Below are 72089 nucleotides of genomic sequence, written 5' to 3'. Positions count from 1 at the left end.
CGCACTTGTGCGAAAACTGGTGGGCGGTAAGGATATTTTTAAATCAAGAAAGATCCATTAGTGGGCGGTAGGTAGAAAAAGGTTGACTACCCCTGATCTAAACTAATAACCAGGAAGCTAGATAAAGTACGAAACGACCTACATGCAATCTCACTGCTTACAACTGAATGACATATGAGATCACTGAGACTAACATTGTACACCCAAGGGAACAAGGCAGGTAGACTATTAGCAAATAAACTGAAAAACAAATACACGCAAACTAAAAATCCCTTCATCCATTCAGAAAACCGAACAAAACTGTGTAACCCCCATGATATAGTGAACACATTAGCCAGATACTACACTAAGCTCTACAATCTGCGTAATGACACCGCAGTACAACAACCCGCTGATGAGGCTATCCTTGCCTTTTAAGACTCAGTAAACTGCCCAATCTACCTACTGAAGGCTGACATTAAACTCTACGCCAAACTGCTAGCATCCCGATTAAAACTATATCTCTGTCAGCTGGTATCTGTAGAACAAGCATGGTTTGTTCCTGGACGACAAGTAGGAGACAATACGAGACAATTTATTAATTTAATGGATTGGGCTGCCTCCACTAAGCAAACGGGTGTATTGATTGTGCTCAACGCTAAAAATGCGTTCGATAGTCTCAATTGGGCCTACATGCAAGCCACGTTTCTGAAAATGGGAATACCTTGGGCATTTGTCACTAGTATCCAAGCCCTGTATGAACAAGCCCTGTACCGAAAGCTAAAGTCTTTAACTCTGGTTTTGCTATCCAAAACATTCACAATTTCCAATGGCACGCGCAAGGGATTTCCACTCTCTCCGTTAATAATCATCCTTTGTTTGGAGCCCCTAGTTCACAAAATTAAACTCACAGCAACCATAGCAGGCCTACAAACCCCGTCAGGTGAACAAAAGCTGGCATTATTTGCCAAAGATATTTTACTATTCCTTACAAAGTTGGCAAAGTCTCATACTATGGGGGGGCGGGGCCGGGCCGCCGAGCAGAGCGGCAGCCATCCGCTCTGGCTCCGACATTGAACGGCACAGAAGTTTAGAAAAAGCTGAAATAACTCAAAACTGCTATATGAAATCATACCCATTCGGAGCAACGGGAGCCGGGGCAGCATACAAGTAGAGCCAAAAGGTTAACAAGCAGCCGCTCCACACACGGCAGCCGCGAAGCTCGACTGACCGGCACATGCACTCACGAGGAAACGGCGGAGCTCATGAGGTAACGGAGGGAGAGGGAAGGACGCCGGCCCGGCCCCGCTTCCCCCCCCTCGGCCGGTGGGGGTAATCCCGGCCCATGAGTCAGACCTTCAAAGGCTGGGGGCGAAGGCCCGCGCGGCGCGGGGCCCCTCCCCAACGGAGTACCAAGATGGCGCATACACACATGCGGCTGTGAGCCACGCTGGGTCACCTGGACTCCCAGGATGCCGGATCCCATAGAGGGACCACTCGGAGCAGAAACCTGCATGACAAGGAGCCGGTCTGGGCCCCAGGATTTGGTGGTGGTCCAGGGGCAGACGCCCCCAACTCTGCGAGCCCTGCGGCGCCGTGGTGTGCTGACCCCCAGCGGACCGGTGGCTGGAGAGACTCACAGCGGCGCCGAGCGTGTGGCCGGAGGAGGGCGAGGCGACAAAGGACTGGAGCTCCAGCAGAGGTCAGCAGGGGTTGGGGAGGTGCAGGGGGCGGGTGGCCCGCGGACTTTTCAGGGGTGGGAGGCCGCCGGCCTGCTCCCGACCCTGAGTGCCCACAACGCCAATAGACTCTCTGATGCACGGCGGGGGCAAGCCCTGGGTGGAACTGAGGGGATCTGCCATGTATGGGACGCTGGGGGACCCAAGCAGTGAGCGACCAGCTCGAAACACGCAAGACCAACCGAGAAGCTACATACCGTGGAATGAGGGATCCCCCCACAGCGGAGCTGATAAACCGCTTCCAGAGAAGGGACTCACCGTTTTTAACACTGACAGACCTGGACTATGCCACCGGGACCTTAACCTGCGGTTATAGCACTATTACAGGTTTTTACCTGCCAGCCTCTGTCTGAGTTAACCCGTGTGAACGTGTGGCAGAGGAGCACGAAGATGAGTTTTTTCACTTGTCACCAAAGACGTAGACAGTCTTGCTGACAAGCTTTGCACTGTGGAAACAGATCTATGTAAAGAGACTCTTCATAGTGCATTATAAAAGGTGCGCTACTATGTTCCAGCGAGCAAGACTGAAAATCAAGTTCTCACCATTCTTTTATTACAGGACTGTAAAGTGTCTTTTTTTTTTTTCCCCTACTATTCACAGTCTGTTTACTTGTTTTAAACTGTTTAGGTTATATTTGTCTATATCTGCCAGCTTGTAGGTCTACTATCCTACAAATGAGTCAGATTAAGTTGACCATTATTTGTACTAACGGTGTAAGAGTATAGCAATTATTTTCTTTATAAATGAGGGACATTTGAAACATGAAAACCAGACAGCCCTCTGAAGCACTAAGACACACTGAGAGTTAACCAGTTACTACCAGTTATTACTTAACACAATAGTTATCATGACAAAGCATCGCAGAAGGGCACAACTGTTGATACCATCTTATTGTTTTTCTTTCTTAAGTGCAACTCTGAGGTCCAACGAAGTAAGGATGCTGCAAGCTTGTTCGTTCTCTAATAGTTTATCATTTAGACATACCTGCCTAGTTTACTATGCCTTTAAAACAAAAAATGTGCAAGTTTTCCATGCCACTGTTTAACCTATCTATGTTTATATGTAAACGTACGCTGTTGTGGCGCATGACCATGCTCTGTACTTACCTGCACAACAAAAATAAAGAATTCAAAAAAAAAAAAAAAAAGTCTCATACTATAAAAATAATGGTACAAAAACTCAGGGCCTACCTTTACGACTGCCTAGAGATCAAGTCCAATCCCTAAAACAGTCATTCCCATTCGATAGGTGTAAGTCCTCCCTGAAATATCTGGGTATTAGACTAACTAAATCACACCGCCACCTACTCGAAGAAAACCACGTAGCTCTTACACACAAGCTCAGATTGCAATTAGATCAGTGGAGTAACCACTAAATCTCATGGCTTGGCCGCATTAATACCATCAAGATGATGGCCTTACCACATGTCCTCTACCTCTTCTGAACACTCCCTATACCAATCCCGAATAAAATCTTACAGCAACTCCTATCCATCTTCAATGCACACATGTGGAAAAGGAAGCCTCCAAGGGTTTCCAAATGGCTGACCTGGCTTCCTCTCCACAAGGGAGGTCTGGGAGTACCGAACATCACCATATACTATAGGGCTTCCATAATGGCACTAGGCCTGGACGTGATCACACACACCTCGTCCCCTGTCTGGCTCCCTTTGGAGAATTCCTGTTTAACCCCATGTCACCTGAACTACCTGTTATGGACGATGACTGTACCCACGGGTGGGCAGTCCAAGGTGTTACCCTCCACCTCCTATCTTTTGAAGAGTTGGAAGAGATAGGCTTCACAACTAATGGGACAAACCAACCTCGCATACTACGCTCCCTTACAGGTACTAAATGCTCTCTGAGGGGATCCCTTTGGGTAATTGGGTAAAGGGGGGGTGGGTTGACACATGTTCACTCATTACTTGGTCCACAGGGTCTCAACGATTTACCGGATCTACTCAAGGAATTTTCCTTGCCCTCCAGGGAAATGTTTACCTGCCTCCGTATCAAGCACACAATACAACAACTGCATATGCAAAAGGTATCCAATCCTTGCCTGACAACATTTGGCCTGTGCTGCACAGGGCAACGGAAAACATATAAACCTTTGTTGGCACACTACACTGCTTTTGGCGCAGCAGACGCACTGGTCAAGCATAAGTACATGCTACAATGGGAAAATGATCTTGGGCTAAGCTTTCCCTTGCCACTCTGGTTGCAATCGATACAACTTATAAATGCCTCCTCCAGTAGCTTATCACATTAGGAAGCATTTTCCAAAATATTAATGAGATGGTATCTGGAACTTTCCTCTGAGCTCCTAAACAGGGCATTGTATCAGGTCAATGACATAATGGATGAGCTGGTGGCCAATGATCATGATGCAAGTAGGAGCAGGAATTCAAGGCGCATTGTGCTGGGAGGGGTGTCTTGCCATCCATCTGCTGGATAGCTGCAAGAAGCATAGACAAACGAACCTTGACCTATTTGTGGCCAAAAAAATGAGGCAGGATGTTGACCCTGGAGCCTCCACATCCATCAGTTAAGCCTTTTTTTTTTGGACTGTCACTTTAATTTGGTAATTTTTTCTTTAATTTATTGGGTGCAAAACCCTTAGTTTCTTTTTCTTTTTATTTATGCTGCTGTGTGCAGTTCACAGCAAGTAAAAAAAGTTTTTAAATTCTATTGGTGTTGTGTCTTTTTTTCAAAGTTGTTTCCCTATCCCTATCTTCCCCATGTTAAACTGCCCCCATTTAGCGCTATTTCGCTTAGCACTCATAGCGGTTGGAACCTATCTACAGTGTTAAGCGGAGTACTCCTGTAGTTGACAGAAATGCACAATCCTATAACAATATAGCAAGACATACAAAAACATTACAACCTTTCCTCCAGAAAAGTTCAGCACAAAAAATATTTTATTTTTCTAGGGATTATTGTGCCTGTTGGAAGACTAACTTGTTGATTTCCTTGGTACCAGAACAAGCTTTAACCCCTTCAGGACGGAGTCAATAGTGCACGTTCTGATCAAAACAAAACGTAAACAAAAACTGGAATTTGCACTATATGTCTGTTCACCCGTAGTTCCCCTCTTTCAAATTATATGCACCCACACTTATTATATATCGTTTTGTTCAGGAGAAACAGGGCTTTAATCTATCACTAACTATTCATATATGGAACATAATTTATTATGAATAAAATTTAAAAAAATGTGAGAAAATAAGATTTTTTTTAAAATTTGCATTTCTGTCTGACATTTTAACTGTGAATGTCATAACCGGTTTTAGTGCCAAAAATGCACATATTTGTAATCAGCGATGTCTCACGAGTACAACAGTACCCCCCATTAACAAGTTTTACGTTGTTTTGGAAAGTTACAGGGTCAAATATAGAGCATTAAATTTTCAAATTGAAATTTTCCAGATTAGTAATGTTACCTTTGAGACGGTGTGCTAGCCCAGGAATGAGAATTACCCCCATAATGGCATAGCATTTGAAAAAGTAGACTTGCCAAGGTATTGAAAGTGGGGTATATTTAGTCTTTTTTAGTAGCCACTTAGTCACAAACACTGGACAAAGTTAGCGTTCATATTTGTTTTTGTGTGAAAAAAACAAAAAACGAATATTTGGCCAGTGTTTGTGACTAAGTGGCTACTAAGAAAGACTGGACATACCCCACTTGCAATACCTCGGGTTGTCTACTTTTGCAAATGTTATGCCATCATGGGGGTAATTCTCAATCCTGGGCTACCATACGCTCTCAAAGGCAACATAACCAATCTGGCAAATTTCAATGTGAAAAAAATGAAATGCAAGCCTTATATGTGACTCTCTAACTTTCCAAAACACCATAAAACCTGTACATGGGGGGTACTGTTATTCTCGGGAGACTTCACTAAACACAAATATTAGTGTTTTAAAATAGTAAAACATATTACAACAATAATATAGACCATAAAAGTGCCGTTCGCTTGTAAAAAATGTGAAAAACGTCACTTTTACTTAAAATATCATCGTTGTTATACAATTTACCAGTTTGAAACACTAATAATTGAGTTCAGCGAAGTCTCCCGAGTAAAACAGTACTCCCTATGTACAGGTTTTATGGTGTCTTGGAGAGTTACAGGGTCAAATATAGTGCTTGCGAAATAAATTCTCTGCACTTTCTCCCTGTGTTCTCAGGCATGTCAATCAAATTTTAATTAATCAAATCACATAATTACGTTAAAAGATTATTTAAATATACACGTAGAATTTGGGGGCGGGGCCGGACCGCCGAGCCGGCCGGTCGCATGCAGGATCAGCTCCGGCAGCCAAACACTAACAAAAGGCTTATTTGAGCGAAATATGGCACAAAACCTGCCGGTAATGGTGGCCCTCGCTGGGCAGAGAGCCCTGGGGTCCAGGGTGAGGCTGGCCCTACAGGCTACAGTCCCCTGGAGGAAGACACCTACCCGACTTACTCAAGGCCTACTCCAGAGGCGAGCGGGACGGACGGCCGCTGCCCTGCCGCTTACTGCCCGGGCCTTGAAGTCGGACCCGTGAGGGTACCGGCCCCGTTCCCCCCCCTATGGACCGGGGGGGTGATCCCGGTCTACAACCTTGATGACCAATCTACTAAGCCTGTACCTCGAATCTCCCGCCTGTGCTGCAGACCTCATGTCAGGCCTAAGATGGCCGCCAAACTACCAACATATGAAAGCCCTGAAACGCAAAGAAACAGAAAACACTCTAACGCTGAATTGGGCCTCCCCACGACCAATATGGCGGATACGAGAGGCAACCTTAAAATGGCGGCGCAACCAGAACAAAGCTACACTACTGCCGAGCGACTGTCCAGAAAAGCAACGGGGATCCTCACCACAACGTAGCTACCAACTTACCCACACACAGACGGGGATTCCCAGCTCCTGCGGCAACGTGCAGGCTGGACTTGCCACCCGGTCCATCAAGAGGCCAGGCTGCTACTCATACCGACCTACACGACAACACAGCAACCCGACCACATCCAGCTGAGAACCGCACAACGGAATCTCATAAGGGGAGAGCACTCACACATCTTACCGGTGACCATGATGGACTCATTGCTGCCGTGCCGCACACCCTGCAGATCGAGGGCTGGACAAGCAAGAACTGCCACAGCATGAAGTGCCAAAGGGACTCTCTCTCAAGGTCTGAGCTGCACTGAGCTGCTCACTTTTCAGCAGCTATAGGATGCCAGTCTAATTTTGTATAGCTAAATGTGCCTTATGACAAAGTTACGCTGCTTCCTAATTACAAATCTATTTTAATTCTTATGACCTCTCTGTGGACAAACATTACTAGCCTGTGTACTAAAATACTCCCTGTCTATATTAACCATCAGTACACTCAGACAAATGCTATGCTTGAATATGTCTACTGATTACATTAACATACATTAACATGCATAGAATCATATTTTAACCTGCCATACTATGCATACTTATGCAGTATAGTTTAAGCAACTACTAATCTATATAAAAATGTGCAAAATATTCTACATGCCAACCAACTTGCGAATGTTTGTTTGTATGCTTGTCAAAGATGTTGGTGCATGACGAGCCCACTTGTTATATTTTCATGCACACAAAAATAAAGAATTTAAAAAAAAAAAATATACACGTAGAATTTTAATATATATGCATTTATAGGTATTTAAATTCTACGTGTATACTAATGTAATCTTTTATGTAATTATATGTATTTATCTATTTATATATATTTGCGGTTATTTGTATTTTTATATATAGATAGATATACCGGTATATAGAATGTCATTCTAAGTGTATTTTGTTACCGATATATATATATATTAATAACAAAATACAGTTAGAATGAAATTACATATGCATATATAATTTATATTAAATTTTGTTTCAATATTTTATTTATATTAATATTAAAATACACTTTGGATGACGTTACATATATATATAATATGTATATATATTATATATATAATATATATACATATTATATATATATATATAAATATATTTAATTTCTTTTATAACATGTTAATTTTTTTTTTTTTTACACTACCTACCAGCAGGGGGACTGTCTAATATTTTAGACAGTCCCTCTGCTGGCAGATCCATAGCCAGCTATAGGGGGCCATGTGATTGCTCTTTGAGAGCGATCACATGGCCCCCGGGGGCCTCATTTGCCGGAGGGGGGCTGCCTGGGCTGTCAGGCAGCCCCCCAGAAGAGGATCGCGGCGGAGGTAAGTACAACTCACCTCCTGGGGCTGCAAGCCGTTACGACGTACCATGCCGTCGCAACGGCTTTAAAGCCCTTTTAATGCAGGACGGCATGGTACGTCGTAACGGCGGGAAGGGGTTAAATAGCTACAATGAATCTAAGCAATCTCAGCTACCTTTACAGCTGTATTGGTTACAAGCAAGACTTGATATGGGCCCTTCCAGCAAGGTTGAGCTTTCTTTCGTTTGAAACTTTTGACATCAATTGGTGCAGAAAGAATTCGTTCACTAAATATACCTAATTTCTTTTTGAATATTTTTAGGGACATGATTGTATCATTTACTACTCTATTTGAGGATGTGAACTCTTAGTATTCAGAGCCGATCCAGGTCAGATTGAATAAAGATGTATTTAAATATTGTAACGGAATGCAATGTATCAGCATACGATATCCGTTGGTACATCTAGGAAATCCACAGTCAGAGTAGAAAGCAAGGCAATATTCCCAATCCTCCCAATAACCGGACGAAACACAGTTTGGGAGTCAACTAACTCAGTTTATTCACAGGCAGTATATTTATACAGTTCCCCATGCAAGGGGTTTCCAGACAGTAATTCCAGGGGATTTCTCCCAACATGCACTGTGACTTTCCCAACAGGCCTTGCTGCACGAGAGAGATACTCCCACTAAAATGGACGACTAAGTGGATTATCTCCTCGTGCAGTGAAACCGACAATTGACATTAAAATACAGAAATTACACAATATTCGGTACTTTGCAATAGTTGAACGTTCGGTAGATAGCTGGGGTCGGAGCGCACACTTTGGGAGAATACCGCTCCGATCCCAGCTGAATTGACCGAACGCCGCACATAATACAATAAAACATTAAAGTGAGTTTAAAAGTACCGAATAAGTACGGGACATACAATGGACCGAACGCGGGACTCCCGAACGCGCTGGAAGTCCAGCGGCATTCAAATCATCGAGTAGCCGTTTTCAGTTCCAGGCTCTCGACGACCGAACACCGCTGCAGGGACAAAGGATCCAAGATGGCTGACCGCCGCATTGTCGGTAGTGGATCGACGGCCACCTCGGAGAACCCCTAATTACCGATTGCAACAATGTTGCAATCGGTGAATTGGTACCACACGACTTGGGAATGTGTGGTCGACCTGGGGAGTCCATATTCGTACGGCGAACGGCCAGGATAGCCGTGTTTCGTCGTATGAATGCTTGGTGCGCTGGCCGCATACGGCGGCCAGCATGCGAACGGTCACAATACGGTACATACACAGGTTAAAATACACAGTACATATTCAGCCTACGGACAACCCTTAATAACTATAGTCCAGAAGTGGCTAGTTTTGCCACAATGCTCCCCCAGAACCAAGCCGGCATACACAGTCTGATCCCAACGGATCGGCTTGGGGATGTCCGGGAGAGTACTCACAGATCACTTCTCGAGTTCAGTCTGTCTAGATAACCCGTCAGCGTTACCGTTTTGTTTTCCTGGCCGGTAATGGATAGTAAAGTCAAAGGGCTGCAGCGCCAAGCTCCAGCGCAGCAGCCTGGCATTGTCTCCAGACACACGGTTTAGCCACACTAACGGGTTGTGATCTGTGAGTAAGGAAAAAGGTTGTCCGTACAAATAGGGCTGTAACTTTTTAAGGGCCCACACCACGGCCAGGCATTCTTTCTCGATGGCGGCGTAGCTCACTTCACGAGGCAGCAATTTGCGGCTTAAATATGCTACGGGGTGTTCTCCGCCATCGGCTCCCACTTGGCTCAGTACTGCCCCCAATCCAAACATTGAAGCGTCTGTGTGAACAAGAAATCTTTTAGTTGGATCAGGAGCAGTTAACACAGGAGCATTGGTGAGAGCAGTCTTGAGTTGTTGGAATGCCTGCTCACACTCTGGGGCCCAGACAACCAGTCGAGGAAGGTTCTTTTTCGTCAGGTCGGTTAGGGGTTTGGCGAGGGTGCTATAGTCAGGGACAAATTTTCTGTAATAGCCGGCTGTCCCTAAGAACGCCAGCACCTGGGTCTTAGTCCTGGGGGTAGGCCACTTGGCTACGGCCTCAATCTTGGCTGGCTCGGGTCTCTGCTGCCCACACCCTACACGGTGGCCCAGATACTGTACCTCGGCCATACCTATGTGGCACTTGCTAGGTTTTAGGGTTAACCCAGCCTCCCCAATGCGATCTAGGATCGCCCCTATGTGGTGTATGTGGTCTTCCCAGGTCTGACTAAAAATGGCTATATCATCGAGATAGGCACAGGCATACTCCTGAAAACCATCCAGTAGCCGATCTACCATCCGCTGAAAGGTAGCCGGAGCGTTTTTCATTCCGAAAGGCATGACCTTGAACTGGTACAGGCCAAACGGAGTGACAAACGCCGACTTAGGGATGGCATCATCGGCTAGGGGAATTTGCCAGTATCCCTTACACAAGTCAATGGTAGTGAGATACTGGCCCCGTGCCATCTTGTCTAACAGCTCGTCTATCCGGGGCATCGGGTAGGCGTCAGACACCGTCTTGTCATTTAGCCTCCGGTAGTCAACACAGAATCGGGTGGTGCCATCCTTTTTAGGTACCAGGACTACCGGCGATGCCCAGGGGCTATCGGAGGGTTCGATAACCCCTAGCTGCAACATTTCGTCTAGCTCGGCTTTCATATGGGTACGGACGGATTCTGGAACCCGATATGGAGCCTGGCGCATAGGGAGCTGCCCCGGGGTCTCCACTCGGTGGGTGGCTAGCGGAGTGTATCCAGGTAAATTGGAGAAGGTAGTCCCCTTGGCGACAATCAGCGCCTGTACCTGGGCACGCTCCTGGGGGCTTAGCCGCTCCCCCAGCTGAACTCCCCGGGAGGGCTCTATCTGCTCCTCGGGTTCTAGTAGGTCGGGTAAGGGTAAATTTTCCTGATCCTCTAAGGAGGAGGCACAGATTGCCGTCACATCCTCTATCCTCTCATGGTAGGGCTTGAGCATGTTCACGTGAAGCATGCGTCTCTTCCCTACCCCTGAGCAGGGGCCGATCACATAGGTAGTGTCGCATCGCTGCTCCACTACCTGGTATGGGCCTTGCCAGATGGCCTGCAGCTTATCTGTGCGGACGGGTTTTAAGATCAAAACCTTCTGTCCCACCTGAAAGCTGCGGTCCCTGGCTCCTCTATCGTACCAGCGTCGCTGGCGTTGCTGGGCCGCCTGGAGGTTGGTGTGTACCGCCTGAGTCAGCGCCTCCAGACGGTCCCGGAACTCCAGGACGTATGATACGATAGGGGTTTCGCTGGTGGTACTCTCTCCCTCCCAGTGTTCCCTAATCAAGTTCAAGGGTCCTCGCACCCTCCTCCCAAACAATAGCTCAAACGGGGAGAAGCCTGTCGACTCCTGGGGGACCTCTCTATAGGCAAAGAGTAGGTGAGGCAGAAACCTCTCCCAGTCCTTGTGGGTTTCCCCGAACGTCCGAAGCATCTGCTTCAGCGTCCCGTTGAACCGCTCACATAGTCCATTGGACTGGGGGTGGTAGGCGGAATTAACGATTGGCTTAATGCCACACACCTTCCACATATGTTGAGTAACTTCGGCCGTAAATTGGGTACCTCGGTCCGAGATTATCTCTTGGGGAAAACCTACTCGGGAAAATACCTTCATTAATGCTTCAGCTACGGTCTCAGCGTGAATATTAGAGAGGGCCACGGCTTCGGGGTATCTGGTGGCGTAGTCCACTACAGTTAGGATATACCTCTTGCCAGAGGGGCTGGGTTTTGGCAGGGGTCCTACGATATTCACTGCTACTCGGCTGAAGGGTTCGGCTATGATGGGCAGGGGGCATAGTCTGGCTTTGTGGCGATCCCCTCGTTTACCTACCCGCTGGCAGACGTCGCAGGAGGTGCAATATTGGCGCACGTCCTGAGAGATCCCGGGCCAGAAGAAGGCATGGGTCAAACGGTACCGGGTACGGGTCATCCCTAAGTGTCCTGACAAGGGGATGTCATGAGAAATTCGCAGCAGCTCCTGTCTATACTTCTGGGGTACCACTAGTTGCTTATTAGTTAAGGTGACAGACCCCCCCACATCTTTGGCCGTGACACGGTATAGCAGCTCTCTCTCCCAGATGAACCGCTCCCCCTCTAACCCTGCTTGGTCGGTTTGTGCCCGGTCCCTATATATTTGGAGAGTGGGATCGGTCTGGACTTCAGTCGCAAAGGTAGTCGGGGTATCCCAGGACATGGGGGTCAGTTGGGGAACATGGTCTCTTACCTGAGCCTCAGAGTGCGTTGGTGTAGCCGTGGTGCGAGCCTGTTGCCGGGTGGTTACGGGAAGGGCCTCCTGGTACGGAGTCTGGGGAATAAAAGCGGAAGTCATTTGGCCCAAGTCATTCCCCAGTACAACATCGGCAGGTAAATTCTGCATCAGCCCTACTTCTACAGTCCCCTCTCCCACACCCCAATCCAAATGAACTTTGGCAGTAGGCAGCCGGTATACTGCTCCCCCGGCCACCCGTACTGCCACGGAGCCGCCAGTGTGGGTTGCGCCTGGTACCAAATGTGGTGCAACCAAAGTTAAAGTGGCTCCCGAATCCCGGAGCCCTTGCACCTCCTTTCCCTCCAGGGTCACTAGCTGCCGATGGTGCTGTCGGTTGTCGGTGGCTCGGACTGACATTACTTCGTGCAGCACCCCTAGAGGCTCCTCAATTTGAGCGCTTAGCACGTCTTGGGTGGCGGGTGCTACCTGATAATGGTGCGCAGCAGCCCTGGGTGCCAAATTTTGTCGCACCTGATTCCAAGCTTGCCGGCTCCGGTTTTGGGTGCACTCTCGGGAAATGTGCCCCCACTGCTTGCAGGTGTGACACTGAATGTTAGCCCTGCCGTTGTATCGGGAGGGGGCTGGTGGAGTATTCCGTGCCGGCCTGTGCAGGGGTGCGGTGGGGCCGGTAGGGGTAAAAGTATTGGGTGGCCCTGTAATCCGAGGGAGAGCCTTATTTTGGGCCCCGTGATGTCTCCTGGCATCAAAATGCTGATCCGCCAATTTAGCGGCTTCGGGTAGGGTGAGTGGTTTCCGGTCTCTCACCCATTCTTGTGCTTCTGGGGACAAACCATTAAAAAATTGTTCCAGCAGCATTAACTGCCTCAACTCCTCCATGTTAGTGGCGTTGCTGGCCTGTATCCAGCCTAGCGATGCTTGGTCCAGCTTGTGCGCCCATTCTGCATGAGAATCTTTCTCAGGCTTGCGCAAGCCCCGGAATTTCCGCCGGTATGCCTCTGGGGTAATAGCATACCTCTCCAAGATTGCCCTCTTTACTTTAGGGTAATCCTTACTGTCCTCTCGGGGTACAGCACGGTAGGCTTCAGCTGCCCTACCCGATAATTTGCCTGCCAGCAGCGGCACCCATACTGCGGGCTCCAAATCGTGCAGATCGCACAGCCGCTCAAAGTCCTGCAAATACCCATCGATTTCGTCCTTTTCTTCACAAAACGCTTTAAAGGCGTGATGTGGGACTTTGGGTTTGACCTGTCCGTAGGTGGAGGCAGTCACAGACTCTGCCCTAGGCGGGGTTGCTGGTGTGCTGGTCGCCATCAGATAATCCTGTACATCTGATACCATCACGGTCAGTATTTCCAGCGGTACTGGTTGCGGTAAAAACTCCAACCTGGTTCGCAGCTCTTTTTGGAATGGGGTCTCTTCCTTGGCTGGTGGGGGTGTAGCGCCGCGGGCTCGGTCTCCCTCCATCAGTTCAGCGATCAGCACAGCCTTAGACTTGTTGCTGGCTATCTTACCCCTGGCTTCCAGTAGCTCTTTTAAAGTTTGTCGTTTTAGTATGGTATAATCAATCTCCATACGAATTGCCCTTGCTTTCCTTGTTCGGTCGTTCCAGTTTCCACGAACGCTGCTTTTTCGGCTGTAAGGTTCGGATCCCGTCGCTTGCCACCAATTGTAACGGAATGCAATGTATCAGCATACGATATCCGTTGGTACATCTAGGAAATCCACAGTCAGAGTAGAAAGCAAGGCAATATTCCCAATCCTCCCAATAACCGGACGAAACACAGTTTGGGAGTCAACTAACTCGGTTTATTCACAGGCAGTATATTTATACAGTTCCCCATGCAAGGGGTTTCCAGACAGTAATTCCAGGGGATTTCTCCCAACATGCACTGTGACTTTCCCAACAGGCCTTGCTGCACGAGAGAGATACTCCCACTAAAATGGACGACTAAGTGGATTATCTCCTCGTGCAGTGAAACCGACAATTGACATTAAAATACAGAAATTACACAATATTCGGTACTTTGCAATAGTTGAACGTTCGGTAGATAGCTGGGGTCGGAGCGCACACTTTGGGAGAATACCGCTCCGATCCCAGCTGAATTGACCGAACGCCGCACATAATACAATAAAACATTAAAGTGAGTTTAAAAGTACCGAATAAGTACGGGACATACAATGGACCGAACGCGGGACTCCCGAACGCGCTGGAAGTCCAGCGGCATTCAAATCATCGAGTAGCCGTTTTCAGTTCCAGGCTCTCGACGACCGAACACCGCTGCAGGGACAAAGGATCCAAGATGGCTGACCGCCGCATTGTCGGTAGTGGATCGACGGCCACCTCGGAGAACCCCTAATTACCGATTGCAACAATGTTGCAATCGGTGAATTGGTACCACACGACTTGGGAATGTGTGGTCGACCTGGGGAGTCCATATTCGTACGGCGAACGGCCAGGATAGCCGTGTTTCGTCGTATGAATGCTTGGTGCGCTGGCCGCATACGGCGGCCAGCATGCGAACGGTCACAATACGGTACATACACAGGTTAAAATACACAGTACATATTCAGCCTACGGACAACCCTTAATAACTATAGTCCAGAAGTGGCTAGTTTTGCCACAAATATGTTTTTATTTCTATAGATTTCAAACTTGGATCAGAACTGATAGGATATATCCCATTTCATAAAATGTGTAAACATAATACAATCATGTAATTCCACAATATCAGGAAAATGTATTCCGCATTCATCAACTCTTTTATTTAGTGTATTATATGAAACTCTGGGTATTTCCCTGCCCAAATAAATGTCATAAACTGTTTTTTTTAATTGAATAAGTATTGAAAGAGGTACTCTTATTGGTATTGAATGGAATAAATAAGTTAGTTTTGGTAAAACATATGCCAATACTGTGTGAATACGGCCAAGCCAAGAGATTTCTAGCATCTTCCATTTTGGGAAGCTCTCTTTAAATGATAGCAATATTTTCTTATAGTTATCCTCTTTTATTTTATCTACATTTGATCCAATTTGGATACCTAGATAGTATATCTTCTCATTTTGGAAGTTCCAATTATACCTTTTGTTTAAGTACTTTAATTGTTCAGAAGGTGTATTAAAACTTATTATTTGGGTTTTATTCATATTAAAAGGATCACTATAGGGTCAGGAACACAAACATCTATTCCTGACCCTATAGTGTTAAAACCACCATCTAGTCACCCTGGGCCCCTCATGTCTCCCTAAATATATAAATCTTACTATATTCAAGTTTGGAGCTGCTGGCTCTGTTCCTGTTTCCTTTAGACCTGCCCACTGTCTGCTGACATCAGCAGAAGTGGTGGCTTGATCCAATCACAATGCTTCCCCATAGGATTGACTGACTGACAAGGAGGCAGGTCAGGGCAGAGCCAGCATGATTCAAACACAGCCCTGGCCAATCAGCATCTCCTCATAGAGATGAATTGAATCAATGAATCTCTATGAGGAAAGTTCAGTGTCTGCATGCAGAGGGTGGAGACACTGAATGTTTGGATGCATTTTAGGCAGCCATGACCCAGGAAGGATCTCTAACAGCCATCTGAGGAGTGGCCAGTGAAGTTATCACTAGGCTGTAATATAAACACTGCATTTTCTCTGAAAAGACAGTGTTTACAGCAAAAAGCCTGAAGGTAATGATTCTACTCACCAGAACACATTCAATAAGCTGTGGTTGTTCTGGTGACTATAGTGTCCCTTTAATTTGTATCCAGAATATTTACCATACTCTGAAATTAGTTTTAATACATGCAAGATGTTTTTTTTCTGGATTAGATAAAGTTGAAAGAGCATCATCTGCATGTAGAGTGGTTTTATTATTTTCAGTGAAAATATGTATGCCATCATTCTGTCTAATTATAGCTGCTAATGGTTCTATGGTTAGAACATAAAGGAGCGGCGCCAGGGTGTGTCCTTGTCTGGTACCATTCCGGATGTCAAACCAGTCCGACACCATCCCTGTGTAGATGACTCTAGCTTGAGGATTTGTGTAGAGTGACATTGTACGCTCTTTAAAAAATCTCGTCAGGCCATAGTTCTCCATCGCCAACCCCAGGAATTTCCCGTTTACCCTGTCGAAAGCCTTCTCTGCATCTAGTGCTATAAAGACTGATTGTATTTTTAAATTTTTGATTGATCCATTATATTTAAAATTTTACGGGTATTATAAGCTATATTTCTACCTGAGACAAATCATGTTTGTGTCAGGATCGGGACAGGGATCCAACACGCAGAGTACAAACAGGAGAAGTTACGTATACCGGACCTTAGAATGGCCGGACTAACGTAAGGAGTAAGCAAAGAATGGTCTAGAGACAAGCCGAGGTCGAGGGAACGAGAGAGCAGGTAAACGAGAGACAAGCCGAGTCAAAAAGGTAATAGAGGTAAGCAGGGTAGAAATAATACGAGCCGGGTCAGAACCAAAGAGACAAATAGAAATAAGAGCGCTGAGTGACTAGACTAGCTAGAACCACGACAGGGCAATGAACCAATACACAAATCCTTATTTTATACCCTGGTTCTAAATAGATGATCACGCCCCCGACGAGTCCTGATTCGTGCTCAGGACTTGATTGACAGGTCGGAACGGATAGTCGTCATGACGTCGGCTACTAGAGCCGCGTCATAAAAGGAGGCGGATCAGAGGCGTCCGGTGTGTAAACGGCCGAGAGGACTGAGAGGAACGAGTGAGTCAGCCCCTCTGAGAGGGCGGAATTCTAAGTGTCTCACCTCCTCTGAGGTAGAGACAACAGGTACCCTGACAGTACCCCCCCTCTCAGAAACGCCCACCGGGCGGAAGGAACCGGGACGAGACGGAAACCGGGAATGAAAAGCCCTGCGGAGACGAGGAGCATGCACCTCCTCCTGGACCACCCAAGACCTCTCCTCAGGACCATATCCTTTCCAGTTCACAAGATATTGTAACCTCCCCCGAGAAATTCGAGAATCGAGGATGGAGTTGATCTCATACTCCTCCTGGCCCTCAACCTGAACAGAGCGAGGGGAGAGTGCAGCGGAGGAAAACCTGTTACAAACTAGAGGCTTCAACAAGGAAACATGAAAGGAGTTAGGAATGCGCAAGCCAGGTGGAAGGGCAAGGCGATACGCAACAGGATTAATTCGAGTCAGAACCTTGTAAGGACCAATGTAACGAGGCGCAAATTTCATAGAGGGAACCTTCAAGCGAATGTTTCTGGTACTCAACCATACCCTATCCCCTGGAACAAAAACCGGAGCCGCCCTTCTACGCTTGTCTGCGTGTTGTTTGAACAACGTGGAATTATGAAGGAGAATTTGTCGAGTCTGATCCCACAACTTCCTCAAATTGGCAACATGGACATCAACCGACGGTACCCCTTGGGAAGGGGAAACCGAGGGAAGAATAGGAGGATGAAAGCCATAATTCATGAAAAGGGGCTAGAACGAGTCGAATCGCAAACGAGATTGTTGTGTGCAAACTCCGCCCAAGGAATCAGACCGACCCAATCGTCCTGGTGTTCGGAAACAAAACAACGCAAATATTGTTCAATGTTTTGGTTGGTGCGTTCAGCAGCTCCGTTAGACTGGGGATGATATGCAGAAGAGAAATTCTATTTGATACCCAATTGAGAACAAAAGGATTTCCAAAAACGGGAAACAAATTGGGGACCTCTATCAGAGACAATTTCGGAGGGTATACCATGTAAACGAAAAATCTCTCTCGCGAATATCTCAGCCAATTCGGGAGAAGACGGAAGTTTAGGTAAGGGCACGGAATGAGCCATCTTAGTAAACCTGTCAACCACCGTGAGAATAACAGTCTGTCTTTTAGAAATAGGCAAATCGACAATGAAATCCATAGCCAAACAGGACCATGGTCTCTCGGGAATTTCCAAGGGGTGCAAGAGCCCACAAGGAAGCGTATGAGGTTGCTTAGTCTTCATACAGACCTCACATGCCCCGACGAAATCCTTAATATCCTTACGTAATGAAGGCCACCAGAAATCTTTAGAAATCAAGGAACACGTCTTGCGTATGCCAGGATGCCCAGCCACCTTGCTGTTGTGAAAGCACTGCAACAGTTCCAGTTGGAGTTCAGGAGGAACGAAGTGCCGTGCCCCGGGAGCCTGTCTGGGAGCCAGATGCTGTACCTTCATGATCTCGGCAAGCAACGGGGAGTGTATCCTGAGATTCGTGTTGGCGATAATATTGCACTTGGGAACTACAGAGGACAAAACCGCATCAGATATAGTAGAGGGTTCATGTTGGCGAGACAAAGCATCGGCCTTAGAGTTCTTAGAACCAGGTCTATAAGTGAGCACATAATTGAAATGAGTGAGGAATAAGGACCAACGAGCTTGCCTGGCGGACAAGCGCTTGGCTTCCCCAATATAGGACAAGTTCTTGTGATCTGTCAAAATAGTAACAGGGTGCAAGGTCCCTTCCAATAAATGTCTCCACTCCTTTAAAGCCATAATAACCGCTAATAGTTCCCTGTCACCAATGTCATATCTGCTTTCAGGCCCAGACAATTTCTTGGAAAAAAAACCACATGGATGTAACGGTTTATCCACACCTAATCTTTGAGACAAGATAGCACCTATACCTGTCTCCGAGGCGTCTACCTCGAGTAGAAAAGGCAAAGACGTATCAGGATGAACTAAAATCGGTGCTGAAGCAAAAAGATCCTTGAGTGTCTTGAAAGCAACGAGAGCTTCAGTAGACCAAGTCTTAGTGTCAACCCCCTGTCTAGTCATATTGGTAATAGGCGCAATAATAGACGAGTATCCTTTAATGAAGCGCCTATAATAATTGGAGAATCCAATAAACCTCTGAATGGCCTTGAGTCCCCTGGGCAATGGCCAATCTAAAATAGATTGGAGTTTAACCGGATCCATCTTAAACCCGTCCCCAGAAATAACGTACCCAAGAAAGTTTATCTGAGACTGGTCAAAACTACATTTCTCCAATTTGCAGTACAATCCATGTTGTAGAAGTTTGCGCAATACCCTTCTGACTTGTCTGTGGTGAGTCTCAATCTCACTAGAGCAGGGGTAGGCAACCTGCGGCTCTACAGATGTTGTGGACTACATCTCCCTTGATGCTTTGCCAGCAATATGGCTGTAAAAGCATTATGGGAGATGTAGTCCAAAACATCTGTAGAGCCGAAGGTTGCCTACCCCTGCACTAGAGTGTATAAGTATATCATCCAGATATACAATAACGCAATCATGTTGAAATTCCCTAAGAACCTCATTAATCAGGTCCTGAAATACTGCTGGTGCATTACAGAGACCAAAAGGCATTACCGTGTACTCATAGTGCCCGTAACGGGTATTGAAAGCTGTTTTCCATTCGTCTCCCTGTTGAATTCTCACCAAGTTATACGCCCCTCTGAGATCTAACTTGGTGAAAATTTTGGAGCCTTTTAAACGATCAAAGAGCTCAGTAATCAAAGGAATCGGGTAGGCATTTCTAATAGTTATTTTATTCAATCCCCGATAATCAATACAAGGCCTTAATGTACCATCTTTCTTATTCACAAAAAAGAACCCAGCCCCGGCAGGGGAGGAGGATCTCCTAATGAATCCCTTGTCCAGGTTCTCACGAATATACTCCTCTAAGACTAGGTTCTCCTTAGTAGATAAAGGATATACCGTGCCCCTCGGAGGCATGGTACCGGGCAAGAGTCTGATCTTGCAGTCAAAGGACCTGTGTGAAGGTAGAGTGTCAGCATTCTTCTTGTCAAAGACTGCCTTTAAATCCAGGTATAGGGGTGGTATTTGTAAGTCTGTAGATTGGGTAGAATTAACCAGTGTGTCAGCTACGCAAACCGGTGAGACCTTCTGTAAGCACCTGCTTTGGCAACCTTGACCCCAAGAGACTATTTCACCCAATTCCCAATCGATAATGGGGTTATGTTTCTTAAGCCAAGGATACCCCAAGACTATTGGAACAGAAGGAGATGAAATAAGCAAAAAAGATATACCTTCCTCGTGTAAGATACCAACAGTTAAGTTAACAGGTATGGTCTCATGAAAAATAACAGGTTCAGATAATGGTCTACCATCTATGGCCTCAACGGCCAAGGGTTTATCCCTTAGCTGGGATGGGATAGAGTGTTTAGTGACGAAGACTTGGTCAATAAAGCTTTCAGCAGCTCCGGAATCTATCAACGCCATAGTATTTAATACTCCCTTCTCCCAAGCTAAAGAAACAGGTAGTAGAAGCCTATGATCTTTATAGTCATGTATAGAGGACAAGATAGAAACACCCAAGGCCTGTCCTCTAGAGGAACTTAGGTGCGAGCGTTTCCCGGGTGGTTAGGACAGTTTAGGCGTAGGTGACCTCTTGCTCCACAATACATGCACAACCCCTCCCTTCTCCTGTACTGTCTCTCCTCTTCTGAGAGACGAGTATTGCCTATCTGCATAGGTTCTGGAAGCGCTAAAGTTGTAGATTCAGGACTTTGGAATGAGGGAGCTAGTCTAAAGGAAGGTCTACGGATTCTATCTCGAGTGTTCTGTCTCTGTCTTAAACGTTCATCAATTCGAGAAATAAAAGAAATTAAATCCTCCAAACTTTCAGGAAGCTCTCTTGTGGCAACCTCATCTAGAATTTCGTCTGATAGTCCGTTTAGAAATACGTCCATATAAGCCTGTTCATTCCACTTGACTTCTGCTGCCAAGGATCTGAACTCTAAGGCATAATCAACAAGGGTTCGGTTATGTTGTCTAAGACGTAACAGTAGTCTAGCAGCATTAACCTTTCTACCTGGAGGATCAAAAGTCCTTCTAAAAGCAGTGACAAAGGCATTATAATTATAGACTAACGGATTATCATTCTCCCACAAAGGATTAGCCCATCTCAAAGCTTTATCAATGAGTAGTGTGATTATGAATCCAACCTTCGCCCTATCTGTAGGGTAGGAGCGGGGTTGTAATTCTAAATGAATACCTATCTGGTTTAAAAAACCTCGACACGTATCCGGAGAGCCACCATAACGTACAGGGGGAGTTATACGGGATGAAGCACCTACTGTGGCTACCTCTAGGCCTGAACTTACAGGAGAGATGGATGCAGTACGCATCTCTTCTGATTGGTTACTAGAACGAGATAGTAAGGCTTGCAACGCTAGAGCCATCTGGTCCATTCTATGATCCATGGCCTCAAATCGAGAGTCAGGAGAACCGACCTGAGTGTTTGTACCTGCAGGATCCATTGGCCCTGTCGTAATGTCAGGATCGGGACAGGGATCCAACACGCAGAGTACAAACAGGAGAAGTTACGTATACCGGACCTTAGAATGTCCGGACTAACGTAAGGAGTAAGCAAAGAATGGTCTAGAGACAAGCCGAGGTCGAGGGAACGAGAGAGCAGGTAAACGAGAGACAAGCCGGGTCAAAAAGGTAATAGAGGTAAGCAGGGTAGAAATAATACGAGCCGGGTCAGAACCAAAGAGACAAATAGAAATAAGAGCGCTGAGTGACTAGACTAGCTAGAACCACGACAGGGCAATGAACCAATACACAAAACCTTATTTTATACCCTGGTTCTAAATAGATGATCACGCCCCCGACGAGTCCTGATTCGTGCTCAGGACTTGATTGACAGGTCGGAACGGATAGTCGTCATGACGTCGGCTACTAGAGCCGCGTCATGAAAGGAGGCGGATCAGAGGCGTCCGGCGTGTAAACGGCCGAGAGGACTGCGAGGAACGAGTGAGTCAGCCCCTCTGAGAGGGCGGAATTCTAAGTGTCTCACCTCCTCTGAGGTAGAGACAACAGGTACCCTGACAGTTTGAGCTTTAAAAATAATCTCATGTATCACCGTTTTTAGTCTTTCAGCTAGTATCTTTGAAAATATCTTAATATCTAAGTAAATCAAGGAGATAGGGTAATAATTTGACAGGGTGTCGTGGTCCTTCCCAGGCTTGGAAATTGGGAGAACATTGGCCTGATGTAGATCCTGTGGAATACGTTTACAAATAGAAAATTCAGTGTAAATTCACTGTAACAACCGGGAAATTATTTTAATAAATACTTCATAAAAAATCACGGCGAATCCATCTGGCCTTGGAGCTTTAGCATTTGTTAGCCATTTTATTGTATTTTGAATCTCCAAATTAGAAATGGGTTATTCAGTTGTTCTAAATTATTTAATTTGATTTTAGGTAAATTGCGGGTTTTTTTAAAATTATTTGATTACATTAACTTGTACTTCCTCCTTACTGTTTTTTTTTTTACAAATTATATAAATTATCATAATAGGATCTAAATGCCTCTCCAATTTGTTTGGGAGATAGAAGAGTTTTATTCCCTATCTTTATTTAGTATATTCGATTACTCTTTTTTTAATTTTTTTTATTTATCGGAGAGGAGTTCATCTATTTTGTTATTATTCAAGTACCAATTTTGCTTTAAAGTAATACAATTTCTATCTATTTTTTCTTGAAGTTTGATTTTAATCTAAATTTTGAATTTGCATAATTTTTTTAGACATATTTAAATTTGGATCATCTTTATTTAGTTTCTCTTGTTCGATTAGGGATATATATATATAAGTTTGAGTAGAGATTCTCCTCGGTTCTTTTTCACTTGGGAACCAAGTTTTATGAATAGACTTCTCATAAAACAATTAAAGGATCCCCATATTGAGAAAATGGAAGTTTCCCCGTTATCATTAATTTCAACAAATTCCTCAGCTTGTCCTATAAGCTTATCCATATACAGACCAGGTGTACATAAAAATTAATTTAATCTCCATGTTGTTTGTGTTGTGTATTCTCTTTTATTTTTTCTTTTTATGGTCTGACCATGTTATTGAAGCGATCCTTGAGGAAATACATCTGTTTAACGAATGCAATTTAGTAGTAGATAAATCGATCCTTGAGTATGAGCAATGTACATTTGAAAAGAAAGTATAATACCGATCTTGGGGATGGAGCACTCTCCAGGTGTCGTACATAGAAATTTTTTGCAAAAAAGTCCTGAAGTAAATCCGCATGATGTTTTAATTGGGCGTCTATGGTTGCATTAGATGGCAATTGTTTATCTAATTTGACATCAGGCACACAATTGAAATCGCCTCCCAAAATGAATGTGCCCTGTGTTAATTGATCAGACCTATTCATTATTTTATCAAGAAATTGTATTTGAGACTGATTATGGCAGTATAAATTATATGTTATATAATTAATTTTGCAGATCAAAATAAAATATCTACCTTTATTATCTGTTTCCTCAAAGATCGGTTCAAATTTAACTTTATTAGAAATTATTATTGCTACACCACGCTGTTTTTTCTCATCCATCATATTAGCTTGATATACGTGTGGGTAACAGAAAAATCTCCATAGTTTCTTAGTTAAATCATTCCAATGAGTCTCTTGAACATATGCTACATGAATATGATTCTGACATAGAGTATGATACAATTGACCTCTTTTATATGAAGTATTCATTCCCCGAGCATTAATTGATATAAAATGAAGTGTCATTTATATTGGTTTTATTGATTTGAGCCTTACTTACTTCATCCCATCCTATTCTCAATAGTTCCCTCTGGAAAATTATAACACTACCTACAACAAATAAAAAATAACCCCTTTCATACTTAACATCCATACGACATTCATACTTTAAAAAAACACCCATAAAATATTAGATCTACAGCAGGAAGAAAAAAAGATCATAGTGCACTATCTAAAATATAGCCTAAAAATGGTATTCAAGGTTACACTCACAAAAATAAATTTGATTGAATGCACATCAATAATAAGATTGACAGAAATGAGTAAATATTGTACACAAGTCTAAATCAGTAATTAACATGTTTTAATCTCATTATATTATTTATGGCACGCTGGACACTTGTGAATCCCATTTCGAGTTGACATTTTAAGTACCCACTTATGGACGCTTTAGCTGGGATGCAAGCGTTCTTTTCCGGTCTTCATGCCTTGGAACGCAGATGGACCCTATGAAACGCACACGTGACCGCTAAGCGGCCAGAAGCGAAGCTTGGAACGCATATTGAATCAAACGAGCGGGCTGAGGGCATGAACGACACGAACGGGCTGAGGGCATCCGGAGGAGGGGCATGATGAATTTAAAAACCAAGCTGGGCGACAAGGAGGATTTACACACAGGAGACTGTTTTTTACTTCACCCCTGAGGAAGTCTGAAGTGTCAGACGAAACGCGTAGGGTTGGGACTTCTTGTAGGAGATTATTCCATTTTATTTATGTTTGTTTTATTTATTTGTAATAAATCTTACTTTTTAAGTAGAGAGATGTTCATTTTTATTTTTATTTGAAACTGCTGGAGGATTACTATTGAGTACCTTGACAACCTGGGATTTGTTATGCCTACACACCGCTGCAATTCTGTAAGTGTTTCAACATTAAGTGCACTACTAGGCTTATTATTATGACATTTATATAGCGCCATCAAATTCCGCAGCACTTTACAATGGGTGGACGAACATACATGTAGTTGTAACCAGACAAGTTTGACACACAGGAACAGAGGGGTTGAGGGCCCTGCTCAATGAGCTTACATGCTAGAGGGAGTGGGGTAAAATGACACAAAAAGGTAAGAATAGTATTAGACTAGTGACAGTTGCAGAAGAGGAATCAGTCAGGAGCTATCAACAGTTTAATTGATATGCTTTTATGAAGAAGTGGGTTTTTAACGTTTTTTGAAGGAGTGGAGACTGGGTGAGCATCTAACAGAGGAGGGAAGCGAGTTCCACAGGAACGGTGCAGCCCTAGAGAAATCTTGAAGGCGAGCATCAGAGGTGGGAGTACGGACAGCAGATAGACGTAAGTCTTCAGCAGATCGTAAGGGCCTAGACGGGACATACATGTGTATAAGAGAGGATAGATAGGTGGGAGCAGCATTATGTAGCGATTTGAAAGCAAGAACCAGAATTTTAAATTGAGCTCTATATTTTATAGGAAGCCAAGGTAGGGACTGACAGAAGGGTGAGGCATGGGAGGTGCGGGCGGACAGGAAGATGAGCCCCGCTGCAGCATTCATTATGGACTGTAACGGCGCAAGTTGGGAGCACGTAAGACCACTGAGAAGCGGATTACAGTAGTCAAGGCGAGAAAGGACAGTGGAATGGACCAACACCTTAGTCGCATCTGGCGTTAAGTAGGGGTGAATGTGCGCAATGTTTTTGAGATGGAAATGACAGGATTTGGCGATAGATTGAACATGAGGCTTGAAGGAGAGGTCGGGGTCAAAGAGAACACCTAGGCAGCTAATAGCAGTCTGCACTTATTATTACACTTCTTTTCTCTCCTACATGCCCATACATGTGGGGAAGATCTTCTGTCAATCTTATTATTGATGTGCCTTCAATCAAATTTATTTTTGTGAATGTAACCTTGAATACCAAGGCGAACAAAAACGAGAAAAATAGGAAGCCTAGAGCAAGCACTCAATAGTGAGGGGATAACCCTCAGAGAACTACCAGGGTAGTGGGAACAAACCAGAGAGAGATGAGTGCTTGGAATGGTTAATACGTAACTTTTAATATTGTTGTTAAAAAGTGGTGATTCCACCAACAAAAATAAATAAGTGAATAAATAAATAAATAAATACACCTGTTAAGATACCAATAGGTAACAGGTGTCTAGTATGATAATGTGTCCATAATCATAATCATCTCAACAAGGGTGTCAGTAACCAATACCAGCGTGAGGGGGGTTAAACCCAATCTTGTAGACCCCCGCCACGTCAGACATAGACGAGGCTTGTTTAGTGAGATGAGAAAATGAATTTCATTTTTTATTCATTTTCTCATCTCACTAAACAAGCCTCGTCTATGTCTGACGTGGCGGGGGTCTACAAGATTGGGTTTAACCCCCCTCACGCTGGTATTGGTTACTGACACCCTTGTTGAGATGATTATGATTATGGACACATTATCATACTAGACACCTGTTACCTATTGGTATCTTAACAGGTGTATTTATTTATTTATTTATTCACTTATTTATTTTTGTTGGTGGAATCACCACTTTTTAACAACAATATTAAAAGTTACGTATTAACCTTGAATACCATTTTAGGCTTTTCTTCCTACTCAGTGGCGTACACACGATCCATGGGGACAAACACATGGCGGCGGGCACCTTGTCGCAGGGCTGGCTAACTGGCATACATACCCGGTCGCAGGGTGGCCGGGCCCCCTGGCCAGGCCCTGTCGCAGCTGCGTCACCTGCGACCACGGTATGTACGCCAGTGTTCCTACTGTAAATCTAATATTTTATGTATGTATTGAGAGGACTGGAAGGAGCCCTATTTTGTCAGATTCTACAGTGTGGGGCATTAATATATAGGTAAAGTTACTTGTTTGTTTTTTACCTCCCCACTTTACGTTTTTCCACTTGTGATTTTGTTGTATTTTAAACAAACACCGTGTGTGATCCGAAATCTCATTTCAGATCTGACCTATTTCCCTTTTAGGTCACACTTTCTATCATATTTTTATTTTTATTTTTTAAATGCTTCAGTTTCTCTTTTCCTATTTTCGAATTAATCTGTATTACTGTATTAATCCTCCCTCCTCTTTCTATCGCTCGTCGGAGGGTGTCCTTTTAAATTCCTTTTTCTTTCTCTTATCACCAGAAAAAAAATAATATTATTTTTCTCTCCATTTCTCCTCTCCTCCAAAGTTTCCTCTCTACTGAACATCCTTGTGTATAAACCCCCTTATTCTCTCACACTTGTTGTAATATTCCCATTTTCAACTATTTATTTCTATTAGTGAAAAAGTATATTATTTGTCACACACGTGTTATACTAACCTTATTTCTAGTAAATATTTGTGTTATAAATGTAATCTTTACTACAATACCATTTGAATTTGTTTTACTCTATTTTTTATTAGGGTTACCTTATTTTAAAAACCATCATTACGTGTGAACCTAATTAAGTGTCAAATTGTAATATATTATATATTATAATTGATTTAAAATAATTATTATTCTAACATAGTGGAAAATTTATTCATACTTACTGTAATTTTCTTTTCCTGGCTATTATTCGTGGCAGTATATACATCATGGGTTAGCTCCGCCCCTTACAGCCAATAGGACAGGAAAAATACCAAAGGCTTTAAAAGGAGGCTTCATTCCTAAGGTCCTCAGTCAGTAACAAGCTTTGTAGTAGATAAATAGAGTCATTGATGGGTGGGTTGTATATGCTGCCATGAATAATAGCCAGTTAAAGGAAATTATGGTAAGTATGAATAGATTTTCCACTTTCCTGGATAATCATGGGAGCATATACATCATGGGAATACCCAAGCTAACAAAGGGAGGGACAGAAACTTAAATAACTGCCAAACAAATAATCAGAACAATTCAACATAGGTCAGAAAATTTAACTGAGTTAAGTACTTGATTTCCAAATTGCGTATCATTGACTGCTTTAACGTCCAGTATGAATTGTTGGACACACGTGTTTAAAGAGGTTCGAATGCCAGCTTTACAAAAAGTGTCAGCAGAAATCATTGCCCTGGAAGCCCATGATGCTGCAACAGCATGAGTGGAGAGTGCCCTGATACCCTTCGGCACACGTAGAGAATGGCATTAATAAGCTGTCTCCTTAGGCAGGATCTCTGGTGCCAAATGCAAGACAACCATATCCTGTTGGGAATTAGTAAATGTGGGTTCACAGGATCAAGCCTGGAGTTCACACATTCTCCTTGCTGAGGTACTAGCCATCAGCAACAGCACTTTCTACCACCATGGAAGCTCCTCCTAGAGGTTCGAATGATGGTTTAGTCAGATCCTGTAAGACCAGTGGTACGTCACATATTGACTTCAACACCCTCAGTGGATGCTTGAGTTTAATTGCTGCTTACATAAAGCAAAGCACCAGGGGCTCCAATACTCAATGGGTACCCTTCAGTACAAGTAGAGAATGTAATTGATAAGCTTCCCCCTTAGGCAAGATCTCTAGTGCTAAATGCAAGACAACCATATCCTGTTGAAAATTAGTGAATAGGGGTTCACAGGACCAAGCCTGGAGTTTACACATTCTCCTTGCTGAGGTACCAGCCACCAGCAACAGCGCGTTCTGTGCTACCACCATGGAAGCTCCTGCTAGAGGTTCGAATAATGGTTTAGTCAGAGCCCGTGAGACCAGTGGTACATCACATATTGGCTTCAACACCCTCAGTGGAGGCTTGAGTTTAATTGCTGGTTACATGAAGCAAATCACCAGGGGCTCCAATGTTCAATGGGCACCCATCAATGTGGAAAGTGCAGATATGTGCGCCTCTAGAGTATTATAACTCAGACCCTTTCTAGGCTTGATTGAGCAAATTCAACCTCTATTCTTGGGACCAACAGGCAAATGCATGCCAAGTTTTGTAAAGTATTCATAGGACTGTAAGAGGATCTCAATGACCGTCTCAGGGATGCTTATACTTCCAGATACTCCCACATCAACACCAGAACTTGAGGATCTTGGTGTGTCAATGGACCTTGTAATAGGTCTGGACGTACTGGAATTTCCCTTGGAGGTTCCAGATTCATCTTACTCATCATAGGAATTTAGTGTGGACGTGGCCTTCCACTGTCTCCTTTTGAATTCCAAATTTGAGTCAGCGTATCCTGACCATGAGCATTCTAGTTCTAAAATCTAGAAAAATACTTCTGGACCTGGTAGTTCCTAGAAATGGCCATCAGATCTTCGTAGGGTATTAGTCCAATCTGAGTCAACCCTGAGGATACATTGGGACATAGTTGTCATACCACCTTGTCCACAGTTATTCGGCTTAGGTAATCAGCCATTGTAAAACCCCTGGTTGTTCTTCTGTGCCCTGATCATCATGGGCTGTAATTCCCTCATCAATAAGTGGCTGTGAGATCCACCTTGATGATTGATATAGGATACAGTCGCACTGATATTTGAGCAAATTTGGACTCACTTGTTCTTCAGCAACCCTCTGAAGTGAAGAAGAGCCCTGAAAATGACTTGTTATTCCATACAATTGAATGGTAATTTGTGCCTTCCCTTATCCACAGACCTTGTGTAACATGGTCCAAACACTGTGCAACCAATCTTTGAAAACTGGAATCCGAGCTTGTAATTGACCAATGAGATTCTGTTCACTGGAAACCCAGAGATATATTCACTCTTTTCAGCTACCAGGTAAGGTGTAACTCCACTAATGATGACATCGTCAGTGGCTGTCTCCAATTCATCTTTCTCTTGTTAAACCAAGATAAGAAGGACCTTTGAGGAATCCACAGATGCCATTGGGCCCATCTGACAAGTTTGATGGTGGAAGCCAGGAGTCCTAGTAGTTGCATATACTTTCTTCCTGTTTTCTTGCTGTTAAGAGAAAACTTCCACCATCTGTGCAACTATTCCTGAGATAAGGAAAAAGCAGAGCACAGAATTTCCCCCCCAGAAATGTCAATCTCTGAGCTGGTATGAAACTGCTTTTCTTGATATTCATCAAGCAGCCAAACTTCACGAGTTTTTAAAGAACTATATTCCTCTGTGTGCCTGCCTTCTGTGGGTCTGAGGCTACCAGAAGTAGATCACCCAGATAATGGAACCTGGTGGTGTTCTGGACTCTCAATATCACTATAAGCACATATAAGGTTCTTAGGGCTGCAGTGAGGCCAAATGGTAGGGCACTAAATTGGAAGTTTTCTGTTCAGATAATGCTGAATATCTAGGGCTATAGGAATGTGATAGTAAGCATCCTTGAGATATAAAGAGATAAGGAAATTATCCTTCCAAATTGCTTGAGAAATGGATCTGATTGACTCCATTCTGAAGACTCTGACATTCAGCCTTTTGTTGGCCCTTCTTAGGTCCAGTATAGGCTTCCATGTGTCCTTTCTTTTAGCACCAGAAGAGTGCATGAGAGAATGCAGAGAGAATGTTGTCCCTGGAACCGCTCTTGTTATGGGACCTAAGAAGTCAACTCTTTGTCCAGAAGGCTTCTTACATATTCCTTCAGTGCTATACCTTTTGATTCATCTGTCTGAACTCTCTTGTTGGTATAAGGACTCCTGTGTCTGAAGAAAAAACGTAATTCTATATCAATCTGGACTATGGATACCACCGAAGTCTCCAGAATGTGACGAGCCCAGGTATGGCTGATCCGAAAAAATTAGGCTCCTAGTACTGAAGGACAGCCACAAGTTCATTGCTGAAGAGCAAAATGACAGCTTCATAGGTCTATTAGAACCTCGAAAGGCAGGTTTACCAACTACCATTAGTTACCTCTAGCGTATTCCCTGCAGGGTCAGTAAATCCATGTATCTCAGAAATGCTGGTCACTGGAGGTTCTCCTGTCTGACCATGAGGAGCTGGAATTCTTGGAACTTCAGTCCTGAGGTACAAATACCTTGCAGCCCTCAACCGCCTTTTTAATGGATTTATCCAAAGCTTTCCCAAACAGCAGCTCCCCTTCAAATAGAATGGTGTAGAGGCAGGGCCGGACTGGGAATTAAAAGCAGCCCTGGAAAAAAATTATTTACAAGTCCCATAATGCGTCGCGCCAGCACAGTGTGCCGATACAGAGTTAGAAAAGATAACTTAAAATTAAATTTATTACTCCAACGTGAAAAAAAGCACGTATAGGCATAAAAAAAAGCGTGCAGATTTATTTTAAGCAGACGTGCCTTTGCATATAACCAATGTTTCAGTCCAACTACCATGACATATTAAGGAAAGCTTGGTAATGGGACTGAAATGGTGAATGTATGTAGGGCACAACTGTACAAAATTACGTTATCTTGTTTATTTTGAGGTTCTGTGGGTGCACTCTTCACTTTAAATATGTTATTGTGCTGGAGTATGTACCTAGCAACAAGACTGGGCCAATATCTGCTTATTACATATTGTACATATCAATGACATTTCTCAGTGTATTATGCATATATAAATGTACATTAATATATGTGTAAATATTATAGGCATAATTATATGTATATATACATACATATATATATATATATATATATATATAGAAAAAATGATAATTTAGGCACTCACCCCTGCAAGTTAATCCAGTGTATCTTGCCTTTGGTGCATCCAGCGTCCGGATATATATCAAGCGATAAAGTGGAGCACTCAAAAAGGACTTTTCAATCGTGAATTTATTGATACGAAAACGCTTACATTAAATCATCTGTTTCGACGTTTCGACCCCTCAGGGTCTTTGTCAAGAACGATTTACAAGTGGCAAGAACAACGTTTATATACAAGTGAAGATAATTAACTCACCAATCGCTAGTGTGTGCGGCCGCCCGTTCGAACCCGGAAGTGTCACGGAGACCCACGTGGTTTCCCTAGCGTGCGTCAGTGCGTGCAACGTGGTTGCTATGCGATAGTCTATACTCAATGCGATCATGTGATCTTTGTGACCAAGAAGTTCAAAATAACAATCTGAAACGTGTATGAAATGTGTGGTCTCTGGGAAGGAGATCTACATAGTGATGTAGTGTTGAAATATGTACAAAGATCTGGAGGTGCACAAAAGTATGCCAGAGGGGGAAACCTCAGGGTTAATAAAGTAAATGAATCATTATGAGACATAAGACCCGTAAGGGTCAGAGTGCAACAAGTGCTGTGTGTGCCAAATAACACCGAAAAAACGTGTGGTGAAAAATACCAACTAACCAAGTGAATGCATAAAATAACATACATCTCATGATTTACATTTAAAAACAAGGTAGAAGGAGTTAATTCTTAGATAGAGTAATATAGGAAAATCTATGTTTCAAGGATCTATTGTTATGACTTATAGATTATAAATGAAAATTCACTGGCTATTCTATATCATTCAAATACTGAACAGTGGGGCATTACTTAGAAGATCAAAGCGAACTTTTATATTGATAACTTGGTTTGGGTCACATACGACTTCTATAGCTAAATTCAACAGAACATGGAGAATGTAATGTACTCGTTCAGTCCCTTGGGAGTGACTGTATCCAGCCGGTGTATCCAGTAGGTTTCGCGTTGAAGTAGTGTTTTAGATCTATCTCCTCCTCTAGGACTTGGTGGAACGTGATCTATAGCTATAAATCGTAGGGTAGGGAGTCTATGGTTGGCTTGAAGAAAATGCTTAGCGACAGGTTTGTCTGATTTCTGGTCCCTGAAGGCCGTATTGATGGTGGATCTATGGCCTCTAATCCGATCTCGGAGGGTTAGGTCCGTTTTCCCCACGTATGAGAGACCACAGGGACATGTGATTAAATAGATCACATGATCTGTAGTGCAGGTGATGTATTGAGTGATAGGGATCCGAATTCCACTGTGTGGATGAGATTGTGCGTTCAGGCACACCGTCAAGTCAGTCACGATGGAGGACTTCTTAGCAAGAGCAGGGGGGATGGCAGATACAGCTGAAACCCTGTCCATTACAGAAGATCAGGTGCAGGCCATTCTATGGTCTAGAACAGCTAAAGATTTGTCACATTCCAACACAGTGAAAGACCTATATAATGACCTAATGAAATTGAAAAGAAGGGAGGTGGATTTGGATTTACACAGGATTTTTATCTCGGATTATCACAGAGCCAAGCGGATCCCTAGGGGATTTAGAGTTAGAAACTCTCCAACCATCGGCAGGCAAAACCCAGATTTCTGCCGTAAATGGATGAATATCGCCAACAAATGCTCCCTCGACTGGATGGTGATTGTGGTGGAGGAAGTGGGCAAAGAACTCATCGGGGTGAAGCATTCTATCCAAGAGGTAGAAAATACCAATACAGATTTATTACACTCCTCAGCGGCCACAGAACACATCTTAAAGCTACAGGACGACATTAATAAGTATAAGAACGAACTCATTCGTTTTAAGAAACAAAAATTGGATAAAGTCAATTATGACTACAAATGCCATCAGGTGTACAGATGGTTGAGTGGCACACAAACAACCAACAGGGAATCGTTTCCCAAATATAAATATCGAATAAAAAAGCCTATATTTCAAACCATAGACACCAGTTCGGGCGAGTCAGCCTCTGATGTGGACAACAAGGAAGAGAGAGACACACATGAGAAACGCCCTTTTTTAGAGGCCAATATTCGCCCTTACGAATCTCCAGGGACTTCATATACACAAACAGGAGGAGGAAAAAGAACTCAATCACCAGGAGAGGAAAGAAGAGACACCAGAAGCACTGGAACAAAAGGAAAACCCCCAAGGGGGAAGAGATGTTAGTATTTAACTTATCTCAAAAAAACCGAACATCATATATCCGTGCTATCCAAAGGGCTCACATTCGTCCCAGTATCTAAACCAGCACCTCTCCAAACTGATATCGAATTTCACAAAATACAACAGATCTTGACTAAATACGAACGATGGACAGACAAACCCTCTATGCCGGACACTGTGAACAAACCTAAAAATCCACTAAGAATTAGGAACACAGGAGATCAAAAAACCTCCAATATGTCCATAAAAACTTTTATGCAGTCGGTGAAAAATGAAACATACCAGAAGCTGAAAAATCCTCAAGACAATCGACAAAATCTATCCCCAGCAGAGAAGACAGCCTTAAGAGATCTCATGACAGATCCCAGTATCATCATTCGACCCGCGGATAAGGGGGGAGCGATTGTAGTAATGACCTATGCGAATTACAAAGAAGAAATATATAACCAATTGTCTGATACAAGCACATATCAGAGATTAACTTATGACCCGGTTAAAAAATTTCAAGCTCAGATCAAAAATATCATCACCATTGGTATACAGATGGGGTGTGTCGATACCAACATGGCTAAATACCTATTTGTGGACTACCCGAAGCATCCAGTGTTATACACACTGCCGAAGATTCATAAAGACATGCAACACCCACCAGGAAGACCAATTGTCTCCGCTAGGGATAGCCTCCTTGAACCAATTGCGAAATATATCGATTATTATATCAAGACCACCGTGATGGAGCTTCCCACTTGTCTGCGAGATACAAACGACTTTCTGGAAAATATAAAGAATCTAACATCGGTGGAAGAAGGATATGTTTTGGTAACACTGGACGTGAAGAATTTATACACCATAATACCACATAAGGAAGGTATACAATCACTCCGACGGATTCTTAGCAGCTCTTCTAAATACTGCGGACCACCTATTGAATTCTTAATGGAGCTACTACAGATAGCTCTAACATGCAACTACTTTAAGTTCGAAGAGCACTTCTACCTACAACGGACGGGTACCTCCATGGGGGCAGCAATGGCACCTTCATACGCCAATGCCTACATGTTTGTGTTTGAAACCCAGTATATCCTGGAGAAATATCATGAACACATACTTGTATACCATCGTTTCGTGGATGATATTTTTCTCATCTGGACGGGAACCAGCAGCGACTTGGAACAAATGGTCTCAGATCTGAATACAGCCGAATGCCCAGTCAAATTGACACTATCATTTAATCTTCATGAGATTCAATTCTTAGATGTGTCCATCTATAAAGCAAATGGTAGATTAGGGTATACCCTATACCGTAAGGAAACGGCAAGGAATACGTTACTCCAGGCCACGAGCTATCACCCTCAGAAACTCAAAGAATCTCTCCCGGTATCCCAATACATGAGGGTATTGAGATACAATAGTGATCCAGCGAAAAGAGACCAACAACTTCAAGAAATGACCGAGAGATTTCTGCACAGAGGATATAACCCTGACGTACTATTACAAGCAAAAGACAAAGCCATGAGACACACAAGGGATCCTATGGAGACCACTAAAAAGACCTCACAAGCTACCAGGATGTACTTACCCCTAACTTTCCATACAGGCACCTCACAAATTAAAAAAGCCATGAATAAATACTGGGGCATATTACGGTCCGACAAGAACTTGCCACCCATCTTTCAGCAGCAACCGATTATCAGTCTAAAAAGAAACAAAAACCTAAGAGACCTTTTAGTGAAAAGTGATCCGAATTTATGTTACCAGAAGACAAAAGGACCTACAAAGAAAGGTTGTTACAGATGCAGTGGCTGCGTGACATGCAGCCACATGAACACCAGTACCTCATTCTCTCATCCACACAGTGGAATTCGGATCCCTATCACCCAATACATCACCTGCACTACAGATCATGTGATCTATTTAATCACATGTCCCTGTGGTCTCTCATACGTGGGGAAAACGGACCTAACCCTCCGAGATCGGATTAGAGGCCATAGATCCACCATCAATACGGCCTTCAGGGACCAGAAATCAGACAAACCTGTCGCTAAGCATTTTCTTCAAGCCAACCATAGACTCCCTACCCTACGATTTATAGCTATAGATCACGTTCCACCAAGTCCTAGAGGAGGAGATAGATCTAAAACACTACTTCAACGCGAAACCTACTGGATACACCGGCTGGATACAGTCACTCCCAAGGGACTGAACGAGTACATTACATTCTCCATGTTCTGTTGAATTTAGCTATAGAAGTCGTATGTGACCCAAACCAAGTTATCAATATAAAAGTTCGCTTTGATCTTCTAAGTAATGCCCCACTGTTTAGTATTTGAATGATATAGAATAGCCAGTGAATTTTCATTTATAATCTATAAGTCATAACAATAGATCCTTGAAACATAGATTTTCCTATATTACTCTATCTAAGAATTAACTCCTTCTACCTTGTTTTTAAATGTAAATCATGAGATGTATGTTATTTTATGCATTCACTTGGTTAGTTGGTATTTTTCACCACACGTTTTTTCGGTGTTATTTGGCACACACAGCACTTGTTGCACTCTGACCCTTACGGGTCTTATGTCTCATAATGATTCATTTACTTTATTAACCCTGAGGTTTCCCCCTCTGGCATACTTTTGTGCACCTCCAGATCTTTGTACATATTTCAACACTACATCACTATGTAGATCTCCTTCCCAGAGACCACACATTTCATACACGTTTCAGATTGCTATTTTGAACTTCTTGGTCACAAAGATCACATGATCGCATTGAGTATAGACTATCGCATAGCAACCACGTTGCACGCACTGACGCACGCTAGGGAAACCACGTGGGTCTCCGTGACACTTCCGGGTTCGAACGGGCAGCCGCACACACTAGAGATTGGTGAGTTAATTATCTTCACTTGTATATAAACGTTGTTCTTGCCACTTGTAAATCGTTCTTGATAAAGACCCTGAGGGGTCGAAACGTCGAAACAGATGATTTAATGTAAGCGTTTTCGTATCAATAAATTCACGATTGAAAAGTCCTTTTTGAGTGCTCCACTTTATCGCTTGATATATATATATATATATATATATATATATAATCAGTGGCGGATCCAGAGCCTGATCTCAGGAGGGGGAACCAATAGATTATTTAAAGAAATAATCCGTGCACAATAACCACTACTGCTCTGTGTAGTGGGTATGGTGCCAGTTGTGCCGGGACCCGCTCCCAGAGTAAATAGTCAAACCGTTTAAGTACAGTTTGACAACTTACCTGGGGTCTGCTGGGATATGGGGCTGTAGTAGGGTATAGGAGCAGTGGTGCAATGTGTGAGGGGTGAAATGTGTGTGAAAGGTTCAGTGTGTAGGGTGCGTGGGGCAATGTGTGTATGGGTGGCTGTGTGTGTAGGGCAATGTGTGTATGGGGGTCTGTGTGTGTGTATGGGGGGGCAGTGTGTGAATGTGTATGGTGTATGTGTGGGCAGTGTTTGTATGGGGCTAGAGTTCACTCTCACCACTTGGACCACCAGGAATCCCTGGTGGTCGCAGTGGTGAGAGCGAACTCTAGCCCGTAGCTCCAGCGCTAGAGTTTCCCTGTGGCACTCTCCCCCCCCCCCTGTCTCTCTCTATTCACCCCTCTTTCTCCCCTTGTGTCTCACTCTCCCCCCTCTGTCTCTTTCTCCCTCCTTTCCCTGTGGCACTCTCCCTCTGTCTCTTTCTCCCTCCTTTCCCTGTGGCATTCTCCCTCCCCCTCTGTCTCTCTCTATTCACCCCTCTTTCTCCCCTTGTGTCTCACTCTCCCCCCTCTCCCGGTGGCACCCCCCCCCCTCTGTCTCTCTCTCTATTCACCCCCCCATTCCCTCTGTCTCTCTCTCTATTAACCCCCCTATTCCCTCTGTATCTCTCTCTATTCACCCCCCCAACCCCTCTGCCTCTCTCTATTCACCCCCCACCCCCTCTGTCTCTCTCTATTCACCCCCCACCCCCTGTCTCTCTCTCTATTCACCCCCCCCACCCCCTCTGTCTCTCTCTCTCTATTCACCCCCCACCCCCTCTGTCTCTCTCTCTCTCTATTCACCCCCCCCCACCCCCTCTGTCTCTCTCTCTCTCTATTCACCCCCCCACCCCCTCTGTCTCTCTCTCTATTCACCCCCCCACCCCCTCTGTCTCTCTCTCTATTCACCCCCCCGTCTCTCTCTCTATTCACCCCCCATCCCCTCTGTCTCTCTCTATTCATCCCCCCCACCCCCTCTGTCTCTCTCTCTCTCTCTCTATTCCCTCTGTCTCTCTCTCTATTAACCCCCCTATTCCCTCTGTATCTCTCTCTATTCACCCCCCAACCCCTCTGTCTCTCTCTATTCACCCCCCCACCCCCTCTGTCTCTCTCTCTATTCACCCCCCACCCCCTCTGTCTCTCTCTCTATTCACCCCCCCACCCCCTCTGTCTCTCTCTCTCTATTCACCCCCCCACCCCCTCTCTCTCTCTATTCACCCCCCATCCCCTCTGTCTCTCTCTCTATTCACCCCCCCACCCCCTCTGTCTCTCTCTCTCTATTCACCCCCCCGTCTCTCTCTCTATTCACCCCCCATCCCCTCTGTCTCTCTCTCTATTCACCCCCCACCCCTTCTGTCTCTCTCTCTCTATTCACCCCCCATCCCCTCTGTCTCTCTCTCTATTCATCCCCCCTCTGTCTCTCTCTCTATTCACCCCCCCATCCCCTCTGTCTCTCTCTCTATTCATCCCCCCCCACCCCCACCCCCTCTGTCTCTCTCTCTCTCTCTATTCCCTCTGTCTCTCTCTATTCACCCCCCCATATCTCACCCACCCACCTTAGAAGAGTCAGGGGGCCGGCAGTGGAGTCAGGGGGTCCGGCAACGTTCCACACTGCAGCCTCGCCGGTCCGGCGGCACTCCTACTGCTGAGGGCTGAAAGGGGAGGGAGCATGTCTTTACCATGCTCCCTCGCGGTTCCCACAATTCACAGCAGCATCCCTCCTCCGTCAGCCCTCAGCAGTAGGAGTGCCGCCGGACCGGCGAGGCTGCCTTCCGGCCCGGCGGCTCCAGCCTGAAACGCGGCCGCCGGCCCCCCTCTGAGTGTGCCACCGGACCGGCCACCCGGTGGCACATACTTGCGCAGCCCCCAGATGCCGCGGCCCACCGGGAAATTTCCCGGTATCCCGGTGGGCCAGTCCGGCCCAGAAACAGAACCATAATGCTTTCCTAGCTGCTATAGATGCTATAGATAAAGTCTTTGTTCGATAGAATATACTAGATACATCCTAGATACATATAAAGAAGTTTCTGTGAAGAAGTCAGTTGTAACCTGAAGACTTCAAAAAGGGCACTGTCAAATTCTATTACCAAGAAACCCATCAAACAGATTTAAAACTGGCTGAAAACAGCACTTACCCCTGTCTGGAGACCCTGCAAATAATTTCCAAATAAGTTTGGGATGTTTATTGTAATTTTCCCTCCATTTTAGGTACTTTGTGGCAATTGCCCTTATCCAAGATAGCTGCCGCAACTTGTATTCCCATAAAGCAAGTCATCAGTATTGGGCCCTTTAAGGCAAAACTGCACATACGCGGGCCTCTTCCGAGTGAGTTTGACGTTTAGAGACTGGGGAGAGAGCTCGGTCTGCAGCATACATGGCCCCTGTGAACCGGGAATAAATCACCGAGACCGAGGGGAAGCATAAGACATAACGTAAAAGTGCCTGCAAGGTGATTAAAAGGCAACAAGATGCAAAGTCAAAGTTTAAAGGCATCACAGCTTAAATGCATCACAGTATAAAAGCATTACAGCATAAGGCACAACTGCATAGTGCACCACTGTTTAAAGATATTACAGTATAAGGCACAGCTGCATAATGCACCACAGTTTAAAGGAACCACAGTGTAAAAGTACCATAGTATAAAAACACCACAGTATAAAGGCACCCTAATATAAAAGGCAACATAATATAGGCACCCTAAAATAGCATATTTTGCATATATTGTGCTTAGCTTGTGGAATAATCTATTACAATCCTATTGATATATTTTATATAATTCCAGTACTTTTAATTGCATATCATATATAATAAACTAAATTGAATTCTTTTTGTGTTTTTTTTCTTTTTTCCCTCATTTTCTTTATATAATCCTTATAATGATATATGCATAAAAAGAGAGAGCGATAAAAAAATACACCTCCCTATTCTCACTGACCCCTTATTAACTCGTTGATATTTCCAGATCGGATTTGATTTATATTACGTCATAGAAATTCAAAAGAGAGGTAAAGAGAAATAGGTATAAGGAGAGTAAAATAAATAAGCAACCAAATAACATTTCATTTACATTCCTAGATTCTATATATTGAACATTCTTTTTTCCCCATCCAAATCTTCTGTGTGTGTGTTTGGCTACATATATGTTAGCCATTAGGCATCCCAAAATGTATTTATTTTTTCCGTAGGTAGTTGAGAATGGAAGGGAGGAAGCAGGTAGGGGAGGATAGCCAAAGATTAGATCTCAATCTCACTTGAGGTGCTGGGAAGGCAAGGGGAAGGAGGCAGCAGCCATCACAGCAGAAACAGAACCGCAGCCATCTTGAAAGCCGGTCTGTCCCTCAAAGTGTGTACACGTGCGCACCTCACGTCATCACGCCGGAGATTAGTTTTTAACTCTAACTATATCTCTGAGTCTTTCTTTATGTTATCCCTGTACCTTTCTCTGAGGCTGTCTCTAAAATGACAAACCGAGAATGCCTGAAGGACAGATGCAGATGCAGAGAACTGATCCCAGTTCTTAGGTGCTACATTAGTTGTCACACTAACCTCTCTTTCCCTTATACCTTTCTTCCCCTTCTATCTGATTGGGCCTGCTTGTGGAGCAGTCATACCAACTCTCTGATTAACTGTCAGCATCAGTGTGTGAATGGAGTTAAGTCTGTCGATCATTACCTATATGCTTTGGCATAGCATGAGAAACTTTTAGATGGTCGTTCTCTGGCTCAGGAATAATCAAAGAAACTACAACTGTGCTTGTCTGTAATTGCTGTAGAGTGAAGCAGGAGATCCACCCTAGGGTTTCCCTGTTCTTCATCTGTCAATCAACTCTTGGCATACACATCATGTATGAGCCATAGTAGGAATATTCAGAGACTTGATTGACAAGTAGGGGAAGGTGACACAGTTTAATTAATATTTTCTGTGAAAGCTAAACATTTAAAAGTTCTTTGAAGAGCTATCAAGTCTAAGTGGATACCACAAATGCATTTTTTTTTTAATTCTTTATTTTCATTGTGTATGTAATATCAATCGGGCCACAACAGCAGCTGCATGCTTTTTCATAACATTTTAACATTGTAGGTCATGGCAGGATAAACAGCACACATTTTTTTTTTTTTTTTTTAAAGAATAACACATACAAACATCTTGCTTAAGAATAATGGTTAATCAGTTTGGACATGTTCAGCTTGTTAAGTTTATAGTTAGTTTGGTCTCGTTTAAGAATTAGATTAAGTACATGGCCTAGCTGTACGGTGAGGGTCTAATATGTGTGCTTATGTATTTCTCTTGTCCTCCTCTATTTTTCCCCCTATTTTGCTTTCTTATATGCATACCTGTCTGCTTATAGGCTCCCTACGAAAGAAAGTTATGGGCAAGTATTAGAGTCTTACGTTTTAACCCCTTAAGGACACAACTTCTGGAATAAAAGGGAATCATGCCGGAATATATCCGTCATCTGTCCTTAAGGGGTTAAAAATTAGCAGGTAGGTTGTTACAAGCGTATTAGCCAGCATATTCAGCCGCTAACACCGCCAGAGTAGGCATATTTAAAGACCCCAGGGAGAACAATAAAGGTTTAGCTGGTTTAGTTTAACTATTGTGATATCAAGGGCGAGTGGTAGCTCGTGTTCCAAGTGGCTAGGTTTACAACCCTGTCAGTGCCGCTCCATAACATCCAACACAATAGCTGTAGGGGAGCGTTGTCCCCCGTGCCGTAGCCATTAGCCTAGCGTGTTCTAAGTGTGTGGGCCTTTGGTGCTAAGTGACCTCTAGAGGCGTCTGTGTACTTCTGCGCGCCAGTGGCCGTATGGAGGCAGGAGCATTATGTCTGTGTCCCCTTATTGCAATTCGTGTGGAGTGTAGTACTAATGTAGAGCGATAGTAAGCGTTTATGTGGCTATTGTTTGTAGTGTCCATGAAACAGTGCGTATTGCCGCATTATGTTCTCATGCGGTCTTCGCCGTGTTCGCATGGGTTGGAGTCCGACTTAACAGAGAGTAGAGAAAATATGAAAAGTGAGTTAAGCTATGCAGACAGCAATAACAATAAGGTTGTGATTCGTCCATTCTGTGAGACGATAGTAAAATAGTGTCCCGGTGAGGGGCCTGTCAGGCTCAAGTCGTGGCCGCCGCATAAGTCTCCGCGGCTCTCTGCCTGGGCTTGAATTCTGTAGAGTGTACCGGGTCGAGGCCTCGAGAGGTTGCAGGTAGTGCTCTTCCGAGGGAGTCCAGAGGGAGATCCAAGTCTCTCAGTGCCGCTGTAGCTTCTTGCATGTCATGTATGACATACGTTGTTTCACCTTTAGTAGCGTGCAGTGTGTTGGCTGGGCCCCATCGGTACCGGAGCTGGTGTGTGCGTAGTAGGGTGGTAAATGGTCTTAGCGTTCTCCTCCACGCCAACGTTCCTCCTGAGAGGTCGGCATAGAAGGAAAGCTCCATCTCCTCAAAGAGGTAGGTAGGCTGGCCTCTGGTGGCTGCTTGTACTGCCATTTTGTCTGTGCGGCTGAGGAATTGAAGAATCAGGTCTCCAGGAGCTGAAGTTGGTGCTTTGCTTGATTTCGGTATGCGGAATATACCAGTTATTTGGGTCGCTTTGGCCGCTTTGGGGTTTAGAAGTGCAGCTATTAGCTGCCTAGTGAAGTGCGGTAGCTCAGCATCTGAGACGGTTTCTGCCACTCCCCGCACTTTTAGGTTATTCTGGCGCCATCTATCTTCCTGGGAATCGAGTTTTCATTCCGAGAGGAGGTTTTGTTGTTGAAGCTCTGAGACCGCCCGTTGCAGCTCCTTGAGATGGGTTGCCTGTGTGTCGGAGCGGTTTTCTACCACTCTCAATCTGCTAGACAGACCGCGCAAGTCGTCTCGGATTGCGGCCACCTCTGCTGAGATTTTTTGATGGTGGTCCTCCATAAGCCTGCCGATCGCTTCCATTGTTACCGGCGTGGAGGCCGGTGTCAGCGGTGCCGTCATTTTAGCTCTTTTTCTCCCGGAGCTCCGCGGCCATGCGACTGATCGCTTCAGTTGCTAGACTCCGCCCCCACAAATGCATTTTTAAGGCAGGATAAAAGGAGTAATTATGTCATGCTATATTTGGCCCTTAATTTATATGGCTATGTAATATTTGCTCTCCTATAGCATATCAGTATGACCCCCATATCTTAATGCGAAAAACTACAGGTCTCTTAATAATTATAATTTTAGAAAAAAATAACCCACAGTTCAGAAAAAAATATATATTTTATTGAATAGTTTTCCACAATGCAAGAGAAAGACGTTTGTGAAAATTATTATAGTGTGAATAGATGTATAGGTATTGAATAGATTAGGTAATTATGGAAAAAGGAAACTCCTTTTCTTGCCTTTCTTAGCTTTAAGGAGAGCAGGTGCGTATATATGATATTTTAACAGAATTTTTCAAATCAAAATTAAATTTTTCTTTCTCTTAATTGAAGACTTAAGGTGAGATTGTTTATTATGTTTGCTCTCCTATAGCATATCAGTATGACCCCCATATCTTAATGCGAAAAACTACAGGTCTCTTAATAATTATAATTTTAGAAAAAAATAACCCACAGTTCAGAAAAAAATATATATTTTATTGAATAGTTTTCCACAATGCAAGAGAAAGACGTTTGTGAAAATTATTATAGTGTGAATAGATGTATAGGTATTGAATAGATTAGGTAATTATGGAAAAAGGAAACTCCTTTTCTTGCCTTTCTTAGCTTTAAGGAGAGCAGGTGCGTATATATGATATTTTAACAGAATTTTTCAAATCAAAATTAAATTTTTCTTTCTCTTAATTGAAGACTTAAGGTGAGATTGTTTATTATGTGTAAACATGCAGCAAGCATTTACATGATTGAGTTAACATATCCCATTAGTAATATCACTATAGATAGAGTGACTGATGTCCTAGGAAACCTCACTGGAGGTCTGGTTGTGATGCTGATTAGCAGCATGGTTCTGCCCTACAGGTTTATTGCATTGTTCTGGAAACAAAAACCTGGAGATTACAATGACATACGATACAAACACTTGAATCTTTAGTATTCTGCAATATAATTTGATGGCGTTTTAACACAGACAGCATGGCAACTGTTGACCTGTTACTGATTTAGAGAAAACAGTAAAAGTGAAGGGAAAACATAACATTCCATGCAAGCTGGTGTAAAATCGTATCACACAATGAAGATGCCCAGCAAGAGGGTTTCTCTGCAATTAGGGGAGGCGTGTGAACAGAGGGAATGCACAAAATCATTGGGAAAACAGGTGTCTGAGTCCCCACAAACTTATATGGCAACACTAATAATTAATACATATACCAGTATGCTGCTTAACCATGTATGTGCCAGACCAGTGGTATGTATGTGCTTATGCCTGATTTTAATAGAGTTGAGAAGCTGTGAACACGCCCAGTACATTTCACTGTGCCATTCTCACAGCTGTATATTTAATATTAACAGCAGCACTAAGTCCATATTAACCCTTCAGTATGATTTAGCAGTGGGAGGGTTAAAGCATTGCTGTGTAGGGGTGTCTTTGTTTAGTCTTGCTGGTGATGTAAGGGTTACCCGGTTCTGTTTTCCGGGAAGAGCTGATGGATGGCTAGCCGATCTCTGAGTCTCTTTGTCTTGCTGGTTCCATGCAGACTTCTGATGGCTGGGTAGGGCACATTACCTCATCCCATGCCGAGTCAACCAATCAAAAAGCTCCACTCCCGGCGCCTGGAGGCAAGTCGAACAAGATAGGACCAATAAGAAAATATCTTTCCCTGTCTCCATGGCAACCAGTTTGTATATAACGGGCAGTGCTGGACCATGTGTTGCAGGTTCTCTTACATCGACCCCCTAAGAGTCGCGCTGTAAGAAGGCATCTCTCTTCTCCCTCCTCTCGCCCTCCTGTGTGCAGCTCCTAGTCAGTAAACATGGTAAGTGGCCCATCTGGTCCATCATGGCTAGCAGGGTGCAAGGAGCAGAGCATTCTCACTGTAGACAGGCAACATGTTTAAAAGAGTCTCTATCAATAGAGACATTCACATATTGTGACTATTTAGGCGTTAATAATAAAACAAATTGCTAGATGTTCCTTCATGGATACAATGTGTATATGTGATCTGAGTTTATTAGAGCGAGGATTATACTAAGAGAGTGTCTAGTTATCTGTGTGATCGGTTGCTGGTGAAATTGAGAACTCTTCCCTATTGTTGGAGCTGTAGAACAATGGATGGCTTGTCTAGGGTTGCAAGAAGGGTGGTGTCGTGTGAGTTTGGAGATAGACATTGAACTGTAGGCTATTGTGCAGCCTTGCTAGCTCCCATGCTGGGTACTGCTTATTGTCATTTTACCGGATTAATGGCTGGCTAGCTACAATGCGGAGTACTGTTTAGTCTCATTTATAATGGCTGGCTAGCTCCAATGCTGGGCAATGCTTATTTTAGAATGGTACTACCTCCCTCCTAAGTTGGTATGAGATTCTTGCAGGGTTTAACCATCCCCATTGACCCTGCTCCTTTGGATGGTTCAATAATGACAATTGTGTATATAGTGATACTATTTTCCACGTTTTTAATTTGTTTTAACAACGCTTCGATCAAGAATTTGGAAACATAGGTGGTTACATTCCAGTAGAATGCTGAAATGGCTTCAGCGTGGCGTCTGCAGAGCATACCACGCCCTGTCCACGGAGACTGCAATCATGTAGCTAGAAGCAGGATCATTCCATCAGAACCCTCATCACAGTTTCCTGGCAAGCAGTGTGTATCACTTATACAAGAATAGTAACCCTTTATCAGGAAAACAAATCCATGGCAGGAAGTTCTCAGGCTGGAACGTTACTATTATTTACAAAAGAAAGCTTATAGTCGTGTTTCCCAAAGTGCTTTGTTGTGACATGCAAGCTGATGGTGATTGATGTACCCGGGGCTCTCAGATGTTTTGTATGTGACATAGGGTACCACGCGGTGCAATGGCAAAATGCCAACAGGATAGATGCAAAAAGTGTGCATATCTGCTTATATAAAATGCTGAATTTCAATACTGCAGCATTATACAAAGCATGCATTGTGAACTCGCTGCCCTTCATTTCCTTATCTGAGGTCAGGGAATATTGGCAGAAGGCATGGAATTGAGATCACCCTGTACAAAGCATTGAATGACAGTGAGGCTGCAATGATAAAAAAAAAAAAAAAAACACACACTATATATCCTATTATTATTCCTGCTATGACTCTTCCACGAATTTAATAGAATAGTCGATTTGCTGCAGTTGTGTTTAAGAATCTGTTCGAAATGAATTAATGGCATTATATCATGGTTAGCAAGATTTGATACAATACCTGCAGAACAGTAGATATAGACAAATTGCCTTGCCAATGAATAATTTGCATGCCTTTGTGTTTCAGAGGGCGTGGCACATATATTTTTTTTTATCGATGTATCTTACAGTAAACCATATTAAAAACCTAATTAAATCCTGCTATAAACCATAGATGTAACTGGGTGTGATTTAATTGTAATGCAGATGCATGATGTTATATCATCAGAATTCCACATGTCTAATCTCAGCCACAGTAATGTGTGAATTATTATTTTACTCTTTGTTTTCTCTTTTATGTGTACTTTCACATAGTAAAAAGTAAAGTCTTTAGGACTATCATGTTTATGATGACAGTTTTACGATCTAATAAAAAGAATAAACACTGGTATGAAAATAAACACTTAGAACCTGTTTGCTTTCTCTCCCTTGTAGCGTGAGTGCATCTCTATCCACGTTGGTCAGGCTGGTGTCCAGATTGGTAATGCCTGCTGGGAGCTGTACTGCCTGGAACATGGCATTCAGCCTGATGGGCAGATGCCCAGTGACAAGACCATTGGAGGAGGGGACGATTCCTTCAACACCTTCTTCAGTGAGACCGGAGCTGGAAAACATGTCCCCAGGGCTGTGTTTGTAGATCTGGAACCAACAGTCATTGGTAAGTGCAACACAGAACTATGCTGATGGACATCCTTTTACACAAACTAATATATATATATATATATATATATATATATATATATATATATATATATATATATATATATATATATATATATATATATATACATACATACATACATACACAAACATACATGTAAATTAAACAAAACAAACTCTAGAACTACAATATATTCTGTAATGCTTCTTGGCATTTTGAATCAAAAATAATATATTGGAACGTTTGCAATATTTAAATAAGAATCACAATTAAGAAGTGTATATTCATAGTCTTTAAAACAGCATACAAAATATAAAACATAATCAAGGTGCACTTACAAAATTAAAGGTTCAAATTATAACTACCTTCTTCTGTTGTACAATTGACTTGGAATTAAGGAGTGCAACTGCCAAAGGTTATAGTTAATGGACATTATTTACAGATGTATTTGACAGAAAGAAAGTAGCAGTTCACATTAAAGATTTGCTAATTTGGTGACATTTTCATATCTCCAAGTTTTTTTTTGCATAATACTGATTGAGTCATGCCTGGCTAAGAATAGCAATGGGCATTTAATGCACAATATGAAAGATGCGTTTTGTAGTTACAGGGTAATGAGCCAATGACATAATGCAATTTACAACAGAGCTTTAAGCCCATCACGAGTCCAGATGGGTAGTAAGCTTGACATCACCCCAGGAGGTTCACAGAGTCTGTACTGTATGCTGTAGACGGTGCTTTACAGGGTACATTCTACCAAATATATGGGGGACCAGCTGAGCAAGATTAAGATTCAATCTGTTTTACATTTGTTTAAAATATTGGTCCCTGAGGAAGTCCAAACCAGGAAAACAAATGAATAGGACCATTGTTTTTAAAAAAATCTATTTGAATAAAATCACTTTTCTACTTTCTGCCCCCTGGAGTTCCCGTATTTTCAACTATATTGTCGCCACAATTGCGAAGAATCATTTGGAGGGGATTTTGTGCCCCCAGATTTGGGGGAAGGCACCCTGAATGCATTCATACATCTTAATCTTGCCTGGCTGGTTCCCCATATATTTGGTAGATTGTATTGACATATAGGAAGGATACTTACTGGGAGAATCTGACATTTATTCCCACACCAGCTAAATATTTCATTACAATGGTGGGGGGAATTTTATACATGTCTTTGTGATTACATGGTACATGCCTGGAAGGAGTCTGTGTAAACTGAAACTCAATGCACCAATAGGCTGACTCTCAACCTTAAAGAAGCACTATAGGGTCAAGAACACAAACATGTATTCCTGACCCTATTGTGTTAAAACCACTATCTAGCCCCCCTGCGCCCCTTCCCTCTTGCCTCCCTAAATATAGGATAACCTTACTTGTATTCACGTCTGCAGCTGCCAGCTCTGCCCATGACTGCTGACATCATCAGAAGTGGTGGTCTGAGCCAATCACAATGCTTCCCCATAGGATTGGCTAAGACTGTCAAGGAGGCAGATCGGGTCAGAGCCAGCACAAGGCAAACACAGCCCTGGCCAATCAGCATCTCCTCATAGAGAATAATTGAATCAATGCATCTCTATGTGGAAAGTTCGATGTTTGCATGCAGAGGATGGAGACACTGAATGTCAGTGCTGCACACTAAGCAGGACTGCCCCAGGAAGTACCTCTAGTATCCATATGAGGAGTGGCCAATGGAGTTATCACTAGGCTGTAATGTAAACATTGCATTTTCTCTGAAAAGACAGTGTTTACAGCAAAAAGCCTGAAGGGAATGATTCTACTCACCAGAACAAATATGATAAGCTGTAGTTGTTCTGGTGACTATAGTGTCCCTTTAATAAAAAGGAACTACAGTGATGTTAGAGACTACTTTCCACCATTAAATAACACATTTCTATTAAGCAGAACTTTTATTAATGATGTTAATGTTTTCTTGAGCAACTTTTATTATGCACATTTTGTAAACTGATCACCCTACTTACTCTTGTTGTTTTTCAATTCCCTCCCGTTTAATTGCCTGGGCCTATGGCTGGCATATAATTATGGGCATTTAAGTTAATCACCATTTAGAGGGCAAAATATGGACAACACCTGTCGCTTTTATGCAATAGCGGTGTTAATTCTAATATAAAAGCAAGGGAAGAACTAGAAAATGTTAATAAACCGTGCATGTTAAGCTTTATAGCTTGGGTTACACTTTTTATATGTGAATTATTTGTTTAACTGATATTTCGTAATTTAAAGTACTTTTTAAAATCTTTGCAGATGAGGTACGTTCTGGCACATACCGCCAGCTGTTCCACCCAGAGCAGCTTATCACTGGCAAAGAAGATGCAGCCAACAACTATGCTCGTGGACACTACACAATCGGCAAAGAGATCATCGACTTGGTTCTGGACAGGATTCGCAAACTGGTAAGTAAAAAAAATCTTGTTACATTTTTAATAGTTCATTAGAGGGTGAATAGAAAACTATACTAACACATTAATAATGCAAGAAGTATTATTTGTAATGTGCTTAACAGAGTATTTATTTACCTACAGGCTGACCAGTGCACAGGTCTTCAGGGTTTCCTGGTCTTTCACAGTTTTGGTGGCGGCACTGGTTCTGGATTCACCTCCCTGTTGATGGAACGTCTCTCTGTTGATTATGGGAAGAAGTCCAAGCTGGAGTTCTCAATCTATCCAGCGCCTCAGGTCTCAACAGCTGTGGTTGAGCCCTATAACTCCATCCTGACCACTCACACCACCTTGGAGCATTCAGACTGTGCCTTCATGGTTGACAATGAGGCTATCTATGACATTTGCCGTAGGAATCTAGACATTGAGCGTCCCACATACACCAATTTGAACAGGCTCATAGGTCAGATAGTGTCCTCTATTACAGCCTCTCTCAGGTTTGATGGTGCCCTGAATGTTGATCTTACTGAATTCCAGACCAACTTGGTACCCTATCCTCGTATTCATTTCCCTCTGGCCACTTATGCCCCTGTTATCTCAGCAGAGAAAGCTTACCATGAGCAGCTCTCTGTTGCTGAGATCACAAATGCCTGCTTTGAGCCAGCTAATCAGATGGTGAAATGTGACCCACGTCACGGTAAATACATGGCTTGCTGCCTGTTATATCGTGGTGATGTGGTACCTAAAGATGTTAATGCAGCTATTGCCACCATCAAGACCAAACGTACCATTCAATTTGTAGACTGGTGTCCAACTGGCTTTAAAGTAGGTATTAACTACCAGCCACCAACTGTGGTTCCAGGTGGTGACCTGGCCAAGGTACAGCGTGCTGTGTGTATGTTGAGCAACACCACTGCAATTGCTGAGGCCTGGGCCCGTCTGGACCACAAATTCGATCTTATGTATGCCAAACGTGCCTTTGTGCACTGGTATGTTGGTGAGGGTATGGAGGAGGGAGAATTCTCTGAAGCCCGTGAAGACATGGCTGCCCTAGAGAAGGATTATGAGGAAGTTGGTGTCGATTCTGTGGAAGGAGATGGCGAAGAGGAGGGGGAAGAATATTAGATGTCAAAAACGGTGCTGCTTTTCACAGGGAACATAAAACCATCTAAGAAAGTATGACAAATGTCTTTGTTTCTATGTATCAAGTTTGTATGACATTGCATTTTTTCTGCAATTTAAATGGTCAAGCCCAAAATACTTGAAACCTATGGGACATCCAGTCTGTACATTTCTACAATGGGTTTGACAATAAAACATTCCCTGTCTTACATGACTCTCTTCTATTTTTTCCCCTCTCATTTAATATATACAGTAATTATAAACAAAATAATGTAAATATTAAAGAGTTCAGAAATCAAACATCAATTACATTAATATTACAATGCATTGCTTGATACAATTTAATCTACTATTAATTTCAGTTACATTTTCATCTATGCATTACACTAAGTAGCACACAGATCATTTTAAAAAGAGGAAAATGTGAATCTAAACCTACAAATAAAATGGCGTCTGTACGTTAGCTAGCAATTGGCTACCAAAAATAGAGCTGTTCTCCGCGGCAAACCATCACATCGAACAAGTATGTTAAAATTCAATCCTTTAATAATACATAATTTAAAATCAAACTGACAGGCCACATAGAACCTGGTCGTAGACATTATATCTCATTGTCAAGACCGTTCAGCACGAAAGAACACAGTTTAATTCAAAGGGGAACACATTACCAGTGTAGGCATATGCATGTGAGACATAAATTAATAAATAAGATGTGCTATATCACATAAAATACATGCATCATATACATATCTGATTATACAGCTGGTGCTCCAATTATGTCCTATACTGTAAAGCCCATTTTAGACAGGGGGGATTAGGAAATGTGTATGATCAGTTATTTACTTCTGGGTACTGTTAACATTTTGTTAATATTAACATTTTGCGCCATGAGCTCTGATTAAATCATGAGGCTCTGGATACCCGCTGTGGCCTGGAGGAATTGTTCTTCGCCATCTGTCCCCTACCATCTGTCAAGTTGTTGCATCCTGATCATCAATGGACATGACTCCCTGTGCACCCTTAACAGTTCTCCGTCCTAATTAAAGATGACAATGGCCCAGGATCGCAATACTGTGATTCTCCCTACCACTTGCTGAGAGGTAAAAGCAGGGAGAAATACTCCAGAATTTTTTCTTTGATGTTGCTTGGGTACAATGCACTAGACTAGAACATTCTACACCTAAAAAAACCCAAACCCCCTCCTTTATATTCCTTTCAGTAAGCCTGAGAAAAAGCTGATGTGGGAGAGATATGTGATGATATGATATGTGATGATACAATTAACTACCTGTTACATATAATCATATAGTTTGACTCTTTATACTTATGTGTTCCTGTGACCTGTATTATTTAAACAGACATGAGAAATACTGGGGTTTCTTCACCGAACAGGAAGTTTTCTTTTGCAAATTCAGCTCAGTTCTTGTTAGTTAAAATTCCTCTGTGGTTCATTGTATTCACTAACAAATGAATTATAAGAGAACTGACCTGAATACATTCATTTAAATAGAGTGGAACCCTATTGGGTTTTTTCACTAAACTGCAACTGAACTAATAACTGGTGAGTAACCGAATGCAGGAGAATTGCATCCCCATTTCATTCACGTTTAATTCCAGCTTGCCGTTCCTGCACCAGGCCACCCTGAGTACAGGCCCAGCTTCCACTGCCATCTCCCTGGCCACCTGTTATGCATGCTGCCCTATTTACAAATTGCACAGCTACTGTGGGTCTTCCAGACCCTGTAGCAGCTTCCTCCTGTGCCTTGGCACTCTTCCTTGGGAGTCACCATAGTGGGTCTAAGGTGATCCTGCACACCAGAGCATGAACACATTGCCGAAAGAGGGCAGCAGAGTTAAAGAGATAGTGCTCTACAATGCGGTCACTGTCCGACAATTTTCCCTGCAAGGGCCTGCTGCAATTCTCCTGGTCTGTACAAGGGTAATTGATGCAACACAACCACATTATGCAAATTCTGTTATATTTCAGATGCATTTCATCTATTTATTTTATGGTTTTTTTTTTAAATGTATTTTAGATTCAGCTGATTTCAACTGTCAAATTAAAAGGGCAAGTTACCAAATTGGTTAAAACAACACAATTGTTACAACCAGATATTCTGTGTTTAGTGTAATTTTAAAGAAGAATATATTAGTAATTATTTTGGGTTAAAGGAACACTATAGTGTCAGGAATACCAACATGTGTCCCTGACACTCTGATTGTAAAAATATATTTTAGGTGGCTTGACCCCTTACCTCCCATTAAAAAGGTGTTTTACTCACCTTTTTCCTGCCCCGCGCTGGCCTCCTTGCAGCTGGCTCTGCCCTCTTGGCTGAACTCATAAACGTGGTGATCTAAGCCAATCCCATAAGAGAGCATTGGGAGACTATCGCACATGAGCAGCAATACATCTCATTGCGCCAATCAGCAGCCTCCATGCAGAGCGTGGAGGCGCTGAATGTCAGTGCTGCACACTGTGATCACTGATCCAGGAAGCACTCTTGTGGCCACCTGAGTGATGCCACTAGAGGCGTTACTAGGCAGTAATGTAAACACTGCCTTTTTTCTGAAAAGTTGCAGTTTACTGCACAAGTATACCCTGCCTACATCTAGTGTGACAGGTCTTTTTTATTTTAAACTCTCTATAGAAACAAGGTTTTCAAAAATGTGACAGTGGAAGTGGTGCTGGTGGTACTAGATCTTTTCCATCATTTTAAGTGTTAAACTCGATCATATTGATCAGTATTCTTTCAGACCTGAGGAAGAGAGGAAAACTCTTGAAAGCTTGCCTTTTAAATATTATGTTAGTCCAATAAAAAAGGTTTAATTAAATAGGTATTTTGACTTTTTTTTTAAATATCAAATCCCTGCTGCTGCTCACCTTTATTTCAAATTTATTTTATAGAAGTAGTGTTGCCCTGTCTGGCCGTGTCTTGTTCGTAGGAAAAAGTGAGTGGGCATGTTTAATAGACGATCCAGTCATCCCACCCACCCTGAGAACAAAATTTTCCTGCACATCCAGTCTGTAGCGTCTGTCAGTGTTGGGGGGGGAACTGTGCCCTATCATCAGCTTCTATCAACTGCGTCTGTGGAGGTAGTAAGCAATGCAAGACTCCAACCACTACAATGAAAAGCAATTGAACTGCAGCCAGAGTAATTTAATTTGAAAAATTGGGAATTTAAAAAAAGAAAAAATGAAAAAATGAGTGGAAACACTGATGATCCACTCACCTATTCCACCCTTTAAATGGACACTGCACTGCCCAAATATAACAAATAAAAATCAATGTTTAGTAGATATATCGCAATTGCTATCTCCTGAGTTTAGCTCCACTGAACTAACTAAACCAGGAAGTAAAAGGAGCTGTTGTCTGCTTGAAAGCCAATGGGGTGTAACCAGGATCATTTTAAAAAGTGACAATTTCTATTGAAATCTGCATTTATTTGCAAAATTAAATAAAGAGGACAAACTCTTCATACATAAAGCTTTTCAGGAAGCTAAAGTGCTCTAAAGGTCTGCTTTCAAGGCAAGATTATAAGACATTTCCTTAAAATAGGTTCAAACTAATTAATTGCTTGAACAAACTTGTTGACTCAAGGCAACTCTGTAAGCTATTGCAGCTACAAGTTTATATACTTTGGAAAACAGATGGCGAGGCAGTTCTATATTTTATTAAGGAGTGTGCATGTGGGTAGAATTTGGAATGTGCCATGTGATAGCACCACAGCTTGCACCCATCAGATGAACTGGACCTAGCCAGGCTCTATAAAATAGCTTAAAAAAGTCACTTGAACAAGCTACGGTATGTTTGATATTCCTGTCATACGTTGCATGTTATTCTGAATTGTAATCAAAGGGTTACACTAAGCTTTCTAACTTTAAAACACACAAATAATGCCATACTAAGTATTACTCTCTAGCCCACCCCCCCCCCCCCCACCCCATCATTACAAAGATTAATAAAATAAGTTTTACTCAGCTGAAATCCAGTGCCAGGTGAAGATCGCGGTAGTGGTCAGCACGACCCCTCCTCCCTTCCCCTTGTGTGGTGCAATCAAAGAATTCTCAAATTGAAGCCTTTGATTGGACCATTTAGCACTGTGTTTGGGCATTTGTGTCAATGCGGGTATATGTGCGTATCTGTGTGTGTCAGTGTGTATGTGTGGCTGCATTTGTGCACTAGGGATGTGCATGGGCAAAAATTTTAGTCCGGCACGTCCGAAATTCGGGACTTCGGCAACTCCCTAACCCTACTAGGGTTAGGGTTAGGGGTAGGGTTAGAGGAAGGTTGGGGTAAGGATTAGAGGATGGTTGGGGTAAGGGTTAGGAGTAGGGTTAAGGGGTAGGGTTCGATTCCTGTCATCATTCCATTAATTTTCCCTCCCTCTCCTGTTTTGCCACTTCGGCAATTCCAAAATTCGGCACTTCGGTTCAGTTTGGCACTTCGGACATTCGGAAGCATCCAAATGTCCGAATTGTGGCACTTCGGTTCAGTTTGGCACTTCGGACATTCGGACATCCAAATGTCCGAATTGAGGAAGCATGCGAATGTCTGAATTGCCGACATTCGTCTGAATTTAAATTCGGACCGAAACGAATTGCACATGTCTAATGTGTACACATACCAGCATTCACATTCAAAATATCAACACTATATATATACAGTATATATACACACACACACCTACAATCAAAATCCAACACACTGTTGCAATCAAACACCAGCACTACACTGTTGCATTACAAACACAACCCTGCATTAAAATGTCAACATTACATACAAACACACCCCTGCTTTCAAACACACTACACACGAGTGTGCCACTGCAGCTGCTAAGGTCTCGGTATGTGTAGTTTCCCAAGAACAAATGTATACATTTTTGTTTTGCTGGTACACAACCCTGGTTCAATTGTGTCAGATGGGGAGGTCTCCTATTGAGTTTTGTTGGAGAACCTGCGGTCACAAAGGGTCCTACCAACATATATGGAGGGGATGACCTAAATTAACTACACTCTGGGTGCGTTAGCAAGCCTTCTCCAAGATGTTTTCCACAGACCACCTAGAACCATGGTCCATGTTGCTCTCACACCCAGTGGAAGGACTCTCAACACACTCACAAAGGTTATATATAATGGGATAACGTTGGCTGCTCGAAGAATACTATCAGCTAAATGGTTGGGTAATGGGATTCCTTTAAGGAGAGAAATTAAAAGGGACAGTATAGTCACCAGAACAACTACAGCTTAATGTAATTTTTCTGGTGTCTATAGCCTGTCTCTGCGGGCTTTTTGTTGTAAACACTGCATTGCAGCCTAGGAACACCTCGAGTGTCCTTGGAGAGTGATAGGAGAGTTCCTGGTTATCTTGAAAACAAAACCTCATGAGGCTAGCAGAGCTGATTTACAAGAGTCTCTTAGAAGAGGCAAAGTAAGCACTCCAGCAGGGACAGCGATAACCCCAGATGGTCACTTTTTAGTGTGCCATGGCTCCTCAAGGTTGGCAGTGGCAAATAACTTTATGGCATACCTAGTAGGTAAGCATTACTCAAACTAAATAGGAATGGGAAGCAATTTTTGGTGGATGTGTTACTGAAATTATCATAAAATTATACAAAATATATCAACCACACAAAATAATATATCTTTGAAACCCATCTAAAAACACATCTTAATTGAGAATAATCGTTTCACAGTACACTAGGCCTAACCCGCAGGATAAAGTCACAATAAGTAAGACAGAATGTACAATAGGCAGATATGTATTATTGGTCCTTTTTTGGATTTAACATAAATAGGAACAAAACAGTCAGTATACCAGTCAAGCTAAAGAATCACAGAAAGAGACAAAATAAAAAAACAATGCCAAGGTCTAGGATTACAGAGAGTAGAGAAGTCGAGAACAAGCCAATGTCAGAAAACCAGATAAGAAATCAGAAATATAAACATGCTCTTGGATCACGGAAATGGAAACTATATATATATATATATATATATATATATATATATATATCTTAAAGACTTGCAGGATTGCCTAATGTCTGTCATGTTACATGATATTGTTTTATTATAATGTACTGTTTCTTTAATGTGCATCTTAAGTTTGTCTCTTGGGCCACTCCATAGTTTGCATGATGCTTCAGATTCTCCCCTCCCCCTTTCCTGTTCCAGTGTATTCTTTTTTTTTTTTTTTTACTTGTTTAATATTTTATTCTTTTTCTTATTATATAAAACATATACAGCATTTTATGCATTTCCATTTTCTCATATTGCATTTACGTGATAAAAAAATTCAAGTATGTACATATCAAACATACAAAACATTGACTATACAATAACAAAGATAAACAAAAAATCCAGACTGGGGTCTAACTTGAGTCAGATTAGATTTTACTTAAGTAATTTTACATTCCTATTATAGCATCTAGCTATCTTTGTATCAAATGTAAGCAGGGTTCTATAAACTAATTTTCCTGTATGATACCTAGCCAGTTTTTCAGAGTACTTGGTTCTTTAACTATCCCTATCTCCATTTTCAACTGATAGATTAATTGTGATTTTACTTCCTCCCATATTGGGATTTCTCTAGCTTTCCATTTCCTAGCAATTGATATTTTGACTGCTAACAGTGTATGGATTATCAGGACAACATATTGGTCCAGATTCTGAGACATATGTAGTTGTAACAGAAAAAGCTGTGGTTTCTTGTCGACCTTAATTCCTGTCCATGATTCAATATTCTTAGTTACAATATCCCAAAAACTTTTTATCTCACCACATTCCCACCATATATGTAGCATTCCTGCCTTATGTTCCCCGCAGCGCCAGCATTTATCCGATGCATCCGGGTACATTTTAGCAAGTTTATCTTGCGTTAAATACCATCTGTTCATGATTTTATATTGGAGTTCCACTAAGTTCAGACAGTGTACATTCTTTATGGTCAAATTCAGTGCTTTTATCCAGTCCTCGTAACTTATGTTATTATCTATTTCCTTCTCCCATTTTGATATCACTAGGCCAATAATTCCTTCCGGGTCAGTTTCGATTAACTTAAAACACTTTGAGACTAACTTTTTAATAATAGTATGGTCTTTTAATAATTGTTCCAGTATTAAATGTTTCGCTGAGTAATTTTTTATTAAGTGCTCATTAAGGTACCCCTTTATTCTCATATAGGTAAATATCTCTTTGGCTTGTAGCTTATATTCGTCAGTTAAAGTATTAAAATCTTTTATCTTGCCATTATCTATTATGTTGTTGATTTTGTTGACCCCTGCATTGATCCAGCTCTGGATGTTTAGATCTATTATATTTTTTTGTAACTGTCTAAAATCAATGCTAGTAAGCAGTTTGTCTTGTAAGTCTAGATCTTTTCTTAATTTGTACCATATGGGGATTAAATTGTTTAGGATCAAGCCCTTATCATAATTACCTTGTCTAAGGTTTTTTCTATGGTCTGTCTTCCAAAAAAGAGGGTATATATCCTCCTTTATTTCATCGTTAAGTAGACTCTGTTCCATTTTAAACCAAATTTGTTCTTTTGCTACATCGGATTGGGTTATTATTGCATGTGCTATGTTACAAACTCTCCAAGTATGATTTAATTGTGGGATTCCCAGTCCACCCGCTTTTATCTTTAATTTTGAATGGTTTCTGCTTAATCTAGGACGTTTTTGACCCCAAATAAATTTGTTAATGATTGATTGTGCTAAAGATAGCCAGCTTTCTGAACAGTAAAGGGGTAGCATGCGGAAGAGATACACCCACTTTGGGTATATATAGAATTTTATAATATTTATTCTCCCCCACCATGATACTTCAATTCCCTTCCAATTATTCAGGGTTTTTGCTGTATCTTTCATTAGCCTTAAAAAATTTTGTTCCATCATATTATTTGGTTCATTAGTAATTTCTATGCCCAAAACTTCCATGTTTTTTTTTTCACAATTAAATCCGAATTTGTCAAATAACTTTTGTTTAATATTCAACGTGAGATTGAATGAGAGTGCTGTAGACTTGCTTAAATTTAATTTATATCCTGAATAGAATGAATATTCCTCTATGGAATCCATGACCTTTTCCATGGATTTCACGGGATTTCTCAGAGTAAGTACCACATCGTCTGCATACATTGTAAGCTTTAGTGATTCATTCTCTAGTTCTATTCCTTTTATAGAGTCATCCGCTCTGATTTTGTGTGCTAATGGTTCAAGACTAATCAGATATAATAGTGGGGACAGGGGACAACCCTGTCTAGTTCCATTTGTTAACTGGAACCATTCGGAAGAAAATCCGCTTCCCACTACCCTGGCCGTTGGAGTTGTATATAAAGCCATGATAGCCCTGGTGATATTACCTTGAAATCCGAAGCCAGACAGGGCTGTCTCCAGAAACTCCCACCTTACCCTGTCAAAGGCCTTTTCGGCATCTAGGGACAGGGCAAGGAGGGGGATCTTATATCTGGTTGCCAAATCTGCCACATCTATCAATCTCCTAATATTAGAAGTTGGGGCTCTACTGGATATGAAGCCCACCTGATCTTGATGAATAATACTAGTTATTACGTTAGATAACCTGTCTGCTAAAACAGAAGAGTAGATTTTAATATCGCTGTTAAGTAATGAAATAGGTCTATAATTTATTACTAATTCCAAATTTTTTCCAGGCTTTGGAATTGGAACTATGTGGGCTTTTAACAATTCGCTGGGAATATTTCCGTATGACATAAAGTCATTAAATAGTTTGGTAAGAGGTTCTATTATATTACCCCTAAAGGTTCTATAAAAGCAGTTACTGAACCCGTCGGGACCTGGTGCTTTTTTTGATTTTAATTTTTTAATTGCAGATTCTACTTCATTTTGTAAGACAGGTTCATTTAATACTTCCAGTTGGGCCTCTGTTATACGCGGGAGTTTGAGTTCTGTAATGAATTTGGAAATATCATCAGCACTATTTCCCCCGGGTAGATTATATAGTTCTGCGTAATATTTTAGAAATGCGTTACCGATCTTCTCTGGCGACAGGACTACTTCTTCTCCATTTATTTTTATTTTAGAAATAATTTTTTTAGTTTTTTCCTTTTTTAATCTATTTGTTAGTAGTTTATCCGCTTTATTCCCTTTATAATACCAGTTTCTTCTTAAACGTTCTAACGCAAGGTTAGATTTATTTATCAATATATTATTAATGCTCTCCTTTATTTTTTTTAATTCTTTACTTATTTCAAGCGATATTTTTTTTTTGTTCTGTTTTTCCAATCTATCATGATCTATATAAAGTTGTGCCAAGTTTTGTAAGTTTCTTTTTTTTTCCTCTGTGCCCATTTTTATAAAGCTTCCCCTGATTGTACATTTAAACGCACACCAGAGCGTAGATAGTGAGATCTCAGGATTATTGTTTTCTCTGAAATAATCTTCTATAGCCTTTTGTATTGTGTCTACATTTTGTTTTTTTTTTAACAAATTTTCATTCAATCTCCAGTTAGATCTAGTTTTGGCAAATTCTTCTTTGATTTCCAGAATTAAAGCATTGTGATCTGACCATGGGATATTAGTGATCAAAATTTTTTTGACCCTTCTAACAATATTTATTTCTGTCAATATGTAATCTATTCTTGAATATACCTGATGCGGGAAGGAAAAACAAGTATAATCCCTTTCCATAGGATGCCATATGCGCCATGTATCCATAAGACCTGCCTTTTTAATTACCTCGTTAAATTTTTGGGAGGACTGTTCTAACTGTCTCTTATTCTCATTTGTTTTTAATTTATTTCTGTCCATATCAGGGTCTAGAATACAGTTGAAGTCTCCCATATATATTATTTTCCCTTGTTTAATTTTTTCGACTTTATTCACCAGTTTATTTAAAAACCTTATGGGAGCTTTATTGGGGGCATATAGATTTACAATTGTGTATCTCTGATTGTTTATCTCTCCAATTATTATGAGAGTCCTTCCTTCGTCATCTGAAACTTGATGAATTAACTTGAAATCTATCTTTGCGGAAATTATAATTGCTACTCCTCTTTTCTTGTTCTTGGGCATAGAGGATCTAAAAATATGTGGGAACTCTTTTGAGCTAAATCTATCCTTGTCATTTTTTAACCAGTGTGACTCTTGTATTCCACATATATGTATTGACTCTTTCCTAATAAAGTCGGTGAGAATAACTCTTTTCTGTGGTGTATTTAACCCCCTTACATTGAGAGATGCTATTCTAAGCATACCTTACTTCTATCTGACCCCTTTCCCCTCAGTCTGGACAACCAATAAATGACATAACATACAAGACATTGCACCCCTACAATTAACACTAAAATGAATGGTTCCTTTCCCATAGGAGCCATAAATATCCCTACGTTCCTTCCCCCTGTATGTCAGGAGGGAAGAAATTTACAAATTAACCACCCTATATGGTTAGGTGATGGGATATACTAACCATTCTATCGAGTATATAAGGAAGCAATCCGCGAGTTACCCTGAATTCAAGCGGAGATAATATTAAAAAAAAAAAAAAAAAAAAGAGAAAAGAAAAAAAAAAAGAATAATTGCATTACATTCTTTACCAGACTTCCTCTTCTCTCTTCTCTGTCTTTTCCCCTGTAATATTTATCTTTAGTGCTCATGTCCAATATTATTTTCTCAAAGTGTAATACTCTCTCTCTATTTATTAATTACTTAATTTCCCTATCCTTCTCGCTACTAATTATACTAGTAATATCTATTTTTCAGTGCTTAAGTGCTCCCCACTACTATCATTTATTTGTGTGATATTCAAATATATCTTATATTCCTTCCCTTCTTACCCTCTTTATCTTACTCCTCCTCTTCCTCTCTATTTCCTTTCTTTTTATATATTCTTTAATATTTGTGTGGATTATTTAACCATATGATTTTCTGTTTCTCTAATTGTGTTTTATCTCAGTTCAATTCACCTCGTGTTAATTTCTATAGAGAAATTTATATTAGCTACCCTACTTTCCTAATTTTCTTCTTCTTTGTTTCATAACGCGTCTTTGTGTAAAGTGCTTATCAATGTTACCTATCATACTCTCTCTTCAAGGGAAAACGACCGAGGGGGAAAGACACAAGAGGGGAAAAAAAAAAAAAAAAAAAAAAAAAACCTTTATAGGGCTACTTAGAGTTACCTCTTCCCGACCCCTATTCCTGGGGAGGGGGAGGGGGAAGTCTAGTGTAGACCCCTACAACTATTATTTAAAGGTTTCCTGCATCCATTTTTGCAAACTCTGAACTTCTCTAAACATTTCCACTTTTTCTCCATACGTGAATCTTAATCCAACTGGGAACAACCAAATATACTTGATTCCCATTTCTCTCAATTTAACAGTGCAAGATGTAAAATTTTTTCTAGCCATTCTGGTACTTCTAGATAGGTCGTTAAATATTTTGATGGATTCATATTTAGAGTCCTGTAGGGGCTTGGATCTCATTGCCCTCATAATTTCTTGTTTAAGTCTATATGAGTTTAAGGCTGCGATGACGTCTCTTGGCTGCTGGGCTGGAATATTATTTGGGTTTGGAATTCTATGTATTCTTTCCGTACAAAATTGGCTAATGTTCTGCTGGACCCCCAAAAATTTACAAAATTCTTTTAGAAATTCGTCAAGTCCTCCTGAAGTGACTTCTTCTTGGATTCCTCTTATTCTGATATTGTTTCTCCTTGCTCTATCTTCGTTATCCGAAATCTTGGCTTCCATTAACGCCATTTTTTTTCCATCTGTATAATTCTTTCTTCATTTAAACCTTGTTGTAGTTTTATATGATCCATTTTGTCTTCTATTAGATTTATTCTGCCCATTATTTTGGCTATCTCTGTTTTAAAATCCCCCATCATTAGGTGTATCTCTTTCTTTATATTTTCTAATTGCGCTTGTAAGCATTCATTCAAGAGATCTTTTCCAATTAGGCCAGCGTCTTTACTCAAAGAGTCCGACATTTCATGCTCGGGGTTTGTTTGTATTGTAGATTGCGTTATGAGTTGGGCTGCTCCCTTTATACTATTTCTTCTTTCTGCCTTCTCCTTGTCTTGGGGTGAGAAATAGTTTGAGAGTCTTTTTTCATTTCTTTGGTCGAGTTTTTTTTCTCTTTTGTTTCCCAGCTTAAGTTCACTTTTTTTGTTTGCCATTATTGCACTTTCTTGTATGGAGTTAATAAGAGCAGGATGGTATGTATCAAAAAGTATATATAAAACAAAAAAAAAAAAAAAAAGAAAAATTATTTTTATTTAATTGTTCCGTCTTTCTTTCGCTTGGTTGTATCCGGTATCCTGATTTCAGGGACTAGGGTCTCACGGCGTTCCACGGCTTTCAATTGTTCTCTGGCGTTTCGTTCTTAGCGTCTTAACATTCAACTGGCAACAGGCAAACTTTAAAGTTTTTAGAGCATTTAGAAAGATAAATAGATAATTTTATCCAATTTTATCCAATTATCCCTCAGTTCTCCAGATAGCTCCAGGCCATTTACACAATAGTAATTTTTCCCTCTTAAATGTCTATTTTAAACGTGTACATGGGACTTAGCGGTATTCCATACTATTCCATATATTCTGTGTTATTCCGTTTTTTTTTTTTTCCGTCTTAACTATTTTATGGATAATGATTAAATTAAGCACGCTTTTCCAAAAGAGATAACTCTCTCAGCCAAAATTCATTCATTTGGAACCTTTGCACGCTCCTGTTAACGGAGTTTTCAATAATAATAATATGTTAATCACAGATCTCCATTGGGAACGAGTCTCACAACTGGGGTTAATTTGGAGCCTTTTCCACGCTCCTATTAGCGGACTTTTCCTTAGGTCTATATATCAGTATATAACAGCAGTATATATCGGCTGAAATTGATACCGGAGAAACTGACGGAAGCCAAGCACAGAGAGATGGACACAGGTTTCTTCAGGAAGGAAGAGATTCTTTATTGGATCACCGATCGGGACTCAGAGGGACTAGCGTCACCAAAATACAGCAAGTTCTGAGCCCCGGACAATAGTGCAGGCTCCTTATATAGGCATATAACTCCTCCCATATTAAGCTCCACCCGCACATTCTCTTAACCAATCAACACAAATAAGAATTAACTTCCTGTTTGACCGCATGGCTTGTCCAGCACAATGGAGGAGGGGGAATACTATATCCTGTATTCTTGCACATGCTCCGTACACTACTTATCGTATCTTGCCTCGTGCAACCAACTGATCGATACGTCAGCATATGCACGTACACATGCCACGTGGTAATCTCGGCCTACTAAATTTATTTTTACCGAGATTCCACCACATTCCCCCCTTTGATGCCTCTTGATATTTTACAATTACTTGAGGCATCACTTAACCTTGGTTTGCTTACACCGCAAGTTACCTTGAACCAGACCAGACTTATCTTATGATGTGAATCTTCAACATTCATCTTCTTGCATTGGTTCTCCCTGATCTAGAGCCTTATATTTATATATCGCCATTATCTGTGCAGCAGCCTTCCTCTCTGCTATACTTCCTATCAGGCTTTGCACAGACCTAACTACTAAGGGTATAAGACACGGTAGGAGTAGACACAACAGTAAAATCAGTAGGACTCCACCTACCACTGCCTTAAGCCCTCCAAACCATTCATACCAGCTACCAAACCAACTACTTGGATTGTACCCTTTCCATACCTGAGTAGGCACATGCGCTAGTTTAACCATATGGCTAGTCAGCTCAGCTATTGCTTGCCCTTCGTCATCTATTTGAAGACAGCAATTGCTTAGGTTAAACTTCCCACATACACCTCCCTCTACTGCCAAAAGGTAATCCAAGGCTAATCTATTTTGGTAGACTGCTGTCCTCATCCTGGTGTTATGCTTCGCTAGAAGATTGAGCGCTTGTGATGTCTCATTAGTGATAATCTCAACCACCGCCTGTAATCTTATAATACGGTTGAGCATATAAATAGGGGTTCTATAACCAAAGGTACCATCCTCAGCCCACGTGGCTGGCCCATAATAATCTATGATACGCTGGGGAGGCCATTCATTATCTTCCCAGGTGCCTATCTCTATGGGTCCCCTTTTCTTCCTATGATTCACATCATACACTTTAACACCTAAAGTCTCACCTGTTTCAATCGGTAACAAGAAGAAGGATGGTTTGAGCATACCCAACACACATGCCCCTTCCCAGTCCTGTGGCAACTCCGAATAGGCTTTCTTACCACAGATCCAGTTCAAATTTGCTGGGGCTCTCCAGGTAGATGTGATGGATAGATCAAACCACACGTCCTTTAAATTGGCGTATCTAGCAAACGGGTTTGATGGTTCTGAGACATTTGATGCCGACCACCAAGTTGTATTCTTTGTATCATCATCATAAGCTTTTTGCCCTAGACAAGTTAATTCTCCTACAGAAGTATTATACATTATTCCTTTCCTTGCTATGCAAACATAACCTATGATGGAGGTCTTTAATCTCCACTCAGATTTACCTCTAACACTCATATGATAATCGGCTTGTGTAGATATTAATTGGTCAACTGCCTCAGAACCGGACATTACCTCCTTTGCTTCCCAAGGCCATTGGTCTCCCATGTTAGTACCTCCACACACATAGCAGTTGGTAACATTAAGACTACCGGCAATACTTTCAGCTAAATCGATGAACAGGTTTTTAGCATTATGGGGGATCTTATTATCTATACTCATCTCTTCATAAAAGGAATGGTATACTTGATGAGTCTGGGAGGATACCGTATCAGTCTCTATTCCTATAAACAATAATGTCCCAGGATCTAAACCCGTCCCGTATATCTGAAACCCAAATAAATTTCCATACTTATCTAAGAACTTGTCGGGGTTATTAATGAGTATATGGACTGGGTTGCATTCCATAGACTTACAATAAGGGCTAGTCGGCAACTTAGTCACTATCATGTCTTTGTCTACTGTCTGTCCCCAAGTCGCCCACCCCACACAAGACCAATATGGACAAAAGTTATAGTCTTTATTTGGGCATCTAGGACTCACATATTTATTTTTGCTACTGGGACAAATATATTTATCATTAGACCCATACGTCCTCTCCCATCTAAGATCCCCACATACATTCCACGGCTTTCTACCACTCGATATCGCTTTGCACGCATCAAATAGCAGAACACCCGAAGAATGTACGGATTCTAATACCGTCTTATTAATTAGGGTCCCCTGAGGATCTCCATTCCTGAGAGTCAACCAAATTGTACGAGGTTGATACTCCGGACTGAAGCACTTAGGTTCTCCTACTCCTAAATGGCACACACTATAATCTATATTTAAGTATCTACATCTCGATACATCTCCTTTACACTCGTATTGTGAATGCCAAATTAGGGTTTGGGAAATATGGTTACCTGTTCTCGTAGTCTTAATGCATACCTCACAGCTAGGAGTGTCGGTACCTCTACCTTCCTGAATATAAAAACACATGTAAATAAACACAATCAAAAGCACATCTTTCGCCGTCATCCTCAGTCTTCGTCCGTGCGATGGAACCTCAGCTTCCAGGATGTGAGGGCTGCAGGGAATGGAGTTCTGCTCGTCTTCACAGGTGTCCCTTCGAGACTTTCCTGGCTTATACACTATGTGATGGTAAGCGGACAGGCTTTATTATGGCCTTCTCACTCACACCTGTAACAATAAAATTTGTAATCCACAATAATTCCTCGTTACTCCGACTGAGTAGTGCGTTTCAACCGGATCTTGCAGGGATTCTCTGGATCTGCTGTAACTTGCCAAGAATCGACTGCTGCTGGTTTAACCCTGGAGTGATGTATGCACGGAGTCACTTCTGCTACTTTTATTGCTGTAGGGGTAGACAAAAGAACAACATAAGGACCTCTCCACTTGGGCCCTAACGGTACATTATTCCACTCTTTAATCCACACTTGGTCTCCTGGATGATAACTATGAACAGGGGGATAAATATTCACAGGTAATCTATCTTGTACCCATTTCTGTACTTCCTCCATAGTCTTACCCAACTCTACAACCTGCTGCCGGGTAATTCCTTCTCCCAACTGACTCAAGTCCCCCCTTAAGTTACCAAGTACGGGAGGTGGTCGCCCATACATAATTTCAAAAGGAGAGAGGCCCATCCTTCTGGTAGGGGTACTGCGGATTCGCAATAGAGCTATAGGTAAGAGAACGTTCCACTTAAGTTGGGTTTCCTGACACATTTTAGCCAACTGGTTCTTTATAGTTCTATTCATTCTCTCTACCTTACCAGAACTCTGGGGTCTATATGCAGTATGAAGCCTCCACTTTATACCAAGCATATGAGTCAGTTGTTGTAGGCACTGGTGAACAAAAGCTGGACCATTGTCCGATCCTATAGAACAGGGTAGTCCATATCGGGGTATTATTTCTCGTAGCAGGAATCTCACAACTTCTCCTGCTTTTTCTGTACGAGTAGGACATGCTTCTACCCAGCCTGAATAGGTGCACACAATTACCAGCAGGTAACGATGTCCACCCGATTTAGGCATCACTGTAAAGTCTATTTGTAGATCGGACATGGGGAGTCCCCCCATAAACTGGACTCCTGGTGGCTTTACTGGTCCTTGTCTTGCATTATTTTTAGCACACGTTACACATCTGCGTACAATGGCCTGAGTCAAGTTGGACAATCTTGGTATGTAGAAATGTTTCCTGAGAGATTCTTCAGTACTGTCTCTCCCAGAATGTGTCCCGTTGTGATAATTTTGGACAATTTCTACCGCTAGCGATGCTGGTATAACTATTCTTCCATCTTCTAGCTGATACCACTTGTTCTCCAGATACTTTTCCGGTTCAGTCTTTAACCACTCCTCTTCTTGAGCTGTATAAACTGGAGTCCATTGGGACAGTGGAGTTGGTATAAGAGCAGCTATATGCCCCACATACTCCTGTCTTCCTGATTCAGCAGCACGCTTAGCTGCACTATCTGCCATCCGATTTCCCTTGGTTACATCACCATCTCCTCTCAGATGCGCTCGACAATGAATAATACCGACTTCTTTCGGCTCCCACACTGCTTCCAATAGTTGTAGGATTTCGGCTGCGTATTTGATTTCTTTGCCTTCTGAATTCAGTAGTCCTCTTTCTTTATACAAAGCTCCGTGGGCATGAGTGGTTAAAAACGCATACTTAGAGTCCGTATAGATATTCACTCTTAAACCTTCAGCCAATTGTAACGCTCGTGTTAGTGCTATTAATTCTGCCTTTTGTGCTGATGTTCCTTTTGCCAGTGGCCGAGCTTCTATCACCTTGTCTATTGTTGTCACTGCATATCCTGCATAGCGGATCCCTTCTTTCACATAACTACTGCCGTCGGTATAATATTGAACATCGGGGTTCTGGATGGGAAAATCACGAAGATCTGGTCTACTTGAAAATACTTCATCCATTACTTCCAAACAATCATGTTGACTTTCAGTAGGTTGTGGCAAAAGGGTAGCTGGATTTAAGGTGTTTACAGTCTCTAAATGCACTCTTGGGTTTTCACACAACATTGCTTGATACTTGGTCATACGGCTGTTACTAAACCAATGATTTCCTTTGTAATCTAACAACGTCTGTACTGCATGTGGGACTCGTACATAAAGTTCTTGACCCAGAGTGAGTTTATCAGCTTCAGCTACTAGCAGGGCGGCTGCAGCTACGGCTCTTAGACAAGGTGGAAGTCCGCTGGCCACTGCATCCAGTTGCTTAGACATGTAGGCAACAGGTCTTTGCCATGATCCCAAGTACTGTGTCAATACTCCCACAGCCATTCTTCTTTGCTCGTGTACATATAAGTAGAATGGTCGTGTGTGATCAGGTAGACCTAATGCTGGGGCACTCATCAAAGCCTTCTTCACATCTTCAAATGCCGTTTGCTGTTCTTGGGTCCATAAGAAGGGGTCGTGTTCTGTACCTTTGATGGCTGCGTACAAAGGTTTTGCTAGTATCGCATAGCTGGGAATCCATATCCTACAGAAGCCTGCTGCCCCCAAGAATTCTCGCACTTGTCTTCTATTCCTGGGTATTGGTATTTGGCAGACAGCTTCTTTTCTCTCCGGCCCCATAATCCTTTGACCTTCAGAGATATGGAATCCCAGATACTTGACAGTTGGCAAACACAACTGAGCCTTCTTTCTAGACACCTTGTATCCTGCCTTCCAGAGAATGTGTAGTAGATCGTGCGTTGCTTGCTGACAGATTTCTTTTGTAACTGCTGCTATCAACAAGTCATCTACGTATTGTAACAAGACACACTCTCCTGGGATGGACTCAAAATCCAGTAGATCTTGACTTAGGGCTGAACCAAATAGGGTAGGTGAATTTTTAAACCCTTGGGGCAGTCTTGTCCAAGTCATTTGGCGTTTTGAGCCCGTTACAGCGTTCTCCCATTGGAAAGCGAAAATACATTGACTTTCTGCGGCAATTCGGAGGCAAAAGAAGGCATCTTTGAGATCTAAGACTGTGAAGTAAGTAGCCCCGCCCGGAATTAAAGCAAGCAGGTTATATGGATTGGGTACAACTGGATGTATACTAACAACCGCATCATTGACTGCTCTTAAGTCCTGCACAGGTCGATACTCATCTGTACCGGGCTTTTGAACAGGCAGCAATGGGGTGTTCCAGGGGGAAGTACAGAATTTTAGGATACCATACCGTATGAACTTATCCAGATAGGATTGGATGTTCTTCTTAGCCTTCTGTGGTATGTGGTATTGTCTTAGGCTCACTGGATAAACCCCAAGTTTCAGTTCAATTTTTATAGGTGGAATATTGCGGGCCAGTCCTGGTGGGTTGTTCTCTGCCCAAACTCCTGGTATGTTAAATAATGTCTCATCACTCCTAGGGTTTTGGCTAGTCAACACTGTATAAAGTCGCCACTCTTCTTCCTTTGGTACGGATAAAGTCATAATACCTGAGGGTCCATTAAACTTTAAGGATGTTGTTCCATTTGGTAGGAACGTAATCTGCGCTTGTAATTTTGATAGCATATCACGTCCCAGCAATTGGACTGGACATTCAGGCATATAAAGGAATTGGTGTTTTACTACGTGGCCTCCCAATGTACAGAGCCGACTTTTAAGAACCGGTCTTTCAGCACTTCTTCCAGTTGCTCCTATCACAGTAATAGTCCTTCCAGATGGAGGAGCAACCAGATTAGTCACCACTGAATGTTCAGCACCAGTGTCGATCATGAACGCACTCCTTTTTCCCCCTATTGATACATCGACCATAGGCTCCGCTCGACCAAGGGGGATGGAGCCCGGTCGGTATCAATAGTCCTCCATGACCGTGTCAGCCAATCCTACGAAGTCCCTACCTTCTCTATCGCGGGACCTTTGCGCTGCTGGAATATACCTGTCTTCCCTAACACTTCCTCTGTTCCCATTACTCCCTCTATAACCATTACTCCCTCCGGGGCCTCCTCTACCTCTCGCTCTGCCTCTAAAGTTTCCGTAACCTGACCTAGGTCTGTCTCTCTCAGACTGTTCTCTTCGCGGACACTCATTTCTCCAATGCCCTTCTTCCCTACAGTAAGCGCACTGATTTCTACTTAGAGGTTCCTCATTCCACTTACTATCGCCTCTATCTGGGCCCCGTCTATCTACGCCTGCGATCGCTACCGCTAGCATATCAGCCTTTTTACGCATCTTGCGCTCTTCCTCTTTCTTGCTTTCTGTATCCCTGTTCATGTAAACCTTATTTGCTACCTCCATTAGTTGGGTGATGGACATACCTGCAAACCCTTCTAACTTTTGTAACTTGCGCTTAATATCACCGTATGCTTGGCTGACAAAGGCGGAGTTAACCATTCGGGAATTGTCTGCGTCTTCCGGATTAAAGGGGGTATACAAGCGGTATGCCTCCAATAATCGGTCATAAAAGACACTGGGCGCTTCATCGCTTTTCTGAATCACCTCAACTGTCTTCGACATGTTAATGGCTTTCTTTCCTCCGGCTTTCATGCCAGCAATTATAGCGTCTCTATAGGCTCTGAGTTGAACCATATCAGCACCATTTACGTTCCAATCGGGATCAGTGTTGGGATAGTGTGTTGCGGCCCATGCTGCTGGATTAGCTTGGTTCAAGGCACGGGCTCTATCTTCTAATGCTTTAATGGCTGCTTGATTTATTCTTGTCCTTTCCTCATTGTTAAATAAAGTCATTAGTAACTGCTGGCAATCAGCCCATGTCGGATTATGCGTCTGTACTATTGAGGTGAACAGATCAGTCATAGCTTGTGGTTTCTCAGTATACGAGGAATTATGGGTCTTCCAGTTTAAAAGGTCGGTAGTGGTAAATGGGACATATACGAAGACTGGGTCAGCGTGTGCCATTTGACCTGTGGCATCGATATAAGCTGACCCGGGATTTAGGCGAAGAGGCATCTGATAGTGCTTTAATTGTTGGGCACCAGTCAACTGTCGGGTTTGGATAGGGCTACGTAGAGAGGCGTCAGTCATGGGTTCCGGTCGGGGAGAGATAGGGTATGGGGATGTGGGAGGTTGGTTTTGGGAAAAGGTCGTAAATAAAACACTTCGAGCCGAGCTAGATGAAGCTTGACCGGAAGTCTGAAGTGGCGCCAAATCAGGATATTCGTTTTTAATGGGGGTGGGTTCTGGTTCCGGAAGGGGAGATTTAGTACGAGGGGGGGTGGATCCTGTACTGGAGGAGGAAGCGGAAGTGGATGAGGGTAATGAGGGGAGGGGTGCAGGACTTCCTGCGTTTGCGTCACTTCTTCTTAACGGAAAGTAAGGGGGCGGCAAAGGGATCTCGGACTCAGGGGGCGTGTCCAAAATGGGCCTAACACCAGTCCTAGTGGACGAACAAGTCCTAGCTACCATGAGGCGACACTGCTCCTCGTGGCATGTCTGGAGCCATTTTGGCGAGTCATTTACGGCCTGTCTCCAACAGTCAATATAAGGAAACTGGCCGTAAAGTTCAGGCCTACCTGATACAGCCACGTGTAAGCGCTGTACCAGAGTTGGATCCAAACTGCCACGTGGCGGCCATGCCGCAACCAAAGTAGGCCACTCCCTAGTACACAAAGTGACCAAACGTACAGGAGACATCTTTACCCCAAAATCACAAACTTTGAATCCCTTTTTAAAATTCTTAACCATACATCCTAAGGGATCCGGAATCGTTGACTGCGACGCACCCATATTAAACAATGGAACGTCGTCGACAACGAATACTATACACGCGTACTATTCAACAGTCACACCCGTTTCCTCTGGCAACAGCACCACGTGGTACGGTTACCAAGTGAAACGTACACAATAACAATAAACACTCAGGGAATTCCCGTACACACACAGCTGTTACACCAGTCACTATATAATCAATATTATGCCCTTTGGCGTAACTATACAGTCACCCACGCTATAATTCTCTATATACGAATTACCCGTCTATAACACACCCCAGTAACATCGTCTTTTACAAATAGCGGTTACAGTACGGTTAGCATAGGTCAAAGCACAAGTTAAGGTCACAATACAATTATTAGTGGTTATGGTGTTAAACATGCAATGGACGACAATGATTAGTACTTATTATACAATGTCAGTAAATATACAGGGTTATGGTACCGTGCACTATAATACAGCAACACACTATTAACACTCTCGCTAGACGGCTGAGCTCGCGCTATCTAACAAGATATACACTTTACTAAAACAATCGTTAACACATTTACAATTCCCAACTAAACTATTGGCCAGTACCTTGAATGGACTACCTAAAAACAATCTACATACGTTTTGGTTAGCCACACTGCCCAATCACCACATATATAGCGAGCTAGAGAACCGAATTTACACAGACGCCTCTTAGTCGCACTATACAACGAGCTAGAGGACCGAATTTACACAG

At 42.5% G+C, this 72089-nt stretch overlaps 1 protein-coding gene across 1 annotated transcript; it reads left to right on the top strand.

The window, feature by feature from the left end:
* Positions 1 to 44524: 44524 nt before the first annotated feature.
* Positions 44525 to 50413, top strand: LOC134567945 (tubulin alpha-1A chain). Its single transcript, XM_063426115.1, has 4 exons — positions 44525 to 44640; positions 46461 to 46683; positions 48949 to 49097; positions 49227 to 50413. The coding sequence occupies exons 1-4, from the start codon at positions 44638 to 44640 to the stop codon at positions 50205 to 50207; spliced, it is 1356 nt and encodes a 451-aa protein (XP_063282185.1). The 5' UTR covers positions 44525 to 44637; the 3' UTR covers positions 50208 to 50413.
* The last annotated feature ends 21676 nt before the right edge of the window (positions 50414 to 72089 follow it).

This window comes from Pelobates fuscus, chromosome 1 (assembly GCF_036172605.1).
Source record: "Pelobates fuscus isolate aPelFus1 chromosome 1, aPelFus1.pri, whole genome shotgun sequence".
Classification (NCBI taxonomy): domain Eukaryota; kingdom Metazoa; phylum Chordata; class Amphibia; order Anura; family Pelobatidae; genus Pelobates; species Pelobates fuscus.
The sequence above is the reverse complement of the archived record's forward strand: the minus strand, read 5'-3'. Positions and strand labels throughout refer to the sequence as shown.

What these genes read in the sequence shown, in the direction of transcription:
- LOC134567945 (XM_063426115.1), top strand. An exon ending in TCTGGAACCAACAGTCATTG is followed by an intron (nt 46,684 to 48,948) that starts GTAAGTGCAACA and finishes AAATCTTTGCAG; the next exon opens with ATGAGGTACGTTCTGGCACA. An exon ending in TGGACAGGATTCGCAAACTG is followed by an intron (nt 49,098 to 49,226) that starts GTAAGTAAAAAA and finishes ATTTACCTACAG; the next exon opens with GCTGACCAGTGCACAGGTCT.